Consider the following 72089-nt stretch of genomic DNA (forward strand, 5'->3'; position numbering starts at 1 on the left):
GCGGCCACGGAAGGCCTTGCACCCATTGCAGATGTAGTACTCAGACATGGCATCCCAGTGGTGGTTGACGGTATCCTTGAGGTTATTGATATTTGGATGACGGACGATGCAGGCCTTCTACTCAATATGCACCCAAAAAGGGAAAGCAAATTGGTTGGTATCTGGTGAGTAGGGGACAAAATTTTCTTTTCCTAGAAAGGCAAGTTGTCCTCCAACCACTTTTGGGCCTTTTTGGACGTGTGCAGGTGCACCATCCTGCTGGAACACCACGTTCATATCCTGGTTCATGTCAGAGATCCCCAACTGCTTTGCAATCTCCGTTGGTTTCTTGCCAGGGTGCAAATGTGTTTAGACCAAAATTTGTTGGTCACGTTCAGATGGCTTCTACCACACTTTTACCGCATTCATAAAAACTTTGATTTATTTAGCAAAAACAAAGTGTAAAGATTTTTTTGCTGCACACGTTAACTATATATTTTTTTAACATGCCCAAAAAGCTACCCAATCGCATCACTGAAAATGCTAACGTAATCATTGATAAATAACGAATCACACAAATAAATACCATGGTTCTTACTTCTCATTTAAAAGAAAAAGTGAAATTTCCCCCTTTACTTGACCCATTCTTAATTGAAATGAGAGACACCCCATGGAATGCTTTAGAATTGGTATTTCCTACAGTTTCTTTCTTTCCTTTTCAACCAGTACCTTAACTAGTGATGGTTTGAATTTGAATCCCTCTCCCTCTTCATTTCTATAAAGAAAAATAACATGTGTATTTTCAAAATGGTATTGTTAAATGAACTTAAAAGTGAGAAAATCTCATAACTGATATACCTATATTATGTACTGTAGAGTAACTACTGTAGGAGGTCGTTAAATGGGTAGAAACCCATTAAAAGGATAATAACTACTACTTTTTTATATGATCTAGAATACAACATCAAATATATTTATCATTCCAGTCTATATAATCATATATTTAAAGAGCTTTAATAGTTTTATCGATGTAGATCAGAACTACAGCCGCAGTCATCTTATCGATTACCATTTCTAATTAATAAATGGCCACCCTCAGCGGTAATGCAGCACTCAAGGCGAGGTTGCAAGGCGTTTTAGGTTTTCCAAATATACTTGGCGGACATTGAGGCCCAGGCCTTGTCCACCGCGCCTATGAGGGAGTGATTACGCAAAGTTAGGGTGCTAAACTTTACAGGCCTTGGCCTAAATATGCGACTAGATGATGTAGTACTGTGTGTTGAGGGCAGGACTCTAGTGTGCTAAAAGTCCTTAGCCAAGTAAAACATTCTTGGAGAGATTCTTGCCGAGGAAGTTTTTGACGTCTTTGGCTGTGTGCTCGGGCCCTGCCCTCCTGGAATACGACGTACCCCTCATTCGACAATTTCTGGAGCCAAGGGACTAGCTCCTTCTTCAGAATGTTGAGGTAATCGTCAGTTTTAAGGAAATCTCTGGTGAGGAACCATGTTGGTTGTATATATTTCCTGCTTGATGCGACGAGGCCTATCATCATCACGGACGCGGCATGCTTTGTGGTAATCACGTACCTAGTGGATTAACCCACGTGTACATCAGTAAATGTAATACCCGGTTATTTTACCGATTAAACACCGGGTCTACCGTGAAATCTTCTCATGTGAAAATCGTGTTCCAGAGATTTTGGGCCTCTCAAGCTTCTTGTCACGGTGTTTTTTCGACAATAGGGTCTTTCAACTCTTCTTAGGGATTTGCCGCCTATTTTTTTTTTTTTTTTCATCCGGAGAGATTCGGTCGACCTTACCACCCCAAGGTCTTCTGCAATGGATTTGATCGTGGAGTCCGGATTGGCGATTGCTCCTCCTTGTAACTCGCCGGATCCACTTTTCTTTTTTCCCACTTCCACTACGTCGGTTAAGGTCCTGGCCAGCTTCCATGCACTTTTTTTTTGTAGATGGTCTTGTCGTTACACTTGAGCTGTTCGGCAATCTCCTTGGTGGGTGGAGAAGTGTGCGTCGAGGAGAAATTGCCCAAATTGTAATAATAGGTTAACTACTAAATGATTTTGAACCTCTTTCTTTGTTTCTTTTTGGAGGAAATGTTGCAAGATACAATACAGATGCTGACGAATAAAAGAAAACCCTGTATAAGTTTGCCCATACGTTATACTTTCTCTTTCTATCCCGAAATGAGAGACAGTGACAGAGGATAGTTGAAATTCAATCCTCACAACTTTTATTTAAGAAAATAAATTTTTGTAGGTACGCGAAGTGAAGTGAAAATATATTGACTGAGGAAAAGGAGAAGGATCTCGACTTATTTGATTAATTAATTAACACTGAGAAGAGTCTAGATGGAAGGTCTCATTGTGTGTAAGAAGTTGTAAATTTGGCTCTTATTGAGTATTCCAAGGATGGAAGAGAGTGAGTTTTATCGGAGTCCATCCGTTGACTGAGGGATGAGGCCGGAGGAGATTATTTCCTTATTATTAAAAGGTTGAAAGGATAAGTATGACGTGCGGGCAGGCTTGTACAGGATACCCCAATCTAATAATGATTATACAGTTCAATCAATTCATTTACAACTTCATCCATGCATGGAGATATTATAAATCATCTTCCTTGAGGCCCTATTCTACTCCTTTTTGGCCTTATGTGGCAATTCCATGCGGAGGAGTGCGGCTATCTCAATCCTCTTCTCGTAGTATGTGCTCATGGTGGCGACTAGGACAATGTTTTTCTCAGCAATCGACTGTTAATTATATGTTCTACAACATTTTTTATAGGAATCTTGTATAAAAATCACTCTTAACCTCTCAAAATTTGTATAATAAAGATGAATAAATAATAAAAATGATCTGCCAGAAATCATTTTAAATATTATATATCTATGTATTTGAAGGGGAAATGCAATAGCTTAGGATCTGTATTGTGGTTTTAAGTATAGAAACATTGGCAATGGGCATATTTTCTCTTTATGACTTCTTGCTTTAAATATATGTATGTATTTATATATATACAAATTTATATGAATGCTGTTTCAGGTTTTTTTTTAAGTTAATAATATCTTCAGACCCACAAAGAAATGAAACAATCCTATTTAATGCCAATTCTTGTGGCTATAAAATGATATTTCATTTTTATTAGCTAATTCTATGTTTCATGAGTGATTATAGTTTTACACGCAAGCGGTCTCTTTTTAAAAGGTTTTATAGAAAGAGACGAGCAAAATCTAAATCATAAGATCCTAGTAATGTTTTAGTATACTTATCTTACTAAAATCATTGAACAACATAAATTTACTTATGTCATTAAGGTAGATGAAAATATACCTAAGAAGACTGATAGGAAAAATAAGGGTTTTGGATTAGTCTTTGAGTTTTTGTTGTGTACAGGGAGCGGGGATCAAATTTTCGCCTACTTTAAAACTTGATAACTTGAAGACGAGATTATCAAATAAAAAACCGGTTATCAAATAGGAAAGCTATTCTTGTCAGCTGACGATACGGAGTTCAGTTAGCATCATGCCGTCATCATGTGAGGAGATAAAGAGCTATAAGTGGAACGAGGGGCTTTCGAGGTCCGCTGTAGTCATGGCATTTGTTAATAATGGAGGTGAAATCTTCAATTCAACGATTGCTTCAACCTTAGGAGTGAATTTACAGACTGTTCAGTGTATCCGTAAGAAGCTAGAGGACACCTGGGATGTTGATGCTACCATAAAGAGGGCACCCAAGGAGGAGGGTGCCGACAGGAAGGTCAGGGACACCGACTTTGTCGACAAGGTGAAGAAGATGGTTGAGGATGACCCTACCAGTCCATGAGGTCCATGGCGAGGGATCTGGGCTGCCATGAGATGTGGCAACAGGACTCAGCACCCTGTCATGTTTCCAAAATCTCCATACAGTGGTTAACCGATAACTGTTATGACGTCGTAACCAAGGATTTGTGGCCTCCTAACTCTCCCGACCTTAATCCTTTGGACTATTTTGTCTGGGGAAATGTCTCTCGACATATCCCCAGACATCCCCATAGCACCAAGGCCAGCCTGATGGACTCCATCAAGGAGGTATTCGGCAACATGGACAATGAGATGGTCAGAAGAGCTTGTGGCCGGTTCAGAGGCCGTATTGAGGCCCTTATTGATGACAACGGTGATTATATCGAATGAATGGCTCCTCTATACCTATATGCTCGTCATAGTTTTGATTTTCAATAAAAAAGTTAAAAAATGTATATATTGTGTTGTTTTTTGTAGAAAAATATTTTGGCGACAATTTGATCCCCGCTTCCTGTACCTACAAGATTTCCCCATCCGAGACTCCAACAAGAGCTGGTAGTCGTAATTTTTGGTAAAAAAATTAAAGGATAATTTAATCTTGAAATTTAAATGTAGAGTATCGTTCACAAAAAACAAAAAAGATAAGATAAGAGAGATTTAGTGAATGAGTTACTTTTTCAACTCATCCAGAATAACGTCATACTCCAACAAAGCTTTTGGAATAGTATATGAGATAATTTACCAAACATTGGCCTGACTTTGAACGTGAGTAACATAATGATACATTGAGGCTCTCCAACACCTTTGGATTATGCAAGCGAAATCTTTTAAATTAAATCAACTTTGTGGAAGAGAAAGCGTTTGTAATAGATTTTCTTGGGCTTGAAAACTCCATTCACAATCTTAACCAATTGCTGGACCTCTTTATTACAAAAATGTAACCGGGGAGACTTATTAGGTTAATGAAACAGCTTCTAACTTTTTGAACAAGGAAATATGTAATATTGAATTCGTCCAATTAAAAAGCAACATCATTCTCGAATGGGATGGTTGACGTACGTCTAGTTACCCCTCCACGCCCTGCTTCCATCATACCGTTACCTATATTGTACTCATGCAACCTTTCCTCCGAAAATAATCCAAAGAAGGCCCAAAATCAGTTTTTAGTTAGGCAATTCTTAACAAATATGGAATCATTATTAAATAATTTGCAAATTGTTTACACTTTAGAAGAAACTATTCAAATTCAACCCCTCAATTTTCAGATTAGAAGAAAAAGAAACAAAAACATTGACAGCTGACAAGAAAATACCCGGTATATTTGCGTGTTACTGAAATAACGCCGTCCCATACTCTCGGCCAGTTCCATTCTGAAAAATTCATTGCTAAGCTCAGTGAGGGTTAGGTTGCGTAAGAGTTTCACCATTCGCATCCCTAGATATTATGTCGTTGCTTGAAGATATACATACACATTAGATCCGACCTCGTCACCAAATATTCCACAAAGATGTCTGGAGAAAACGAAATAAGTAATTACCTATATAAAATTTATGATTAATTTATTTATCTTTACATATTATTTTTTCAATAATTGAAAAACATTAGAAAAAACAAGTTTTTTTGAAGGGTTAAGATCAAAATAAGATTAATATTTTGAGAGGTCAAGAACATTAAAAAAATACTCTCTTTGTAAAAGAAAAACAAACTTTAAAATGGAGGATTTGACTGACTATTTTAGGCATTTATATTGTATTGCCTTAAACTTAAAGAAGTACAATATGTATTCTATTTCAAAATCAACAAAGAACACAACTTTAGGATATCACTTAAAATTGTTGTTTTTTTAAAATGTACCTATTTGGTGCTCTAAATGTATTAATCTTTTATTTGTGGTCTATTAAACACCTTCATACTTCATTGACTAATTCTACTCTATTAATTTCATTAGTAATAAACAAAATGTTAAAAATGGGTCAAAATTATGAGTTTGAAAAATCGCGAATAGAAACAGAATAAAACAATTCATAAAATTAATGTTTTTGCATCTTTGATATCCAAGGAGCTTTGGTTCGGACAGTTGACTATTCATGATAACAAGTATGTGAATAGCAATTTTAAGTTTAAAGTGTTGTGGTTGAGTCTGACACCTCTTTTAAGAAGCTTGGTTTGTACCTGTTAGATAAAAAATTCGATCTAGACCCATTTTAAATATAAATTATTTATGACGTCAGGTGTGTTTACAAATTGTTTTTTGACTACGTGAACTACTTTGTTAAGTAGACAAAAAAAAACTGTCCAGGACCGAGTTATCAGGCAATTCTACCCAACTGTGGAATAATTGTTATACATTTAATGTAGCGTAGAACTAGTTAATCTGTGCTCAACCAATTAAAATTCTTGTAATAAGGGGCCAATAAGTAGAAAATCGACAGTTGACAAAAAATATGCACAAATTGTTAATGTTTTGTATAAAGCATAGATCAAGACCAAACCTTTATAAGACAAATACTGAGAGCTACATCATTATTTAGAGTTATAATTAGGTATGGTATTACTGGGAAGGCTAAGGAGAAGGCGGAGGAAGGCTTATGGTAACACTGAATTATGACAAATATTAATATCAGCTGTCTGATATATGTTTTTTAGAGGGGTGGTGGGGAAATGAATCACTACTTCAAAGAGAATAACTTTCTACATTTAAAATATTATAGTAATATTTAAACAGACATATATTTTATGTATTATGCATTTTTAAAACAATTTACAACAAGGATAGGCGAAAATTCAGGAGAAGTTAACATCACGAGGATCAATTAAAAATGAAGAAAAAAGAAAAAAAAAAGCATACGCAAAAACTGTTTTTTATTTTCTAATTTCTAAAATAAGTGTTTTCTTTTCAAAAATCCCTTCTCTAGTTATAGTTATTAGTTATTAACTTTTAAATAATACTGTGTTTCGGTCTCAAAATCCTGAACCGTTTTGAGACCTTTATAATATCTGTAAGACCAAACAGATTGCGTACATGTTCGGGTTTTTTCAACCATAGGCAAAGTTTGAAATTTATACTACTTATCATCAGTCTTAAAGGTAGAAGGAAACCTGCCTTGCAAACTCCATCAATGTTTACTTCCGTCTGACTGGTTAGGTGAATAGATTGTTTTACGATTTACATTTCAGAGCATTATTTAAACTTTGGTTGACGAACTGAGACTGCGATCTGGGCCAACAGTAATGGAACCATAGCAGCCAAGAGGCCAGTGACCCCCCAATCTTTTTTGACTAAGTGCAATATTCATAAGATAAACTTGTACAGAATAACTTAATTTGCATTTAGCCTGAGCCGAAATAGTTATCGTTCCAAATTGTTATAAATAAATAAAAACTTGAGACCGAATAGAAACAATTCGATCTCGAGCCGAGTCTCATCCCTACTTTTCATTGGACTATTTATTTTATAAGAAAATCAATAGTCTTTTTTTTTTCAATTCTAAACCTTGAATTTTCCGCTTTTTGTAAACTTTGCAACAAAGGAATTTAATTAAGAAAAAGGTTTTTTTATTCATTTTTTAAAAAAAATCATTTACCGTCAGAATTTTTGTTAAAAGAAACAAAAACACAAACAAAACTGTCACATTTTACAATGTGGTGACATCTTTAAATGTTGAAATACCCTCACTCATATAAATATTTTATATACAACTTGAGTTTATATGTATGTATGTACGCTATAGTCGTATTGTGTCTTTGTTTTTTTGTCTACAAAAAAGTTGTGGTCATATTTTAAAAATTTGCCTTATGTAAATTAATGCCCTGTATTTAGTATATATTTTTTTCTTCTCTCAAATTGTAGTATAAGTCAGATTTAATTCTCAAATTTCACCAAGTTTTTTTTTAACATTTATCTTTCTATTTTTAACCATTAAAATATTTTCATAATATATGTATATCTATCCACCAAAAAATAAATACTCATAGCCAGATGATCCTGTCCAATATGACAAAGGAGAGACGATTAAAGCTTGAATAATCTATGATGATATTTGATAAATATGTGTGGTACGTCAATATTGAACAAGAATCACAAGAAAATTACAGTATATTTTCTTATTTCAAATATACGAGGATAGTCTGAAAAGTTTCGAATCTAACAAAGATACAAGAAACTTTTTCCAGCATAGTCTCCCTGATACTCTACACACTTCTCCAAGCAAAGCTCCCATCTCTGTCACCTGTACGTACAAATAGTACTCTGCGTTCCCACTACAGGGTGTACACGATAAATTGAAACTATCTTAAAATTCAACCTGCTTCATAAAAATGGAATTTGGTGTGTATTTGTTAATATGAAAAAGTTAGACAATATATTAAACAATAAATTCATTCAACATGTCCTCCCTCAACAGCCACCATCTTCTCCATCCTGCCCCTAAAGGATTTGCATTCCCTGATGACTTCCGCGGAATCGACAGCATTCCACTCCCTCGTAATGGAGGCCTTCAGGGCCACGATGCTCTTGTGGCTGACATTGCACACGGGTCATTTTTACTTTTATTATATACGATATCAGATTAAAATAGTTCCCCAATTATTTTGTGTTTAACATTCCCCTACCAGTAGTAATCACACGGATTGAGGTCGGGTAAGTTGGAGGGCCAGGTGTTGCGATCCCAGAAAGTGATGTCGTGAGAGTTGAAGAGATTAGTGGTCCTCAAGGCGATGTGTGCGGGCGCTGAGTCTTGTTGGAATATGAACTCCCTACCAGCATGCCGTATCCTTCATCCAGGGGATGACAAACTCCTCTATGACTTCGCAGTACCTTATCGCGTTAACCCTTTACTTAGGATTGAAGAAGAAAGGAGGCATCACCTCACCAGTGCTGCAGATGACACTCAGGGTCATCACGGAGGCCGGAAACTTTGTGGTGAAGACTCCAGGGACCTCTTCTCTCTCCTTGGCAAGCCACCTGTCATTCTGGACGTTGTAGCTTCTGTCGACTGTCAAGTTTTTATCGTCGGTGAAGAAGATGATTCTTCCTCCATGGCTCTTTATGTCATTGAGGAGACGCTTACCGTTGGTGAGCCTGGTCACCTTCATGGATGCCGTGAGGATGTGTTGTTTGGCCATTCGGTATAACCTGTAACCGATGTCCTCATTCACAGCCTTGGAGACCAGCTGCTTACTCACTCCACGGTTCTTGGCCAACCTGGACAAGGAAGTCCCCGGCGAAGCCTTGATGGACTTCCGGAGGCCTTCAAGGAAACGGGGAGTGTGGGTGCGTTCACTTTTCATGTTGTGGACCTTGCGGCAGACCTTCCCCTCAACCTCCCAGGCATTGAAGACACGGTACACCGTTGTCTTGGGGTAGTTAAGAAGCTTGTAGATAGCAGAGGGCTTGTGTCCCGCGCGAGCCAATTCGAAGATGGCGTCTCTTCTTGCTTGTTCCATGATGACTATTGTTTGTTGTAAAAACAATTGTGATGGAAGTTATATTGTATTGTTCACGCAATCTTTTATATTAGTATGATTTAACTCCGAATATCCACATTATGGATCTGAATGAAGTTTAAAGTAGTTCCAATTTATCGTGGACACCCTGTACATGATAATTGTGCACGAAGGTGATCGCCTCTTCATTTGACGAACATCTCTGCAGTCTACTATTTCGACTGTATTTTTTAGTATGCCGGTTTTTTTTGTTTTTTTTTAGAATTGGTTAACATTTCTTCCGAAAAGAAACAGAAAAAAGGTCTGAAATCATTTTGTCGTTAGCCAAATAAGTTATACATACCAACTGTCAATTATTATTTGATTAAAAGTGTTGTTATGATTAGTTATTTAATTATTTATATGAGGAAATAGCCAAAATTTCTTCATGGAAATAATAAAATGACCAATATATATACTATATAAGCAACGAGGGATCAACAAAAAATTGTATTCCTGTCCCTTTGGAAACGGAGCATAAATATATAATGACTTATTACTGTGTATATTTAAGACAAAGAACAAATTATAAAGTAGCCATGACGTATCAAGGAAGAAGAAGGAATCGACAGCTGACAACAAAATACATTGGGTATTTTGTGTTTGCGAGGTAACCCAGTGAAGAATGAATTTTATTATTCTCAGCCTTTGTTATTATTATTAAACTCTTTTCTACTACATTCAATTATATTCAAAATCTGATAGAAAATTCGTGTGTGTTCATAAAAAAACGAAGAGTATCCCTCTGGATTTGTATAATTGTGAGTACCTGTTGGACTCAGAGTAGAATTCAGGATCGACAGAGGAGTAATTCTTGCCAAGGTACTTTTTTATTACCTCCCCCCTCCTCCTCCCTTGTCACAGCTGCTTGAAGCTGATCTAATGGCACATTCTGATAGCTAGACTGCTCTCCTTCAAAACATTCTTCAAATTACCAGGGTTACCGTTTTGATTTTCGCTTTTTTTTTTTGACATGCCCACATAATTTTCATCACTATTGATTCCCAACCCTTTCCCCACTGCAGAGGCCTTTAACTATATATTTTTTGAGTATCTCGCACCATATAAAATATGTTCAACCAAATGTTTTATTTATTATTTCTGTAATTTTTGAGGAGTCCTTGACGATGGATTATATTGCACAATAGCTCTGAATAGCCCTGATTGGAAACCACTGACGTATGGGATGACCTTTTTCAAATGTGTCATACCTATTTCTTTTACAATATGAGCCCTAATGACTTTAATATTTTGACACTTTGATTGATCAATACAAGAAGAATTAAGTTGTTTGACAGAAAATGGGACTCATATTTTAATAATAATAATTGAAATGAACTTTTGTTAAAGTTAAAGTGTATGAAATAAATATATCCTTATTATTATTAAACTTACATATTTCATAATATGTAATTACAATTTCCTAATCAATTATATTGTACGTGGATAGATAGGTAGATGTGACGGAATATGTAGGGAGTTTCGTCATTTCTTCATCATTGTAATTGAATCAATTAATTTACAATGAAAGGTAAAGGAAATAAAGAAAATGGAAAGTTTTCCATTTCTTTATTCTTGATGATATCTACAACGTAAGAGATTATAAAAAAAGTAGCAAGATTTATGAGTTAAAAGAAAATGAAGAATATATTGTAGAGCGGTGCATCGTAAGAGTTCTTATTGAAACAATGTAGTAGATATTAAATGTGGATGCATAAAAATATACCAAACCATGCGCAAATCATGAAATGATCTTCCACTAAATTATCATTTGTCCTTAAATTTGACCATTAATTGTATCACGAAACCTTTCCTCCGAAAAGAAACAGAAAAAAGGTACAAAACAATTATTCTTTGCCCAATTCTTCCAATCCATGGAATTATTACGCAATAAATTTTGAGAATTATTCAAAGCTGAACCAGAGTTGCTTCAAGTTCAACCAATCAAGGATCAGAACACTGATTAGAGGAAAAGAAGACCTGACAAGAAAACACAGTGGCAATTTTTTGTCGGTAATCCTAGTCACGCCGCCCCTGACATGTATACACCTACTATGACATACTTTGCCAATCGAAAAAAAAGTTATTTGTGTTAAATATGGTACATATTGCGATGAACATATTAGGCTAACTTCAAAAAGTCTTGCTTTAAAAAAAAGAAGATATATGGCTCCCAAATAGTTCAGATCTTACATCATTGCACTTTTCAATCCATTCGAACGCGGAGTTAGCAGCCTGCAAAAAGTCTACTCACAGCTTTGTTCACCTTAAAACTCAGATCAAGAAGGCCTATAAGGACTGTATGAGTCCTGAGTACATTTAAAAAGTCTGCATGAGCTTGGAACCGTAAAATGTCAAACAGACTCAAATGTATTTTCAAAATATCAACGTGAGTATTAGTAAATGTCCTATTTTTTCATAAGTCAGAAAAGAAATAAATAATAATCCATAAATTACACCTTATTCTCCCGAATCCGATTCTAGACAATGCACCAAATTTTCCTTTTCCTGATTCTGATTAATCCTTTCTTCAATTTTGGCTATCATACAAAAATAAAAATGTATAGCTACTATTTAATAAAATATTACTAAGTAATTTTATAATAGAGTATTGAATAAAATACTATTTAGATTTTAATAATCTGTATTTTAATAATTTAATTTAATTTGTAATATGTAAGGATTTTGGGCCTTTTTTATGCTTCTTTGAGGATGAAAGGTTGCGTGATACAACCAACGTAACGTCGTGGTGAGGAAAGAATAAATTATTTTATTCTTTGATATTTTCTTTTTTGAATATCCCACCAAAGAGAAGAGGACTTTTCAATTATTCATTTATGATTTATTAATTTTTATCAATATAATAGATATGTGATTTAAGATAGAATTGTCAATTATTATCAAAGTCAGACTCGAGACTTGACTTGGAGTCCATAGTTTAATTGTAAAATATATATTTTTACATAAATGACATAGAAAAATAAGACAGAATAAACAAAATCCTTTTTGAACTCGAATAAACAAATTAGAGGGATGACAAAACTACGTATAATAAATATAATTGCCACATCGAATGAATATCTTCTATAAAGTAAAATATATTAGATAACATCATCACTCCTAATTATATCTCCAAATAATAAGCAAATACCACTTATAGCCGACAAAAACGTTTATGTGCACCAAGACATTTTCGAGCTATGATCATATGGGTCCACTTTTCACTAATTGGTTTAAAGTAAAGAACTCTAGGCAAAGAGAAGACACTCAAGGCAAGGAAGGTAGGATTGAGTAGTTCTCAATTCTGATTGGCTTAAAATTAGAAGCTGTTACAAGTTCCTCCACACAGGATCGCAGCCAGTAAAGGGGGGCGGGGAGTGAAGGAGTGAGCCCCTCCCTAGTGAAAGGAGAAGAATAATGGAGACTATATTAGGATATGTTCCTAACATAGTCAATTTTGTTTCTAGATTGAATTGTATACTTTTCCCTAACCCGCTATTTCCCTAGAGTCCTTTAATTTAAAGGACTCTAGTTCTAGCTATAATATACTATTTACTTTGTTTTTTTATTATTCAATTCTAGCTATTTCTAAGAAAAGAATAGCTATACAGATAGCTAAAACCGTAGAACTGAAGGACAGAAGTATCCATCATTAGGACCGTTGAATGGTAAAAAAGATCGGACCAATAAATAAAAAAAAAGACTGAAAGTGGGGGGAGGAAAAGACTGATTAGGCAATCAGTCCTAGGACCGATCCATCACTAGTATTCTATCTATGTATGTGGGACATATTATACTTATTTATATTAATATTTTCTCCAACGTTGCAATAACTTATAATAATAATAATCACCCAAGATATTAAAAAAGCAAACTTTTCCACAAAGTAATTTCGTTACTTTTTTTGTTAAAAATTTTTTAGAAGTAAAAAATTTAATTTATACTTTTAATTGCTTCCATAGTAAAAATATATATATAATATAAAAATAATGTTTCTCTTTTATGTCTCATCTACATAATTGCTGCAATTATAATTATGAGTTCCATATAATAATAAGAAAAAAATTATATATAAATAATTTTTATTATTTGTAATATATTTTCTGTAAGGAAAACGCACCAAAAATGAATAGAAGTTCCCCTTCTTCATTTCTTCTTTTTTGCACCAAAGTCAAATAGTTGGAATTTTTAAGGCCCATAAAACATGACCACTTTTCTTCCTAAAAATATACGCATTTAAATTTATCTATTTTAGCCCGCTAGGCTTTGTATTGCCCAGGTATGTAGGACGTAACTAATCAATCATAGGCCAAAAGGAAGGATTTTGTAAAAGGTTTTGTGATTATATTCTACCTTAAATCTTCCGTTAATGTTTGTTTTTTTCCCCCATTTTCTTCTGTTTGAATGTTTACTTTTTCTCTGTGAAATAAAAACAACAAAAGATGACAACTGGAGGAGGAAGCCGGTCCTCTGGGAGTATCAAGAGCTCCACGGAGTGGAGTCCCGAGTTGGAGATGAAGTTCTATGCTAGTCTCTGTACTCATCGTCCTAGTGGAGTTTCAAAGCATTTCATGATGGCTCTTGTATTGAATGATTTGAAAGGGAATTTAGATGGGGAGACTCTATGGAAGAAATTGGAGGATCTCTATGATTTGAGGGCTCTCGAAAAGGTTGCTGTCAAGGATGAGGATCCATTTTTTCATGCGGATGGAAAAGGTGGAGTATTTATTATCTATTAGGGTTTGCAATATATGATTATGTGAAGCTTTGGGGTATTATATTTTTTTTTTACTCTTGTCAGAGTTAAATTTGTGTTAATTCTGTATAATACTTGTCAAATAGAAGTATTTATATTTTCTATAATTCAAATGATAAAAATATTTTTGTTCTAAGCACTTGTAAGTTCAGCGAAATATTCATTTTGTATTGCTGTGCTGCTTAACTATGTACCTATTAGACATGGGCTGATAAATCGGATTGAAATCGAAAAACCGATATATTGGTCTAATTATCCAACATGTCCATCCTATTAGTATCCGATAAACTTCTTAGAAATGTCCATATTTTTTCCACTGGTTTCTATGATACAATCAGGAAAAAAGGAGCGAATGGAAAATGAATTCAATTGTTTTTCAATTTTTGTTGCCAGGGAATACTTTTTCACACTTAGAATAATGATTGAATACATTTGTTATGACTTATGTACTTCTTAATAAGTGTGCAAAACAAAGTTTGCCTCTCGGGTCATTACATTAGGCAAAAAATCAAATTTATTCATTGCCAACATTACTAAACTGACTTCTAATTGATAATTTATAGCACAAATATTTTTTATTCTAATTAATGTGTCTCTCACGGGTCAGACTTTTCAATCAAGAAAGCATTATCCAACAATTACTAAAACAAAATGAATGAGCTAAATGTCAGATTCCAGGACATAATGAAAGTCTTGTCTCTGAAAAACTCCAAATAAATATTGATTTTTTTATAAATATTGTGTACCTAGGATATGAATCTGTTAGAAAACGAAAGAAACCAAATGCTTTCAGGAATACGGGTATATCTAATCATTTGTAAAATATCCGATCGATTTTTTTTAATATATATTATTATATCGGATAAAAAAATATGTTAACATCCGCCCATGTATAGTGACCATGGGTGTTGCTGTCATTGGGTGTGGAGATGGTCCCTCTCAAATTATTTAATTTTATGAAATTATATATATTTCCAGAATACTCCTCGCTTCCACTTAAAAAAATTTGATATTTTACTACTTTGGAAACAATTACTGTTGACTTTACTAAAGTCGACTACTGTCTGAAAATTAATGGAAACCGCCTCAAATATTATTTAAAAAACTTGAAAGATCAAAACTCGAAATATTTGAGTATATATCAATGCATTACCTTGCTAAAACTAAAATATATATAGTTTATTTTATTGTCCCAAGATGATGTTTCTCCTTATTTTCTTCTAATCAGTGTTCTGTACGTTGATTGATTAATTTATCATTGTCTCTTGTTAACCTGTGAACCATTCCGAACCATTATTGTTATTAATAATTGGGGGTTTGAGCCTCTTTTTTCTGTTTCTTTTCGGAGGGAAGGTTCCGTAATACAATTAAGCTAACGACGCGAGATTAATCGAAAAGTGTCTTTTCTTCTACTGGGAAAATTATATTAAAAAGTAGAAATATAATTACTTGTGATACGGCAGAGTTGTTAATAACTATACATACCAACCTAAGGCAATTTGATTTTGTTACTTTTTTCTTAGATTATTGTGATTAGATACAACTTTTTGTGATAATTTCCTATTTTGCAAAGGATTATTTTTTATAATTGCCTATTTTGCAAATGATTACTTTTTATAATTGCCTACATTATTTGATTTATAATTGACTACCGTGTTGAGGTAGTCAAACTCACAATCTTTTGCAACTTAGATTTGATCAATTCAAGGAAAAATTATTAAATGACTACATTTATTAAATTAAAAAAACCCTCACCCCCAGTCAAAGAAATTATTTTCAGCCTCATCCATGTACCTATTTTGAAAACAATAAAAAATTATAAAATGATTTCCATTTAAAAAATTGTAAATGAATATTCATCTTATATATGTCTAAAATAACACCTTGAAAAAAATAGATGCATCTCTCCCATTTTTCCATTCCATCTCATGTCAAGGATATACAATTACGTACATTAAAGATATGTGTTTGTTTTTTCTTACAATAGTAAAGGAACTCCTCTACATAATTCGTTTTGTCCATATTTATTTCATATATGCACATTATATTTGACTTGAACTCCCACACGAGTTCCCCCGGAAATCAATAGATTTAATTGCTAGACCATGGGTGTAGAGAGATATTTATCAATGATCTTAGTTCACTCGTAGTGAAATAACCCGTTACTCTACTTAATATTTTTTTTGTTTTGTTTGTAGCATCGGAATTCTCCTTACCCAAAAGAGACTTTGGCGTAATGTTGAACGAAAAAAAGAAGGAAATGGCCATCGTTTCTACGACAAGCTCTTCCAATTCGATAACTACTATCACTGATGTCACTGAAAAAAAGACTGAGACGCCCCCCACACAGATTGTTCCTACTAACAATGAAACCCCTAAGAGCTCTTCTGGATCTTCCAAGAGACCCACTCGCTCCACTCCTTCATCTTCAAGCTCAAACAAAAGAAGAAAATAACTTATATTTATAAGTATATATTTAATATTTATGCATAGAAAAACCTTGTCTACTGTAAGCTTATTCATATACTATGTTAAAAAAGAAACCGTTATTTACTAATTCCGAATTTAATTATATTTAGATTCTCAAATTTTTTTTTTATTATTATATTGGTATATATGTCCACAGCATATGTTGACAATATCTGTCATTTGCATGTGTAGTTTGTTTGTGACTGATGAAAAGGTTCGACGTCTTTTGTTGTGCTCTGCGATTTTCTACTAAAATGCTAATTTTGAAGAATGAACAAATCATTCAAAAGTTTTTTAAAGACATTTCCCTTTCTTTCCATTTTTTCAATAGTAGAAAACACCGAAGCACACCAATGACGTCTAACCTTTTTATCGGTCAAAAAAAACTAACAATTATTTGGATATAAAGGTTTCTTTTTGATCAGACCTAGTATACATATATTATTTGAAATTACGCGAGTAATAAGCCTTGATTTTTTTATCTATCATTTTGGTCCATGATTATTATTATATTATTGATATATTAATATTTATAATGGAAATATAATAGTTAAAGGGCAGGTTAATATTTATTAATGATTTAATGCCCTCTGATTTATCAAATGAGTTGATTTTTATACACAAAAACTCAAAGGTTTTTATTGCCTTTTTTTTATAAGTTATCGTTTGGAAAATTATAATACATTTTATACTTCTTAAGATAGATTGATGTTTATCACGGAATACATTTTTAGTCAAGAGATATTTGTGTTAAGAAATTCATGACTTTAATTTGTTTGTATCTCAAATATAAGTAGTTTCTCTATTACAAATAACAAATTGTAAAACATAAATGTTTATATACTTATATGTATATAAGACTAAAGTGTTAAATCTGATCCCGTATATAATAATCAGTGTTTCTGTTCGAAGTCACTTGTAGTTCTAAAGGTTATATTTAAGTTTGTACATTCGTAAGGATTTTCGGTAAATAAATAAAAAACAAGAAATTAACATGGTAATCCTGAACATTTGAAAAAAGTTTGAGAGAAGATCAGCTCAGCACTCATGGCGTTTCATTTAAGTAGCTGCGAGGTTAGGGAAATAAACAGAAATCCTACTCTGTATATAGTTAGGGATTACTCCGTTGTAAATCCTCAATTCTACAATGATTCCAACGAGGGCTTACATTTATATAATTCCATTAAATCATCAGCGAGACTCTTCTTCATTCATAAAGAGCACACACTTGTGGTTACACTTTATACTTAGATGTTCACTTCTCCAGAATGAAACAATAATGAAGACGTCTTTACAAAATAAAAAACACTATTCAACTTGCCAACAATAACAAAACTCCGTACGTTAAAAAATGTAAAAGATTTACAATCCTACTTTGAAATTGATGCCCAAGGTTCCAAGTGTCTTTCCCTTTCTTTCTAATGGTGCTCCTGACTACTTTTTTTTTTTTTTTTTTTTTTTTGAGAAAATCTTATAAATAAAGTATTGTAACCTTGATAATGAATTTGAAAGTGTTATTTTTTAACAACCTCTGTATATTTAGGACATAATTCAAGATCCGGATTCTATTTACTAGAAAAATATGTCAGAATAAATCAATCATTTTGACGTATGGATGTCCTACATGTATTTTACGCAAAAGGCAATAGGGAATCATCTATTTCTCTTTTAATAAATGCAAGATATCTAGTCGGAGAGCCAATTTTTGTCATTTCTTTCTAACCCCCAAATATTTTCGAAAAAATAAATAAATAGCAATGAACGAAGAGTCAGTGTCTATCAATTGGTCAATGTAAGTTTCGCTAGCTACTTACTCAGACATGAAATCATTAATCTATTACAAAAATACATAGTATTTTGTAACTATTTGGGAGTTTGCATGGGTAAATGTCAATGGGTTTAACCCATGAGCCACACTTAAAAAAGAAAAATATTTGTGAAGGATAAATACTACTTGAATTCCGAAAAGAATTACTTTGCTGGCATTTGCCTCTTAAGTTTTGTAGGAATCCTTATATAGTTTTTATATCGAATACAACATTTTTGTATATTCAAATGGTATGTTAGTACCACGTAAAATAGAAGGATACTTTTATGAAAATTGGGAATAAAGTTGAAATATGAATAATAATTTATATTTATCTTCCAATTGCTGTATTATAAAAACGACTCATTCCTTGACTCAAATAAGGTAATGAGATTTTCAGAAAATTCACATGGACAAGCTATTTTAGTATGGGAGGAGGGTTATATTGATTTATAACACTAATTTGAGGGTAGTGGGCGAAAATTTGATTATATGCTCTAGTAGATGATCCCGTTGTTTCTTGGTTTCTATTTTTTTTTTTTTTTGCATCTAGAGATTGTTAAAGGGACGAGGTACTTGGATCTTATCTTTATTGTACACTTCATAATACGTTTTATTCCTCTCCATAAGAGGAATGTTTATTTGTGTCGTTAAAAAAACATCAGGCCTCTTAAGTCTCACGCAATTGACGTAAAACTCAGGCATTTCCAATTACTCTCACGCCACACATTGTATTTCTCACGTATTATTCATCAAAATAGTATCTTATTTAGAACCTCTATTTTTCATATGGAAGCAATTCTAACCCGTCATAAAGGCTTCAAAACAACCCAGAAATGCTGGTTAATGATTAATGTCAAATGAATAAATATTTATTTTTGGATATATTATCCTTCACTTATTATAACTTATTTGAAATCTTAAGAACCCGGTTGAATAGCGTCATCAATACACTAATAAGTTTACGTAGTAGTAAGATTAAAAATCTCACGCCAGACTGATTTCAAAACTAGCGAGCCCATTTACGTATAAAAGGATCCTTGAGAAAACGAAATGACATAAGAATTCATTCAAACGCAGAGGTGTTGTCGTGGGAAAAAGAATAGTTAAGTGTTTGTTATGTAAATTAAATTGCACATCACCTCCTTGTGTTTCGCACGTAGGGTTATCTGCATATTTTGCATGCTAAATGCCTAATTAACTAATAAGTAATAACTAATTGAATATCATTTTGTATGTAACTTCTTATAATCACCTCATTAGCAAGGGATAGTTTCTTGGGTGTTTTGCCTCTTTCTATTTGTGTGTAAGTGAGACGTACGCAAGTCTACGTACAGTGTACGTACGTATATTATATTGAATAGTACATACATACAAAACGAGTACTCGTGTGATTTTGATGAATCCTGAGTGTAGGGCTCTTCTACCTTTGTTATTTTTATTATTACTTTGGCTTGTAAGTGTGTCTAATAAAGTCAGAATATATATAAGTATATTATTTTCCTCAACTGCCCACATCCCAATGGATAATCTCATCTTCTTGTTCAATTATAATTTAATAGAGCATTCGATGGTAGTTTAGTGATTGATAGCAAACAAAGAGGAGGATCTACATCATCAACGAAGGAGAAGAAGGATGTCTTCCAATATCCAAAGGAATTGTAAGTTTTCCCACTGTTGTCACCATGGTGTTGCTTATCTTTTTTGTAATGTTTTGTTTTAATTATGTCTTAACCTTATTGTATACATTACAACAATACGTTTGTAATACATGTTTCCTCTGTTAACTTATCGTTGACTCTCCTTCTCTTTCTTTCTCTCCTCATTTCATTCAAAGCATTAAATAGCATGACTGAGGTAGACCTGGACTTTCTCACTGACCGTCTGGTAGATGCTCTGAACTCCGGACGTATTATCCATGATGAAGAAAGCAGCGTGTCTAATACGAGTAAGTTCTTTTTAACAAAGTACGTCTAAGGTAATCATGGATATGTTTATTTATTTGCAGAGAAATGTGATAAATGTGATAAAGGAATTGAGGAGGGGAAAATCGTGATGGACAAGGAGAAGAACTACCATTGGGATTGTTTTACATGCTATCATTGTTCCAAACCTATTGGAGGTGAAACTTACTTTGTTGGGAAGGATAAGAACTCTTGTGAGGCTCGTTATTGTAAAGAACATCGTGATGTAAGCCTTTGTTTGATGAAACACTTGTGTCTACTTCGGACATACATATGTATAAATTAGAAAATATATATTTATGTTTAGGTTCTTTTGGACACTTGTACAAAATGTGGAGACTTTATCCGTGATGACCTCATTAAACCCGGTGATAAGGGAAGCCAATATCATCCCCAATGCTTTGTTTGCTCAGATTGTGGAGAGAAGATAGCGGGGAAGTTTTTTCTTTGTAATGATGGGACTTATATGTGTGAAAAGGACTATGCAGTAAGTTTTTTTGTATACATATATTTACTTAATTTCTTACTAATCAAGCACTCACTTTTTTTGTTATACGACTAATGTAGAAATCATGTGCCTATTGTTCTGTTTGCTCAAAGCCCATTCTATATGCTCATCTTAATGCCCTAAATCGGTCCTATCATCCTGAATGTTTTGCTTGTCATTTCTGTAATAGAACTCTAGATGGTGTACAGGCCTTTTATACCGATGATCTCATTATTTGTAAGGAGGACTATGAGAAGTAAGTTGTCCTCGCTTTGAATTCCAAATCAGGATCTTTCATTCAAAAAGCATTTAAAATTAGAATGTATTTCATGATATATTACATAATGTATTTATATTTACTTTGTGCCTTGTAGGAGATATGCTCAAACATGTGAAAAGTGCGAAAAGAAAATCCTAGATGAAACAATAATCAAAACTGAAGATGATATTTATTATCATAAATTATGCTATTATGAAGATAGTTGATAAAGAAATCGCCCTCTTCATGCAAAATCCATACACCAAAGACTTTAATTACATTCGAATCCTATGTTCAAAACAAATAATGTAAAAATTAATCATCTTATTTTGATAATTATAAATAATACAATGATGCAATTACTTAAATCTATTAAGCTCTGATAGAAGAATAAACCCTGTTTTTATTAATAAATGATAATTTATTCATCAAATAAATCACAAAACCTTTCCAAATGCCTGACTCCCTTTTATGGATAATATCTCATAAAGTATTCCCTAAGATCAAATTATCATTAAATCAGAGAAAATAAGAAATCTGGTTTTGCTTATCAATACCATACGCAACCATTCAATATTTGCAATCATTAGAAAATGATGAGCCCTAGCTTGTGTAGATACCCATCAGATGACGTAATTATTTTTAAAAAAACTATAATATATATTTTAACGATATTTTTATTAGTTTTATGATAAATTCATGTAGGAAAAAATTATCTCAAGTAATAAAGTACGATATGCGAAAGGATGAATTTAAAAATATTATTGAATAAATCCATACAGAGTTAACAAGGTACTGATACCAAAAAATATAAAGCCGGTCGTAACTTGATTGCTGCTTCCAACACTTGTGTAATAATATTCTGCCGCTCTAAAGAGAAAAGTAAATCGGAATTGATTATTATATAATTATTTAACTATAGTTACTTAGATGAAAAATCAAAATTGTCCTGATGAATTTCACGATCCGTGTCTAGAGCTGATGTGAATGAACATAGTATTATGACTAAAAGTAGGGAAGAAGTTACAAGTTTTAGACTAGTCATTCTGATGTCCTTTGTCCTTAAATGAAAGGTAATATGTACATATTAAATTTGTCGTTGAAGGATAAAAGTAGAATTGTAAATCGTAAGCCTTTTACAAAAAAAACCCCGAAAATTTACACTTATACATCCCTAAAAAAATGATGAGTGTTAATCTCCGTCATTTATGAGCATACACACTCGTTCGTGGTTATATTTTCTCTTCTCATGAATTAAAGAATAATGATAATAGTTTTAGAAAAATAAAGATTGTATAGGTTGCCAACATTTACAAAACTCGCACACTAAAAAATGCCTTAGATTTACAACCCTATATAAAATTGTTAATCTTGGTGATCACCAGAAAAATGAGTATATAAATTTAATACATTATAATCGATTGATAATGAATTAGAGGATAAAGTCTTTAAGATGGTGTCATTAAAACAATATTGGCACCATTTTATTTTGAAGAATATTTATGATATTTTTTTTTACAAATGAACTAATATTAATAAAAGGAAATAAAGGACATATAACTCCAAAATCAGGTGTTCCTTATTGATAAAAATTAGAGATTTGTAATTGACAAAAAAAATGTATTTAAAAATAAATTAAAAATTGTAAAAATACAAAATGATTAAGTAACTTTATTGTTTAACTTTCTTACCGACTACACTGTTTTATGAATAATTATTAAATGAATAATAATGACAAGTTAATTTAATTTTTAAACTTGCTCTTGATTAAAAGTATGGCGGAAGTTGACCACACCAGATAATTCTTCCTTTACAGGATTCTTTGAATATCATTTCCAAAGAAAGTAGGCGTTTTTATCCGTTATTCAGATAACTTGATTAAAAAACGTTATTATTTTAAATATTATTATTATTTAGAAGCAAAATTAAAATACAGGGGGTCCATGCATAATACAGCTTCAAACCCTGCGGATTTTGCATAACGTAATATTTGCAATTATTCGGTATATTCTCCCTAATATTGCGTTTTTATATGTTATAATAATTTATTATCCAAAACTATATATTATTGACCTAAACAAGAATTTTTGTAGGGGTTGATGAGTGTGTTCATACCTCATATAATAGAAGTTTACAATTTTGCATAAGGGGGAGTGTCCTGTAAGTATTTAATTTGATACTTGGACTTAAAACGTTTAGTTATTATTTATTACACAAACTTGGAATTAAAAAGGCTACTGCATAAATATGGGTTAGGATCCGATTATTTAAATTTGGCAGTATTGAAATGATTTGATTAAAAATCAACTAAATACGAGGGTAATATTAAATTTTACAAGTATATTGCTTGGCGTACATAATTTAAAATAATTTTTGATGAATAAAATGTATTATCGTCCTATAATCATGCAAAAAAAATAATAATAAAAGTGGATTTTGAAAATTAATTTCACGTATTTTAGGAGTTTTATTACTAAAAATTCCCCCGTACAACGCTGATTTCCTATAACTTGGCTTTTTATTATTCACAAAAGCCATGATAAGCGAGTTTTATGACACAAACATCGTCGGAACTTTTTTATTCCGAAGCACAGAACCTTTTAAGTATTTTCATCTGTCAATGAGTTATATTTTTGCCATATGCAGTACACTGACAAATGATTTATCATAAATGATTAGATTTAAAAGAATAAAAAGCTATGAAAAATATTAAGTGGATATATGTAGGCGCTTTTTAACTCAAAACGGATCTTTTTCTTTTTTCAGTTGTCGATTTTCTACTTATATTGTCCCTTGCTGTCAAAATGGACATGTAGACACATTTTTCCATTCAGCCCTTCTTAACTGAAAAAACATCCGTTAAGGTTCTCATTTATTAATTAATTTATGCGTTAATTATCTTGATAAACTTTCATCCGATAAGAACCATTAAAAAGGCACCAAAATAATACTTCCCAACCATAGCATTTGTATCCAATAATTGTTGGGTATTTTTTACAACTTAAAAGATACTAATTCTAAGCCAACCAATCCACGTTAAGAAAACTGATCAGGGGGAACACTTTGTTACTTCTATTGTATATCACAATCTATTCCTTTGAAAAGAAACAGAAAAAAAACCAAAATGAGTTAGGGACTATTTGATCTATAAGAATAGCCACTACGGCTCCCTCTATCCAGTCAAAACCTGACTCAAATTTTAAATACCAAGAGAAAGTCAAATTTCTGTCGAAAAAATCAAATTACTCCGTGACATCATTTTCTTGTGAAATAAACTTTGCTTTGAGCTTAGACTTTTCACATTTCATGATATTTTCTGACAAAATTATTGTTTAAAATCGTATTGATTTTTCCGGGATCCTAGCACTGTGCATCTGCAAACAAGTCTTGCCCGACATTAACCAGTCCCTATATATTCTCCTTTCAGCTTTTTTCATTAAAGTCCATGAGTTCACTCTGTATGATTTAAAGCAGCTAACTCTTTTTATTATGAACTCAAAAAAGTAGTACATATTATTTGGATTTTTCTATCAATTTATATACACATTCGTTCAGAACTCGTATAATTTCATATACATCCATAGATTAGACCATAATCCATTCAATGACTATAAGGAATTAACATCTATTCTTGAAATAATAATTAACAGTTGGCTACAAGAAAAGTACCAAAGGCTAGCTATGTTTTTCCTTTAAATTTTTCCTTCCCCTATTCGTAGTCGAGGTTGAGAGTGGATTAAAAAAGGTAGTCGTGCAGTTTGACCCTTTTACACAACTATGGAATTATTATGCAATAATTATTAGAAATTATTCACAGGATAAAAGAATCTCATTTTAATTTAACCAATGAACCTTGAAAACACTGATTAGGAAAAAAGAAGCAAAAACATCGACAGTTGATAATAAAATTCATTGTAAACTTTTGTGTTAGTGGGGTAATGCTGGGACTTACAACTTCTTTCCAAAGTGTTGTATAAAAATAATATGACAATGATAGTCTTGGAAGACTTAAAAAATAAATAGCAGTTGGTATGTGTGACTTATTTGGCTCCCTATTTGATGATTTTGAGCCTATTTTCTGCTTCTTTTTTGAAGAAAGATTGCGTGATACAATAAAAGTAACGGCGTACTACTTTCAAAGATGAATATGAACAAGGGAACTGAATGGGGAGAGAGATATGTTTATTTCTGTATAGAATACTAGTCTGAGCTTGCCCGTTCCACGGACGCCTGGGGGATGATAATGAAAGTTTGATGTGATGTCAATAAACTAATCTACTCTTAACTTGTCTAAAGTGAAGATCGCTTAATGCAATCTCTTTTTGATGTTACTACCTGAAAAATTATTGAACAGATTGAATTCTCATAAGTGTTGATCCAAGACGAATTAACTGGCTAATGCAATCTCCCCTTCCCTCCTTATTTTTAATAGTAGACAAGAGAATAAAAACTATTGCTGGGCAGAAAAAAAAGAGGAGGAGGAAGATTCCAAGTTTATTTTTGTATATATAAGAAGACTAGTATGAGACTGTCGATTCCACGGATATATGGGGGCGCAATTAGACACAAATGCTGGTGGTCTATAGTCTATGCTTTTGTCTGTCAAATAATTTAAAAATTCAAGTTATAATATTGTTTATAACTTATGTTTGTCTAGTTAAATGGAATGTGAAAGTGCCTAACTTATTCCAGAACAATAATTAACCCCCCAAAAAAAAAAAAAAAAAAAAAAAAAACCTGTGTTTGATAAAAAAGGATAAGTTCGTCAGAGTTACTCATGAACAGGGATTGTGGATGGTGATGCTCCCACAGTTATGCATGCTTCGAAGACAACCCAACAGATAGCAAAGATACCAATTGCTAAATTTTGGTAATTTCTTTGGGTATTTGTTTTTTTTTTTGTTAATGTTTTTCTTTTTATCACAAATAAAAAGTTTATTGTATTAACCTTTGTAAATTAAACCCTATTCAATCCCATGTAAATAAACTAACCTTCTCCTAACTTGCCTTCAGTAAAGATCGCTTAATACTTGCACCAACTACATGACAACTTGAAACTTACTTTACCTCTAAATAAATTAGTAACTTGCATAATATCCAATGCTTTAATAGAATGCTTATGGGCCATAGGTACTTTGAAATATTACCAAGGCAATGTGTCAAATTAGTTATATTTTATTTTTTATTTATTTGGTTGGTTTCAACTAGTGGCTAAAAAAAAGGCGAATATGTCGACTCATGATTAAATATAATAAAACATTATGATAAAGTATAATAAAACAATATGATAAAATCTAATGAAATAATATGGTAAAAGGAAGTGATATAATGTGGTTTGGAATTAAAGTAGATGTGGAGTATTTTTTAAAAGTCTCTTAAAGCCCAAAGTGAAGACGTTCTTCTCACTTCTTCGGGGAGGCTGTTCCATATCCGTATAGTTCGATAAAAAAAAGCTATGTTGGAGGTAATTAGTATTTGCTGATGGCTGAACTAAGTAAAAATCGGAAAATAATCTAGTGGTGTACACCTTACTAGATACTTAGGGTTTGATATTACAATGGGTCAGTCCATTTTTAAATTAAAACATCATAATCCCATCCTGTAGTTTCCCCCTCTTTTCAAGCGACAACAGCCCGACTAGATGTAAACCAACCTCATAGGATATATCGCCGCATACCATCTTAATAAAGCGTTTCTGTACGTTTTCAAAAGCTCTGATTTCCTTTCTATACATTGGATTCCACAACTGAGAAGCGTAGTTTAAAATAGACGAAGCATATGCTTCATAAAACTTCTTCATCAGCTTCATATTTCTGGTTTTAAAACTCCTTTTAATAAACCCAAGCGCTCTGTTTGCTTTTCTAACTATATTGTAAATGTGAGTGCTGAATTTCATATTAGAAGATATCATCCTCCCTCCAAGATCCTTAAAGACATCCACATTCTTCATCTCTCCAAGATTAATAGCACTACCCCGAAAAATCGTAAAGAAGCTCTTCTCAAGAGTTACAGGAACTCTCCATCGGTCGCTTCACCTCAGAAATTCTCTGAAGTAATGTTTGTCCCCTCTTCTGAGTGGTAAACAAGCTTTGTGTCGTCCGCATACATATGTATATATTTTGGATTTGAAGTCACTAATACAGACAGAGAAGAGGGTAGGTCCAAGAAAACTACCCTGATACAGAGGATGGGACACCTATTGAAGCTGATCGCTTGCAGTTTATCAGAACTCGCTGTTCTCAATTACTGAGCCAAGATTAAATCCACTGCAATAGTTCACTCCCAATCCCAATGCAATATAGTTTGTGTTCGAGGCCACCATGCAGCAACTTGTCGAACGCCTAGTTGAAGTCAAAGTATAAGTATCCAGTGAGGAGTCCCTACTCCGAGCGACATCATCCCAGCATGATAACAGTTTTGAAACACAAGACGGAAACACTTCGGAATCCATGTTGTCTGGGAGATATTAAATTGTATCTGTGAAAAAAGTTTCTCACTTCAGAATTGATTAGCTTCTCCATTAGTCGAGAGATCTGGCTTGTGATAGTATATACAATGTCACTATTCGGCTTTATTGAACAGATTAAATTCTTATAAGTGTTCATTTGAATTGCAGCAATCCAATCCAAAACTGGCTAATGCAATCTCCCCCTTCATGTTACTTACTTAAAAATTATTGAACAGATTGAATTCTCATAAGTGTTCATCCAAGACAAATTAACTGGCTAATGCAATCTCCTCTTCCTATCTAATTTTTAATAGTAGAATAAAGAATAAAAACTGTTGCCAGGCAGAACAAAACGGAGGGGGGAGGTAGTAGGGAAGAGGAGGAAGATTCAAAAGTTTATTTTTGTATATATAAGATGACAATAATTAATGGATTTAGACAAGTCTACAAATCTTAATATCCTTTTATCCAACAACTATTCTCGGCTATAAATCAATAAGTATAAATTATATTCGCCAAAAGCATTTCCATTTTTTCAAAACAAATACTACGATCAAATAAAGCTTTAAACTACTAAAATATAAATAATAGTATAGTGTTTGCAAAGTACACAAGGACATGTATTAGAGTTAAGATTTGAAGAGACGTAAGAGGGAGTTAAATATATAAATATCTTTGTATTAATATTACAGCATACCGACTGATTTTGGAGTGGGCTCTTTTTTGACATCTCTAGTGATTGGTGGAAATAAAATTGTTAAAATACTTTTTTTATATATCAAGTCTAAATTAATTACTCATACCTTTGATCTTTGAGATGAAATACAGTAACTTGTATTTTGTAATATCTTCTAAACGAGAAATATATATCATTGTATTAGTATAACATTGAGTACGTTACATTTCAGACGTCAATTAAACTCCATAGAAATTTCGATAGAGTATGATTTTACTTATTTGACTATAAAAAGCAACAGTTTGAATCACTTCCGCTTCATGGGTGTACGTTCTAGATAGTTGTCCGCATGAAAATAAATGTATTCATAGTTAGGTAAATATTGACGCTGAGGAACAGTCCTTGTAAAAATGTTATTACAAATTGATCTTATAAATCGGTTCAATGTACGAATAATAGTTAATAGTATCTTCTAATTTACAAAAAAGTATATTTCTAAGGTATGTTTGCAAATTTATGGCATTTTTTGCCCCCTCCCCTTGCTAACATTTGGTACAAACTAAGCTATAAAACTAAGTAGAGAAACACGCCTGTTAGTTGTAGTAGATTATTTCAGTTTTATGCCAGTCCTTATTTATTTGGTCCAGTCGGTCTATCAGTACTTAAGGGTCGGTTCTTAAGACTGTCCGTCCTTCGGAATGCCAGTAATCGAACTGGTTAAAAACAAAAGAAATGATGTTGAGTGAAGTAAGCAATGACCGAACTTTATAAGTTTTAAGTCTGAACTGGACCGAACAAAGACTGAACTTGACGGGACCGACTACAGTCTTCATAAGGTATGGAACAACATTAGATTTCTTATCTTAGTAGTATCCTTTTCCCCACAAAAGATGTCGTTTCTTATCATACCACAGATCAGGGACGGGCAACTTCCATGATAAAGAGGTCTACATTTTTTTCAGTACTATCATTTGAGAGGCGCATTACCTTACCACGCACTTCAAATTACTGGATATGAAGGACGCTACAAATGATTCAAATGAGGATATTTTGGAAAGATTTGAAAAAAATATTTGCCGTTACAAAATATAATGTTTGTATGTCTTTCTATATATGTATAACCACGGAATACCAGGCCTACATGACATCTCACAATATTACTCTATTCACTTGATGGATGAGGCAGTGAAGTATAGGGTAGTTTACTCTGTTCTACCTGTGTAGCCCTGCAAAATCTCTTTGTCTTCCCTGCGAAATCCCTTTTTCTTCCCTGCATTCCAGGTGCACCATCCGGAACAACAGTCAAAAGGTTATCAAAGCCAATAAATTCATCCACAGCACATGTAACGGCGTTGAATATATCGCTGCCTGCATTGATTTCGTGCAAAGATGCCAATTTCAATCACTCCTCTTGCACATCAAATGCAATGTTAATCGTTATTGCAAAACCACAAGTTGGGTAACATCTATACACTTATCCAAAGCTAATCAGAAGTACTTCAAATCCTGCCTTACTTGTTTTCAGTTCTACTTCGACATGATCGAGGATGACAAAAATCCTCCGTCTTGCTGTGTGTCTGGACAAAGACACAGCTTCAAAATTTTTACCCATGCTGTTGTCAGCAAATGCTTTCGTCATTTTCACTTCTCCATCCAGTGGATTATTTGCCTTAGCAATTTCCAGTGCCCCATCATAAGACGCTGTGATGCCTGACTCTTAACAGGTCGTGGCTTTTGTGGAAAAGTCCTGTTGTTGACATACTTTGGATTTGAGGTCTGCTACTGCAGCGGCTCTGGTAACTCGAGTTTACTTCGCATTGAACCTTACGCAAGGTGTTATAATTGGGACTTAAGTTGTAATCTTTTAAGGCTGATAATATCACCAAGCAAACTAGACGCATTGGTTCCCCTTTGAAATTAGTAAAGAGGTACTATTCTTCCCATTTTGGCTGAAAAGTGCGATTTTCTCGGTCAAGTTTTCTCTTTTTGCCACTGTTAGTGGTCACAGCTTTTGACTTTTTTCTTCTCTAATGCAAAAAGTAGCCCGAGCCCCGCTATTGTTTGCGTATGGTGACTCAATCGGTCAACAGTAAAATCAAAAGCTTTTTTTTTAAATAAATAATAAATCTATTTGTGAGGTGCATAAAGTGAGGCCAAGGGCCAAGTTCGATCACGTGGCCGCCAATTGCTCATCCCTGATACCGATGATCGTCTCTGTGATTGTTCATCGTTACAAATGCAATTATTTCTTCTTTTTGCAGAATGCACCTTGTCAATTCAGTTAAAAGTGTGAATTTATGGAGGTTGCATTGTTCACTATATGGAGTAATATACGAGAATAATCCACTTCCCTAGAGAACAATATAATTGTTCAGTAGCCAACTATATTTCGAGAAATATTGATCACGTGGTTTTCAGTTCGCCACTTGGTTTATACCCTTGGATATACATAATGTACATGTTGTATTATTGCTTTTGTCTGCAATTTCAAAAACTATCCGCCCTTTTACACACGTGCCTACTTTGTTAAGGGTCCCTAATCACATATAATGTATGTAATCACGGAACATTTCCTTTAATTTAATTTATCTAAACTTTTAAAAAGTGATTCGGCCTTGATTTAGAGTAAAACCATAGAGAAAGAAATAGACAACTAGCACGTTGTAGATGGTAAAAGTGGTAATTCTCGAAATATGGAATTTTTCCGAAAAAAAAAAATCAAAAATCCACACCTGTTCAAAAAAAAAATATTTTTTTGGAAAAAAATTTCAAAAAGCTGACATTAACCATCTATTTAATATTATGTCCCGAAAAATCATATTATATAATGAAATCAGCTGATTAACATCACTACTCATAACACTGATTTGTAGGAAAGAAGTAGAAAAATCAAAACTGTATATTTTGGTGTTAGCAAAGTAACGCAGTGATACTTTTAATAGAGTTAATAGTAGAACTATTATTATCTAATTATCATATATATTATTTATTTGATAAATATTGAAACAATATAACAAAATAGGTAATGATTCGGAATAAATATTAATTTTCCTCACGAAGAACTTTCTGCAATGTGAACCTCATCCATCGTCAACTTTTTGCCTCTTAAAAAATCGTAGTGAACTTTCTCTACAAAAGTAACTTGCAAGATTGTCACGGTTCAGGTCCAGCGATTCCATTGATCCCGGTTCAGCGGGTCTATCGGTCTCTGTTCTTTCATTTCAATAGTTTTGGTCTCGGTTCAGCTTTATCGGTATCGGTTCCGATCTTCAGTATCGATTCTTTTTTATGCATGATTAGTTTGGTAACAGGCACTTAAAACAAGGGGCCTCGCTAGAAAATTCGGATCCAGGAAAGGATATTTGATACAAACATGGATGCAGCTACCTTATACGCAGAGTCTGTAGTACCCCAAGTTCCAGCTGGGGCCCCAAAAACTCGTATAAAGGGGTCTCAGTTTGAAATGTATTAGTTTAGGAGGGAGCATGCCATAGTAAATTTTGGGAAACTCTCGCTAACGAAACATTATAGGGGGTCGACCAGCTCATTAGCGGACCTGAATCCATAATCTACCCCACCCCTTTGCTCTTTTATTTGCACTGTATGTTGCCTTAAGCCCCCTTTTCAGATCCATAAGAAGCCCTTAGCTATTTGGAACATAGATACAGCTGTATCCCCCTGCCAACGTAAATAAATCATTGGAAAACGCTGTCATTTTACAAAAAAAAAATTACCTTATTGATTAAAGTTAATTTATTTTTTATAATTATGATTTTATTTCCTTTATATACGAAAAAAAGCACAAGAACCGAGACCGATAAGTAATATATTGCGGTCTCGATTCCAGTTTGACTTTGTCGGATCCGGTTTAAGCGTCTCAATAACTGCAACCGCTTGAACCGCTAAAACCGACAGATCGCAAAGGGCACAACCTTAGTAATTTTGCATTCGGAAACAAGAGTGGGGTTGGAAATAAACATTAGGACGAAACGATGCCGTTCATATGAACGTGGTTGTGGTAAGGACCTGACCTTAGTTGGAAAAACTAGTATAAAGTATTTTACGTTAATACTATCCATTGTGCACATAAGCATAGGAGACGGCAGAGGGAGATAAAAGTTTTGGAAAAAATATTGGAAAGTAATTACTAACATACTTTCTATTATTATGAATCAACTAAATTGGCCAAAACAAAATTAAATCCTATCTGGCTATGGTGTATAACATATGTATAAATTTAACAAATGGGAGTTAATCTTAAAAGTCATATAATTTAATGGCTTTATGTAAAAAACTAGAAATGAATTTTCAGAGTTACCATGTTGATTTTAAGTTTCTTTTTTTTAATGGCTGATTTTCATCACTTTGTTTTAGTATACATTAGTGATTAAAATTACTTTTTGCATAATTACAAAATCCATAGCTATTCACAAAAGATAAGATTTTTTGGAAAAAAAAATCTTCAAATCATAATTTTTTTTTTAAATATACCGATATTTAAAAAAAAACATTATATTTTTTGGGAAAAAATTCCACAGCTGTTAACAAATAACTTTAAAAATCCACAAATGTTAACAAAAAATTATATAGATCTACAGCCGTTTACAAAAAAATTGAATTTTTCCAAAAACAAATCAAAAATCCACAGTTATTCACAAAAATTTAATATTTGAATTTTTTTTTCAAAAATCCTTTATTTGATGGGGAGCTACCCCCCGCATACTCCGTGCGGACGCCCCTGCCTCGTCACAGCATTATTCCACATACATAATAGTATTTTACGTATTTGTTGTCAACTGTCGATGTTTTTACTTATTTTTCATTTATCATTGTTCTAGAGGCTGATTGGTTGAATTCGAAAAAGTTCATGTTAAACAGTGAATAATTATATGAATAATTTCTCAACAGAAAGATACAAGGTTGAGAGATACAATAAAGATAAAGAAGTCATATATTTTTTCTCGTAATGTATAACAAAATGTATTTAGTTTCATGTAATTCGTTTAAGTTCTAAAAAAGCCTTTTATACGATCATCTTTTTTATTCCAATTACCTATAAACTTGACCAAAAGTAGATTAATATAAATTGTTAACTCTCAAATTCCAACCAAGACTATAATCCTTATGGCTTTAAATGGATATTGGACAAAGTATATATATTTATATATATATACAATGAGTTCAAAAAGGCCTACATTAGGCCACGGATTATAAATTTATTGTAGAAAAATATGGACACATGAGATAAAAAATCCTTTAAATCCTTTCTCCATCAAATGTACTTAACATAATTTATCTATATATCAGATTAAATTCCTTCAAATGTTATAACTCCAACAGTTTGCAGGCTTTTAATATTATTTACAAGAAATGTGCTTCTTAATCAAGATATTGCATGTTTATTTTCAAGTAATAGGTATGTTAAACGATTACATTTACAATCAGATTTAAAGGTGATAGTGTTATTTGATAGTGCCCTCTCTGTTGGTCTCAGTAATGCCAATGTTTTCTATAAAAATTCGACAACCACATCAATTTTTAGACAGAAACTATGACTTATTTTTCTGTGGTTCTTTTATTATATAGTATAATTTTTCGAGATACAATATGGCATAGATGGTTAATGGCAGCTTCATGAAATTTTGCCTGATGATAGTTGAAACATTTGTATATGTGGGCATTTGACTAAAAACAAAATACTTTAAAAAATGATAGAAATATAAGCCGAATATTATTTAAATTTTAAAATTTATAGGAAAAATTTCCTCTCCTTCAATATGGCTAAAATATTTGAAGTGTCCTCTATTCTGTTTGTATACCTAAGCATATCAATACCAGGAGCAGTCCAGTAATTGGTTCTGTGAATGTAACGAGCAGTTCTAGTCTTTTGCAGTGTTCAAAACTATAGAAATAGAAATTGAGGATATTTTTTTTTAAAGCCTAATAGACATACCTTTATTGATAATTACGACAAACAAAAACAAACCAACATTCTAACTGAATATAACACAGTCATTACACATATCTGATATGGGTTAAAGAAAAAACAAAACAAAGAAAAACGACAATAAAAATCACAGCTAAAAATCCGAATTAACGACATTTGTCGGGAAAATTAACTAAAACGTCGAGTTCTATCTCGATAACCCCTTCCAAATTTGTTGGTTTGTGTTTCTCTTTTCATCTACAAGAATATATTATGACCTGGGCTTTAACAATGATGGCCTCCGCCTTAAAAGCCCTGGGAAGATCCGGATCGGTGACCACTACCCAATCAGTTTCTGACGTTGAGACTTGTAGTTTTTCTTTTAATTTTACTTCACACACTCTTACCAAAGGAATCACCCTATTACACTCGTTAAAAGTATGTACTGACGTTTCTTTTCTCTTGCTACAGAATGTACAGTTCATACTATCATCCTCGTTAATGGATTTTATTAAAGAAGGGGGCCCAAATCACAAAAAATAACTGTAAATGTAATCACCACTCAAAACCAACAAAAGAATAAGGAAATGTTAAAATGGCGGTGATTTATGTTAGAAAGGGGGTCAAGGGAGCCAGAACCACCATAAAAGTGGGAGAGAAAGGGCAATTTCATAAATAATTGAACATTGAATAATTTATAAACATGTAAATAAAATTTTAATCCTTTATTTGCTTCCTTATTGATCCGGATGCATTTATAGGTCGACTGGATTTACTTGAACGACCTTATTATATAAATTTAAACTCAGCCTTTTCATAAGATGTTGTTTTTGATGCAGGGACGTTGCTAGCTTTCATCATTCTGGGAGGCTTAGCTCCAAAAATTATCAACACTGGTATTTACAGTATGTCGAAAAATTGATGGGGTTTTTCTCAATTTTTTGAAATAACCTTTGGCAAAAAACTTTATTTACTTCCCAATATGATAACCTTTAAGTTTAATACATTTTTATGCGTTTTGGCATCTTTTCATACAGATTATTCAAAGTATCTAGAGAAATTTTTTCCCAAGCTTTTGTCAGTTTTTTTTGTTTTTTTTATTCATCCTCTGAAGTTGCTGGCGCATTTTCATTGAGGTCCCTCTGGACCAAGGCTCACAAATTTTCAATAGGAGACAAATCAGGACTGTTGGCTGCCACATGCCTTTTCCCCAGAAAGAATCAAAGTTGTCTCAACACCACTTTTGCGTCTTTTTGGAGTGGTGAGCAGGGGCACCATCCTGCAGGAAAATGGCTCTTGATGTGTCAGACAACATTTTCCTCTTCAAAGGAGGTCCAGTTTATTCATTATGAGACAAAACTGACATCAGAGACTTGCTGAGGATCTCCATTACGTAGTACTCGTCCGTCACAGTTTGATTTCGTGAAATCAGGTGAAGATTTGACACTGCCTAGTGGCTGATAATGGCCCAAACCTGAATTTTCTAGGGAAATTTCACAGTTAGATGGGGTTCCATATTTCCCTTTTTCTCTTGCCCAAACCGGATCTGTTTGGGGATTTGGGGCATGAAATTGCTCAGATGGACTTTCATGACTGAAGAGGATACATTTCCAGTCATCTGCGGACCATTGTTTCGGCTCACAAAAGAATTGAAGCCGGGCCTTCCTTTGGTTGTCTGAAAGTTTAGGGTGCAGACGAGGTTTGTATGGCAAAGCATTTAAAGGGTGTCTCAGGTAGTTGTGGACATATGTCTTGGATATTGGATAGCCCTTTGAAGTCAATCTTGCTGCAAGTTTCCTTGTGGATTGCCTCTTTTTGGTCAAATATTTTGAAACCACCAGTTTGGTAACTTTGTAATTTTTTTCCTTCCTTCTTCGACCCTTCTGATTTGCAAGGGTTTCTCCATCCTTCCTTTTCTTGCACCAATTCTCAATTGTCCTTAAAGAAATCTGTAATCTTTGAGCAACGTCTCTCTAGCTTGATCTACCCTCTATCATGCCTACATCCTTGGCCCTGGTCTCCAAAGAGTGCTCTCTCACCATTTCGGATATTGAATTTCAACTAACATCCTGTGGTGCTTTCTGAGCCCTTTTATACTGATGTATGATGTAATCATCGAAAATTATTGCATCAGAAAAATTCAACATTGCCTAATGATTGTATCAGCCAAATTTCATTTTATTCCGACCAAAAATATATTTATTTTTTTAACTATGAAACGGATATTTTTAATATCACCATCAATTTTTGGACAAACTGTGATTACTTATATAAATAAGGTTATTTTACGTAAGCATATACTAAGAGAGGGTGGCCGCGTTAAAACCTGAATAGAGGGGAATAGAAACAAAGAATGAAGGTAGAAGAAAAGAGACAGAGAGAGGGATGTAGAAAGATACCAAGAGAGAGAAGAGGACAAGAGGGAAGAGACGGAGAGAAATAGAAAGAGTGAAGGAAGGAGGTAAAATTTCAGTCAAAAACAGGCTCTTAATGACTTGGCAGGATAAAAAAATATATATAAAAGGAACATGCTTTGTTATTTTATATGTCTACTTGCTAAATTTCGGATGGATCTATTAGTCAATTTTGGATGGCCATATGTGATAATAGCCAAGATTAATAGAAATACAAAGTTATACCATAATGCTTTTCCGACTGATGTTTGACTTCCACCAAGCTTTTTAATAGTGGTAGAAGATAGAAAATAAATATTAATAAGATTAGCCATATATCGCCCTTATTGAATGTTACTGTTCGAATACCCCTTTTATTCTCTATGACGTCAAAACCTGTGCGTCTTGCCTAATAGTTGGTACGATACATCAAATTGAAAATTCTAGCAAACCCGATTACATGATGGTCTAACCTTGCATTTCTATTAACCTTGATAATACCTAAATCAGATTTATAAATATATATAAGCCATGATTTAAGAAAAAATAGGCGTGTGGCTTGAGAAACTTTTAGGGGGGTTCAAGCCCTCAAAAAGAGGCTGGAGACACCACTTATTTGTGGCTTTCTTCACAGATGCCTTCTTTGTGGAGCTTTTTGCGGCTGACTTCTAGGGGGTCTTCAAGTTTAACGTTATTTTCTCGAGAGCCTTTTCCATTAGAGTTTTAGACATGGTTGATTTTTTTTTCTTTTCAGCAGACCTCTTAAAAAATTGGGGATTTTTTGACAGCTTTGATCACCTTAATCTTGCTTGTTATAGAAAACTTTAATGTTAATGAGGCACCCTTGTTCATGGCTTGCAATTCGCCAAGTTTCAAATAATAGTTTTTTTAGAGGAGATGTAAATTGTATTTCTTAAACGGCATTTTTTAAATGACTTATGGGTACATTTTATAAGTATGACCGCACGTCAATTTTCTCTTTCTATCTCAAAATTGGAGATAGTGACAGCAGATATTTGAAATTATATGTTCGCAACCTTTCAATAGTAAGTAAATAACTTTGCTGGATTAGAATAGTAGCACATTGGAGGATTATGAAAGTAAATGGAAAGTTTCATCATGTGTAGGACGTTGGGAGTTTGTGTTTTAAGAAGTGTTTTTTTTTTTGGGGGGAATTGGAGTCAATCTCTCGACTAAGCGATGAGGCCAGAGGAGATCACATCTCCTTATGTAAAGTACTACGACTTTTTCTAGTATCTACCATGAACCATTACAGTGTAATTACATGATGAACGTCATTTGAATGATGGAGAGGAACTTGTATGTCAACAAATTCATTAACTCCTGAAACAGAAAATGACTTTAAACATACATAGATATAAATATACAGTACAAACTCCGATAATTGTCTAATCCTACGTGGAAACTTATTCGAGCTTATTATGATCCATTGAGTCGATATCCCTTTCCACCTTCTCCAATAATACATATATAATTATTATATTTGAATCTAGTCAGCACGTGTACTAGAGTCAAGAGTAGGGCTTTGGGCCCTCCTATACCTCTTTTAAATCGACTCTCTGGGAATATCATTATCGTTAATGAATACAATAAATAAAATGTTTATTTACCACAATTTGTATCAATGTGGAGATGCATATGAATCCAAAATAGACTTTTCTTTTGATTTAACTAGGACAATGTTCGAGTTGGAGAAATAGTCGCGACAGTTGATTGCAAAAACAAAATTTAAAGTTCTACGACCTCTTCTTATAGATAATATACATATTATGCATGTAGTTATTTAAAACGAAGGTAAAATAATAATATTGTATTTTTTTTAAGCCACAATTACAACAATCTTTTACATATTTATGTATTTATTTATATACTTTAAATTCCTTTGATAAAAATTATAACGGTAACTTGGAAATAAAGCGGCGTACAGATGTATCTATTAGTGTTGGGTTTCGGTCTGATAATTATAGACCGGTCTGAAACTCAAAGGAATTTTAGTGGAGGAATGTAATTCAGTTCAGTATGGAAGTGAACCGGCATCAAAGAAAAATTCAGTCTACACTTATTTTATATAGAGTGTGGATCCAAAACTTGTTATAGCATGACAAAGTGAGGAAAAACGCAAAGACGTCTCAAAACATTTTTATGATATCTTTAAATACTACAAGGAGTGGTGATCAAATTGTCGGCAAAATATTTTTCTACAAAAAACAACACAAAATATACATTTTTTAACTTTTTATTGAAAATTAAAACTATGACGAGCATATAGGTATAGAGTAGCCATTCATTTGATATAATCACCGTTGTCATCAATAACAGCCACAACACGTCCTCTGAACCGGGCGCAGGCTCTTCTGACAATCTAATTGTCCATGTTGCCGAATACCTCCTTGATGGAGTCCATCTGGCTGGCCTTGGTGCTATGGGGATGTCTGTTGGTATGTCTCTCGACATAGCCCAGACAAAATAGTCCAAAGGATTAAGGTCGGGAGAGTTAGGAGGCCACAAATCCTTGGTTACGACGTCAAAACAGTTCTCGGTTAACCACTGCATGAAGATTTTGGACACATGGCAGGGTGATGAGTCCTGTTGCCACACCCAGGGCCTGTCTCCGGCCACGCCATGGCTTTCATGGACCTAGTAGGGTCATCCTCAACCATCTTCTTCACTTCTTCACGACAAAGTCGGTGTCCCTGACCTTCCTGTCGGCGCCTCCTCCTTGGGTGCCCTCTTTATTGTGGCATCAACATCCCAGGTGTCCTCTAGCTTCTTACGGATACGCTGAACAGTCCGTAAATTCATTCCTAAGGTTAAAGCAATCTTGGAATTGTAGATTTCACCTCCATTATGAACCAATGCCATGACTACGGCGTACCTCGAAAGCTCCTCGTTCCACTTATAGCTCTTTATCTTCTCATATGATGACGGCATGATGCTAACTGAACTACGTATCGTCAGCTGACGAGAATAACTTTCCTGTTTGGTAACCGATTTTTTATTGGATAATGTCGTCTTCAAGTTATCAAGGTTTAAAGTAGGCGACAATCTAATCCCCGTGCCCTGTATATTTTTTATCCAATATGTTCTCCTTTATAACCAATAACTACCTTTAACCGCCCGCAACAGATTGGCAGCTCTTGAAGACTGTGTAGATGGCGTTATACTCTGTCATCATAGCAGCTCGGAGCAAATCCAAATTTGGTTGAGAGGTGCAGAAGACAAAGTTTACGCTGTTAAGGTCAGGGCTGCAGAATGGTTAAATTGTGGCAGGCCACAAGTCAGTCATATTGTTGAAGTTTTTATTCTTGGTGGGTTGTATGGGACTGTGATGGACTGCTTGATGTTTGTAGGGAGTCCAGAGGTAGATGCTAACGATATTTGTAGTCTTTTATGACTGACTTGCACTGGTGCAAGGAAGATCGCACAAACGTTGCCTATATTACTGTTGCTCCGATATTTTCACACATAGATAAAAGGGATAGACACGCAACTTGCTAATGACGTCATGGTTGTTGCAAAATTGTGAACATCAACCTACAATAATGTCATATGAAGTTAAATCTATTGCATAGAACATATTTGTACAATTCCTTCATTGTTGTCAATGAGGAAAAATCGGTCCGTAGAGTGAGACTGGATAAAATTGATCTATATATTCTGACCGTTAAAATCGTGGGTATCCTGTATATTGGTCTGCACGTGATACTTTCTCTTTTTCTATCTCAAAATTGAAGACTGCAACAGAGGATAGTTGAAATTTAATTGTCGCAACCTTTCAATAATGAAGAAATAACTTCGGTACGTCAAGCGTAGGGATCTCCTCCAGCCTCAAAACCTCAGTCAACGAATGGACTCCGAGAGAACTCATCCCCTTCCCTCTACCGAATACTACATAAGAGCCAAATTCACAATGAGACCTTCCATCTACTTTTGGTGACCCTTCGAAGTGCTAATTATCCGAATAACTCGATAAAAAAGTCGAGATCTTCCCCTCAGTCATTATATTATTCGTTTCGCTTCACGTCCCTACCCTTGACGTACAAAAGTATCTCTGTCTTCTGTCGCAGTCTCCAATTTCGAGATAGAAAGATAAAGAATGACGAACAGACAAACTGATAGAGGATACCCAAAAATGTTCCACCCTTTCAAAACGATTAAACTTCCTTCCAAAGTCTGAAATTGGATTCGGAACGGAAATATCGGTCTAAAAAATCACCTAAGACCGAACCCGAAAAAAAAAGAATTAACACTAATATATTCGTACCAATACCTACATAATATGTACATATTTTATTTTATATAAGTATTTCGTTTCTAACTTTTCTATCATTGTTGAGCTCTACTCATAAATAAATAAATATTAATATCAATTATTTGTATTAATATTTTTATATTATGAAGAGAAAAAAAATTATATTTTTCCCCCTTCTTTTTTAAACGATCAAGAATAAAAAGGCAAGCAAGTAAGCAAATGCATAGTCCATACTTTGAATTCCATTATAATAACAATTTGATGTATAAATATCTATTGCAAATAAATATGTAGGGAAGACCGTGAAAGTTTAAACCCTTTTTTACTAGAGGTGTTTCAATTTGTGTTGAGTCAATCCTTATTTATGACTGAAGACTACACTTTCGCCAAGTTTAATCTCGGCCCGGTCCAGTACACTCCTGCATATGATTCCTGAAATTAATAAAGTTCGGTTCTTGATGGTGTGACTGAACTTTATTTCTTTTTTTTTTAATCAGTTCTGCTACTGACAGTCCGAAGGATCGACAGTCTTTAAGTACCGGTCCTAAGACTGAACTGGAACAAATAAATAAGGCCGTACACAACACTAAGTACGAGTAAGTTAGTAAATAAAGATGTATCACTGATCGGTGTTATGCGTCAGATAAATTCACTCGCAAAACACTATTTAGAACCCTTCTCCACCTTAAAACTATTTTTAATGACAAGTGTAAGTATATAAAATAATAAAAAAATGCAGAGATGTTTGTAGCAGTATCTAAAATTTCTCCGTAATAATTGAGTTTTGAGTTTCGAAAAAATTATATTAGCTGATAGCTAAGGGATCAATAATTCAAAGGATGTCAGTTACAGAAAAAACAAAACTAGAAGGGGCGCTCTAGTGCACAAACCTCCGCCTATAGCCATGTTTATGAATTAATTTGTTATTACATGAAGCATCTTTATTGAACCTATATAACGATACAAATTTGAGCTCTGCACCTCAATATGTTCCAAAGTTACGGTCAATTATGTATTTGTAACGTTTGTGCTACCTTGACCTTTGATCTTGACCTCTCACAATTTAATGGCCTCTTACTGTGATCATATATAATCTTCGTACCAAGTTCGATCAAAATTTATCCCTAACTTTTACTGTAATCCTGGTGAGGCAAAAACATTACCTCTGTTTAACTTCGTTCGCGGAGGTAATATAAAAAAAATAATGACCTCAAAAAATATCTTATCTAATATTGGGCCAACTGTTATTATTTACTTATCTCTATTATGCAAATTTTGAGATAGTAAGAGTCTTTTTTTTAAATCTTCCAATAAGGAATGTTGTTGAACACATAATTACCTGTCGATTGCTAAGAAAAACATTGTCTTAGTTGGCACTATGAGTACACAATACCAGAAGAGGATTGAGATCACAACGCTCTTCTGTGCGAGATTGTCCGAGAAGGCTACCTGGAGCAGGCTGGTGCCTCGAAGAAGATGATTTAGAATGTTTCCATCCAGTTGATGGCCAGGGAGAACGTCAGACAATCTTCAGGAGCAGGCAGGAAGTTCTCCGTGTCCGTCAACTGCATGAATTTGGCCTTCAAGAAAAAGGCAAATTCCTCAATTGCTGAGATAGGTAGGAAGATGAACAAGTACCCATCAGCCACGGAGATCCGTTTAGAGGTTACAAAGAAGGTCCTGAACAACCTCAAGGGAACCTGTGGACTCATTGCGATCTTTTCTGATTAGAAGACTTTTACTGCTGATCCTGTCTTCAACAGGCAGGATGATCGAGTAGTTACATTTGGTGATGAGCAGAGGAGCAACAATATGTCTCCACTGCCAAAACCCCTGCTTGAGTGATGATGTTAGGCCTGTTGCATCCAATAGGAAAGCCAAAAAGCCCCCTGTAGTTCCTTTAAGACTACAGGCTAATGAGTACGTCGAAATTATGGAAACTAAAGTTCTCCCATGAATCAAATCCATCGTTGGCAATTTTTCCAGGGTGTTCCAACAAGATATAGTACCTGTCCACAGTACAAAAACCCCAAAGAGTGGCTCCAGACCAACATACACTTCTGAGCAAATAACTTCTGGCTGCCGCAGAGCCTAGACATCAACTCCCTAAACTATTCCATTTAGGTGCATGTGGAGTTCAAGGTTTGCAGGAGACGACATAATAGCACCCGCACCCTGATGACCTCCATCAACAAGACTTGGTCAACATGAGCGACGAGTACATCAAGTGGGTCTTTAACAGCTTCCACCACCGCCTCGAGCTGACCATCAAAGGATACATTGACTGAAACATGCTCTTTGAGTTTCAGTTAAATAGTTAATAAACTTATTTCCACGGATTAGTGTGTTAAAATGGGTAGATAAGAACGGTTGTCCCTTTATATCAAAGAATAGTTGACAAAAATGATTGATATTTTTTTCCCATTATTCTTTTGTAAATTAAATTTTGTGGCTATAACTTTTTGTTGTTCGAATAGAGCAGGGATTGACAGCCTATGGCACGCGCTAATTAGAACATATTGCTGTAGTTTCTTTTACCATTATTGTGGATAGTGGCACACTCATTGATTATAAATGTTGAAATTGGCACTCCATATCTCAAAGGTTGCCTACCCCTGGATTAGAGGGACAGTCTCCAACTTTCCCTATTGTAATCTTACCCGGTCTCCCCTATGTTTCTTGTCAATTCTATGGATGAAAAGGTTTAAGAAAAATTTGCCCTACTTTGAGTTGTTTTAACATCATGCAAATAATATGATTTTTTTTTTACTCAATCAAATCATTCCATGTATGTTGACGATACGCATATAATGAGTTAAATATGAATGGAATTTAAGGTCTTTTTGTTTCTTGTTATTGATATTCTTGAAATAATTTATCTTCAGGAAAAAGAAGTTTAAAAATATTCATTTTGCATTTCATCTTAGTAGGGGGGAAATATTTTGAACATCCTACATTGAAATTAAGTTCGAATCATCTATATCATCTGATAAATAGACAACAGCTAGGTTTTATATTTTTTTCTTTCTTTCTTTTTTTTTTTTGGGGGGAGGGGAGTGCCTCAAACAAACTAAAATTTTTAGGAAAAACATTTGAAAATTAAATTTTTTTTTGAAAAAAATTTCAAAAATTAAATTTTTTCGGAAGAAAAATTCAAAATTCACATTATTAACAAAAAAAGTCCTTTTTTTCCAAAAGAAAATTTGAAAACTCAGAGTTATAGACAAAAAAGAAAAAAATTTCGTCAAAAAATTCAAAAATCCACATCTATTTAAAAAAAAAATTCCAAAAAATTTCAAATATTACATCTTTGGAAAAAAAAATTAAATATTCATGTAAACAATTTTAAATTTAAAAAAAAAAAAAAAATTCAAATATTAAATTTTCTAGTAAAAAATTAAAAGTTCATTAATTTTGAGGAGGGGCTGCAGCCCCTCCAGCCCACCCCATGCAGACGCCCACGAACAATTAGTCCAAATTTTGCTATTTAATGACTAGAAAAAGGATTTTTGAAGAGAGAACACTTTGTTAATAAATTATAAATAGGAAAACGGTTGTTGTGGTTGCTGTTTTTTGTTAATTATTTTATAGATCATCGAAGTGTTTACATGAAAGAAGGATTATCGCCTATCTTTAGAATAAATTGTTTTTAAAATTCGTAATAAAATATTTATAGAATTATTTAAATATGATTAAACTATTTTCAAATTGTACTAAAGTTATTTTAAATAATATTTGATATGATTTTTTTGAAGATGTTGACTCTGTTTATAGGTGCGTAGAAGCAGCCTAAAAAGATCTTGGAAACACTTTTAATAAGAAACTATTCCCTTAGCTTAACTTTTTTTTATAAGATCCTGATATTTTTCGAATAATTAATTAGAAAATTACTTGTTTAAAGGGAGTGACCGAATTCCATTTTTTGCCAATAAGTTAAGGTGATGATGACTTAAACATCAAATTGTGCGGCTTTATATTAATAAAATTTATAGAAAAGATACTTTATCCATAACTTTACTCTTTCTACAATATTATTATTTTACCAGAATAAAAATACATTTGAGGCTTAAGTTTAATTTTTAATCCATGAAAATTATCATAGTAATTTCCTATAAGTAAAAATAGCTAGAAAAGAAAAAAGGAAATTTCCTCGTTTTTTCCATTTAAAATTCCAAGATCTTTTTATGATTTACACAGGTTTAAGCTATCTTTCGAATAATAAAATAATAATACCCACAAAATTTTATTGATTATCTACAAAATGTATTTTTAATTTTCAAATATGTACTGATATTTTATATGCAATCATCCAATCCTGAGAAAATTCAATTTAAAGGTATAAAAAAATCACAATATTTGAAAGTTTTTCTTTGAAAAGGAATAACCCCTTCATTTTTTCATTGTGTCATGCCAAAAAACTTACTTGAAGCGTAAATCATATGAGGTTAAATAGGTTTGATTGGCTATCAGTGTTGATGGTAATAACTCGTCCCCAACTATGGAATAGTTATTCAATAATTATTGAGAACTGTTCACAACTTAACAAGAGCTGTTTTGTATCATCAATGTACTGGCTGGTCCATTGAAATCTGAACACTTATTAATTCAATAATTATTGAGGGATGAGTTTTGAATTTAATTCATATTCCGGCATATCAAAGCATAAACAATTAGTTACAAACGAATGGAAACCTGAGCCCTCTAGCTGACGTACAATTTGAGAAAATGTTACTTTAACGTGATCGACAAAGTTCCATTCGCGCACACCAGGCAGTTGTACGTCTCCAGGACCATCGTCTACGCTGTCAGAAAGTTAGAAACGTTGGAGAGCAAGACAAGCTCTATTAAAAAGTCCAAATTGGACCAGCAAGAATAAAAGGAAACAGCCCAGGCCAATCCTCTCATGTACATGAAGGCCCATGAAAGATATCTCAAAGTTTCACACCAGACCTTTCACTGCCACCTAGAAGCCATCATTGCAGCTAAGGGTAGCTACATTCATGATAAACAGAGCTCAGAGATACATCTATTTATCGTATTAATATTTTTGAAATTATATCTTGCTGAAGTTTAAAATTCAAAGTGTTCGGATTTTAATGAACCACACGGTAATCAACATTCAGAGCCTTCATAAGAGGTGGGAAAAAAAGCAAAAAATCCTTAGATGACAACATAATAAAGTGTAAATGTTTAATTACCAATATATATGATAATTAATTTACCATTTCCTTCGTCAAAAAGGAGCAATTTGGTGTTTAATGCCTCCTCCATAGAATGTCTAACAAGAGGTATTTCAAATTCCGCTCATCAACGTTTAGAACACTGTTATGGATCAGACGATTAGAAAAATTGAAAGTTCACAAAAAAATATATAACATATATTTCATTTAAGTGGGATATCATCGGTGATGAATAAAATATGCCCTATACCTTAAGGGAAAATAAAAGAAAGCACAAATGAACGTATTACTCCTTATAATTTTAAGAATGTTTTGCTTAGCTCTCATGAGGCTTATATGAGATCAGCTGCAAGCAACGTGAGATGAAGAAAACTTTTAGCGACGTAGCTCATTCAACAACGCGCTCGGGTTCATACACGGTCGCTCTTAGGAAAGTCCATATACATTATGTGTATGGACTTCTAAGACAATTCCTATGACAGATAGAGTAATTGTAATACTATAATATTTACTTATACTTAATCAGTGCAACTCCATCTGAACAAAGGGAACATTAATTAAAAATATGGAAATAAACATAAGCCCCTATTCCATATAAGGTAAAGTGGTAATGGCTGGAAATACTCAAATGTTGATCCTCAATTCCACTACGAGTCTAACAAAGACTTACCCTTATAACTCCCGAGCAGTAAATCCTCAGCGTTATTCTCCATTATTAATCAGAACACGCTCTAGGGATTACTGGATAATTAAATAATAATTATTGCAGTTCCCATCTTTCTGGCCATGTCGGCAATGGACCTGTTGGGAGTCCTCTTGAACACTGCCTTTACTTGCCTTGTTGAGACAGTGGGCTTCCAGCCAGTCCCAGGGGAATGCTTGAGATCACCCCCAGACTCCAAGAGCTTGGAAACGTTGTAAATTGTAAAGACCCCAACCTGTTCCTTAATATTGTTAGGAGGCACTCCCGCTCGGAAGAGGGCTGCAATTTCGATCCTCTTTGTTTCCTGATTGGACATGGTCTCACGTGTGGAAGTTGTTACGCTCTCACAGGAAGGATTTTTGTTTATTTTAACAGTAAAAATACGAAACAATCAGATTGGTTGCCGCAAAACCTCTTAAAAAGTATATTTACATAATTATTTTATAAATAATTTTGCACGGCCCGGTATATGTTGTCCAATTAATCTATTGCCCCATAAACTGTTTAGATCAATTTGCAAAAATAGAGGCTTTATTCAAATCTCATGTAAATCAATTTTTAAAAAATGAAAAAAATTGTAAACTCAATAACTGAAATAACGGTTCCATTAATTAAGTCGTCTATAAATGTTGCCAAATGTCATAAAATTTTATTTTTTACTATGTCTAAGTATATTAGTAAAAGAATGAACATACATTTACGAATCCAAACTACGATTATCAAAGAAAATAGAGTAGCGTCTTCTACTTTCGGAAGACAAGGATGTGTATGCGAAATTAAGTAAGTTAAAGAAACTATTATTTAAGTAATTATTCCATTTTTCATAATAATTAAGTTCAATACAATTATTTTTTTGGTATTCATTTATTGTATTAGGTTCTTTTTTATTTCTGTCACAAGGGGGCGCTGAAATCTCGTGACGTAACTTTTTTTATAGGGCTTTGCCACTAACAGACTAAAATTGCCCTATTATTTTTCAACAAATTTTAAAATGAATTACATACATGGTATATATTTCGTAATATTAAAATCCTACATAGTATTCTATTCGATACTGTATTATAATATTGCGTAGTAACATTTTATTAAAAGCGTAGCTTTAAATTTGTATTTCTGTATGATAGCCAAAATTTATTCACATAAATAATTAAATGGCCAATATATAAACTTAAATACGACGAGGGATCAACAAAAAATTGTATTCCTGATCTTTTGGAAACGGAGCATAAATATATAATAACTTATTGCTTTGTGTATTTATGAAATAGCCATGACGTATCAAGGGTAGAAAAGGAAATCGACAGCTGACAACAAAATAGATAGATTATTTTTGTGTTGGCGAAGTAACGCCGTGCGTGATGAGTGTTTTTACATCCTTTTTTTTTCTTTAGCAGACTTTGAATCTCACCGCCATCTTGCAGCTAGAGAATGAATGTTGTTCATCCATGCCCATTTTGAAAATAATGACTCAATATACAACTATTTAAATGTTTCTTCATCATTATCATCGTCGACTTAGATACTGTATGAAAATGATATTTAATATAAAGAATAGGTAAATAAACATTATACGTAATGATGCAATGCATTTTGATGAGAGTTCAAAGCCCACGTTCAAATGGGTAATTATGGTACTATATATGAATATTATTTATTTATGTACATAATATTAAGTACATATTTATATCCAAGCATGTCCATGGCATTGCATGTACTCTAGGCACAAGATTGTTCACAAGACGTGGGGGGGAGAGAGAAATAGTTTTGTAAAATATTTAGATTCTTAGTAAATCGTTATGATGATTCGCAAAAAAAATATGTATGAACCTATATAGGTTCATATAAAAAAATGCAATGGAGGTATAGGGTTGAAAGATTTGGACAAAGCGTTGGAAGAAAAAAAAAATCATGTCCGTGTCAAATTGCGATTCATTTCACTACAAGGTTAGAGTGAGTCTGATGTGCAATTGAGGGTTTGCTATTTATTAAAGTTGACCAAATTCAAAATTATCATGGATAACTTGTTGGCAATGATCTCCTAATTATTTTTTTTTTTTTTTTTCTGGGCCATCAAAAACCGTTACCCTCCATCTGGTCAAAGTTCTAGCGTTCCGGAAGTACTTCAAAATGAGGTCAAATTATAAAAAGGAAAAAATCTTATTTCAATTTTCAGGCATAAGAAAAGAGAAACGGATTTTATATTTTCTTTGCATTTGTAAGTAATTTTTTTGACTTTATTATGTAGTTTATAGAAAATAATAAATGTAAAGTAAATAATTATGAATTTTCTATTTATTCAGTTTTTATTCCATTTTGATCTTGAGGGATTTGTAACAATTAAATGTTTATATCTTTTCTCTAGATGATATGTTTGAAAAAATTACTCTAGATTCACCAAAATCAGTATTTCCATACGGTCAATTATATATGGCATTTTCAAGCCTGTCAAAAGGGGGTGAAGGTTTGATTATATTTCCATCAAGTGGACAGAAAATAACAAAAAATGTTGTGTACAAGGAGGTTTTACGATAGACACTTACCTATTATTTATTTATAGTTAATAGTAGATTCTTTATAGTTTAGAATTTTAACGTAAACAAACTCAATATAAATAAAATATTTTTAAATTTTCACTGGCTATCTTTAAGATAGCGAGTTTGCGATAGTATCAATTAATAATTTTCATCACAAAAGACATATAATTATACTTTAACATGCATTGGATTTTCTATCGTTCCATTATCTTTATTAGAAGTTATTATCTTCGTGGGTCAGTCCTTAGTCAAAAAAGAGACAAATTCCGGGGACTAAACTTATTTGACATTAACATTTAAATTTAAGAACTGTTTCCAAAGAAACATGAAGATTTAAGCAATGGGATTAATAAATGAATTCCTCTTGACAAATGAACGTTTGAATACATGAAATAGATTCCCATATAAAATTTTTAAGATAAACAAGAGCTGTGATTTTTTTATATCTAATAATAATGTTGAAATAATAAGATGCAATAGCATTTTGTTTCCACCGACCTTCTGGAGACTTCCTCAGAAACAATATTCTCAAAATCAACCTAAAGCAAATACTTTAAGTACACAAATTTAGAATAAAAATCCCAGTGATATTTCTTTTTGAACAGCACATTAATTTAATTTTTACACTCCTTACATTTAAAAATAATTGTTGATTATATCACTTGACATATATCTTGAGCCTTTGGTTGGATTCCAATAAGCACTTTTGATGACATCAATCTACAACTTTATTTTATTTATATCGTTTGAAAAGATAAACATTTCCGTGGACGAGACCCTTGGATACATTTTATCTGTGGCCGTTCTATTTTTGTAACACACTGTACTACACATTTGACATTAACTATTATAAATAATATACTCCAATATTTGGCTAATTATAACAAATAATTAAATTAACCCAACAAAATAGTAAATAAAACCCTGTAAATAACTCTTGTGGCAGCTGACACTTTTAAACCAATCAACAATGGCTAGGAAAACAACATGCTCTTTTTTATCTGAGTGTCCATCTTTCCCTTGAGTACTTTACTTTATTGCAATTACTCTACCACCACGAATAAATAGGTGGCACTTAAAAGGTGAATTTGACAGAAATGAGTGCGTCACGAGGAATAATGATTAAATGACGTTGTCATTTAAAGGTAAAAGTATGTGCAGATCCAAGCCTAGTGAATCCCTAAGGATGTAGGTCAAAAAGAAACTCCGAATTGGATCAATAGCTTTCTACAATGTCTCTATTGGAAGTACGTTATTTACTGTTGTACCGGTCCCTATTTAAGATTAAAAACTGCAGTTCCGTCTCAGTTCGGTCCAGTTCAGTCCTAAATACTAATAAAGCTCGCCCTTGATGACGTTCCTCAACTTTATTTATTTCTTTTAATAAGTTTTACCTAGTACAGACAATCCTAGGGACCGACAGACACTAACGGCATTAGAGTTGTATGAGGAATAAAATAGTTATATGAAGGTATTGCTTCTAATTCACTCTGTTCCTACAATAAGATACTCGTACGTACATATTTCTCCTATTTTGCGTGTTGTTAAAAATAGACCTACCTAGCTACTATGCATTGATGAATCAATGGAAAATGAATTTTGAATCTAGACCCTGCTATTTCCGTAATACTATACAGCATAACATATGTACATCCCCTCCTTAACAACAAAGTATACATAAATAACAAGTAATAACCCAAATTTAATTACTTTCTAGCCAAACATTGTTTTGTACCCTTCACACGCAACCTATCTTTTTTATATACGAGTACATTTGTACAGTACGGTGTTACCAAAATACTCAACGTATTTTGTTGTCGATTCCCTCTTCTCTTCTTTTCATAAAGTATTCTTTTTCATAAATACACAAAGTAATAAGTTATATATATTGGCAATTTTATTATTTCTAGGACACAATTACTAATGTATAATAAAATATTACTAAGAAATATTATTATACAGTATTGAATCAAATACTTTGTATGTAGGTTTTAATAATATGTAATTCCTCTTAAAAATGATGAAGAAATAATATGACAATTATAGTCGGGGAGTACTTTAGAGATAAATAGCAGTTGGTGTGATTGACGTATTTGGCTAATTACTAAATGATTTGGAGCCTTATGTTTGTTTCTTTTTAAATGAAAGGTTACATGATACAATAAAGGTAACGAGGACGTGACAGGGCATGGGATACACCAACAAGGGATGGAACTGCCAAAATAAACAAATACATTAGTCGTCATAACAAACCTAGCTGCGCGCATTTAATAAGTTATAGAAACTTTTTTTATAAATTTCTATATTTTGAACACTTTCTGGTAAGTGATCTCAATAATAAGGTTGACTATTATTTGTAAGAAATAATATTAGAATTATTTTCAATAAATTAAAAAAATATTTATAATGTACCATTCAATTTTGATATCTTTCTTTGACTTGTAGTGCAATATTTCTTATTTCTTAGATTATTAACTTTGCCGAACATGATCCCTATTTTCTGTAACAATATTTCTCTTGAATACAGAGAGTATTTTTCCAATAATGATCATTAATAATCAGATAAAGATTGATTGGTCTCTGAATGTATAATTAATTTTCGAAGGATATAGTTGGTTTTTTTTTGTATCTTGATAGAAGTATGTATATTCTTTCGGGTTATCTTTTCTTAGATATACCATATAAAAAATTATTCCAACAATACATTATTAATCATAAATCAAACAAAATAATTATTCATTTAATTTAACTCTGTACCTCTCATACATCATTTAGGACACTCGACACCTTATCCATTCAGTTCCGGGTTATCTTTTTCAATTTGATGGACAAAAAATTGTCTCTCCCCCAGAGTTTTAAGTCCAGTCTTTTACCATTTATAGTATGCAATAATGTTTTAACTTCTGTCTTTTTGCCTATAAGTTCCCGTTGGTTGTTTATTTATCTTATATATTGAGTTTTGGTAGTTTTTTCGAAGGTTTTGATAGCGGTGGGTGACGTCTCTCCAATATGAGAAATTTCATTTATAATAGTTATATTTGTAAGCAATTTCTATTAAATACTTTAAGGAATTCAGCAATCCAGGTTTCTAGATATTTGAAGGATAACTCTAATTGGTACTAATTTTTTTAATTACCTTTATTCATTTAACTCTCCTTGAGATTCGATGAGAACTTATGTATATTCATTGTTTTTCCATAGTCTGGATGAACTGTTCTATATCCCGGTTTAATCATATTTAAGAGGGAATTTTTTTATTTATTAATAATATATTCACATTATCGTTAATTGTACATTCAATTCAAGTAGATATCTATATATTAAATGCGAATGTTTGTTTGTGTGTCCGGGAATCACAGCCAAATCAATGAATTGATTTTACTGAAAGTTTTCAAGTAGGTTCTTAAGGCTACAAAGAGGGTTCTGGCAATCACTTTTTTGGCCTTTGAGGTCATGGCCTCCTTAAAAAAGTATTTTCCTAAAATACAAAAAAAAATTACTAAAAAACGACTATTTCAAAAAATAAAGATAGTAAAATTTTAAGAAATATTCTCACTGCGTGTGAGTATATATCTTTGCACACTTTCTTATAAAGGAGAGTATATGGTTTAGAGAAGAAGAAGAAAAAAATGAGAGAAATAAGACAAATGATTTTTGACCATAATATGAAAGTTGACCGAAGGAAAGTTCAATTTCAATATTTTTTCTTCTTTAAAAAAAGGTGTGAAAATACCTAACATGCAGCAGAATAATTCTATTCTTTTCCTCCTATACCCATGAAGCAGAAGAGTTCAAAGTTAACTTTAATTTCTGGGACAGTGCTGGACAAATCAACTCTAGTATTAAGTTATATAAAAGAAGAAGCGAATGTATTGACAAGGGATATAAATCCAGTGAGTTTTTTTAGCCAGGATGTTTTTATTTTTAGAATTGGTAGTCTCAAGAATGAATTTTCTTTTCCTTAGCAGTTGTCATTATTTGTCCATTGCAGAGTAGTGAACATTCTTTCCTAAATGGGTTCAGTTATATTCAAAACCTGATTCAATTTTTGCATGTGCTCATAAAAGACGGAGCATAACCCTGAGAATTTGTTACAGAGTTATAATTGTAAGTCCTTTTTGGACAGAGAGTAGAATTGTGGATCGACAACGGAGAAATTCTAGCAAATGTCCTTGCCTATATCATTTTTACGTCCTCCCTTGTCGCAGATGATTGTAGCTGATCTAATAAAACGTCATGAGCATTATTCTGTCTAACTTTCAAAATATTCATCAAATTGTCAGGGTTACCATGTTGATTTTCGGTTTTTTTTAACATGCCTATTCTACACTTGATTTTCATCATTAGTCATATTCATTATTTCTTAATACGACGCACTGAGCTTTAACTGGACAAACTCCATATTAAAAATGAGTCCTCCTCAGACACAAAATAAATAACCTATAGACAGACAAAATTTGCTTTATTAGTATAGATTTAAAACTAATCTGACAAAGTGCATTTGAACTTTTCAAAGTGCCAATGGATATTACTAATTAGAAATTAAACTCATCAAAAAAGTCAAAATTACACTTTTAATATTAAAATGAAAATAAATAATTGTTAAAATTATGTAAAATGTAGATCTTTCATTTAAATTTTTTAAATGCTTCATCCTTTTTTTGATTGGGGGAGGGGGTTGTAATTTATATCTGCGGAGACAATTCACCAAAAGTATGATACAAACAACTAAAAATAAATAATTTAGAATAGTAATGGTAACGATAATGCAATAATTGAACCTTCTATCGATTTATTAATTAAATAATTTTTGACATCTTTAATATAAATTTATAATTGATGAGTCAAATTCTGTGGCAAATTATACAGTTCAAATACCCACAATTATCTGACTGCATACTAAATATGTGACTTTCGTAGATCAAAATGAAAGGATAGCATCAAGGTAAAGTTGTTAATTTATAGTTGTGACAGATGTTCATCATTAAATACGCCGTTATCAGACATGGAAACTGTAACCTGTAAAATCTGATTATACGAGTTGCAACTTGTACACAATATTTATCTATGTAATCGTTGTTTTTGTAACAGTGGTTTATCAGGGACGCGTTCGCAGTATTATAGTTTGGGGGTGACTTATTTTATGGATTTTTGAAAAAAATCCAAAAATGAAATTTTTTTTTGAATGAAATTTGAAAAATTAATTTTTTTGGAAGAAAAATTCGAAAATCCTAGCTTTTCACTAATAATTAAATTATTTGGAAAAAAAATTCAAATAACAACTTGGGTTGAAAAAAATTTAAAAATCGACAGGTGTTATACAAAAAATTACAAAAACTAATTTACAAATATATAGGGTTTTTTTTTAATTTCGAAAATTTAAAATTTTTCCCCATAAATTCAATTATTAATTTTTTTGGAAAAGAAAGTTTAAAAATCCAAAGTTATTCAGAAAAAATTGAATTTTTTTGAAAATATTTCGAAAATCCAAAGCTTTTCTCCAAAAATTAAATTTTCTGGAAAAAAATTTCAAAAATCCACAACTGCTCACAAAAAAAAAAAGTTTAAAAATTCACAGCGATTCACAAAAGAATTAAATTTTTTGGGAAACAAAAATTTGGAAAATTAAATTTGTTGTAAAGAAATTTCGAAAATCCAAATATAACATTTTCTACTAAGAAGTAAAAATTCCTTAATTTGGGAGGCCATTCTTGTACATCAAGCAGTCCCAATACATGAAGACATCAGTTGTGTTTTTAAATTGTAAACATGGATCCATAATAACGTCCTATGAAGTTAAATTTGTTACAAAAATCCTATTTGTACCACTCCTAAATTAGGAATGAGGAGAGTATTTCTACGGTCTGAGAATACGGTTTGGACCGAAATATCGGTCCTATGAATAATTCACTTAATACCGAACAGGAAATAAATCGGTCTTGAACCGAGTCTCAACACTAATATAATATGTACATTAGCAATTAGGTATATTTATAGCAAAAAAGAAGTGTCTTTATGCGTAAAATATGGAACGTTATCATTATACTATGTATTTGCTTCATGCAAGTCTTATAAAAAAAATATTATTTGCTTGCCTGCTTCTTTTTGACTATTATGAATAAAAGCATAGTAGATCAATCTACTACTAGTACAGCTATGCAGTACCTATGTAATAACTACTAGGTTGTAAGTTGGACGACTCCTGTTTCAAACGCAAATCCCTGTGGTATATAAAATACTTACAAGTCGTGGATGTGGTAATGTAAATCTGATAATAATAGTTTTGTGAAGGCGAGCACACAATAACAATATCCCAAGTATATGATGAAGAAGCTGGGACGCCGAGTTGACTAACGTAGCTAGAACACAAATATTATATGTATGTATGTATGTATGTACATTCTGTATACGAAATCAGTTTCTTGTAAAAAAAAATATATATATTAATAAGAAGTATAAAGTCATGATAAGACGTCGAGGAAAGAAGGAGTACCTTTAACCGTTCCACCTTTTTCTTACTCTTCTTCTTCTTCTTCTTAATTCACCAAGAATTAAGCAACAAGATTTTTTATCCAAAGTATTAGTAGTTCTGTGTCTTCGAACAATGTATGTACCGTCTCTCTCACCCTTCATCATTCAGTATTGAAGCCATAATACAAGTGTATTAATAGTAGAGCTGTACAGAATACATGGATTGAGGTAAGAATTCATTATTTTCTATGTACAATATATTTATAATCTTTGGAAATGAATCCATTTGTTAGTATTTTGTGCCATTAGTTCTTAGTTATAAATACCTTAGAGATGACATTTCATTTTTATTAGAGACATTATATAATATTAAAGGACGTAATCAGTTATTTATTGGCCTATTAATGGTGGTGAGTTATCATCCATAGTCACTCTAATCAGCCCCCCAATTACAAATTATAATTACAGCACTAAAATATATAGACAGTAATATAAAATAATTTCCCCATGGAAATGAAAACCTCCTGTAATTTTCCAAAGATCCATCATTTTTTGTGTGGGTATATTTTATAATATCATGAGTCCTACAAATTAGATACCCATGTTATTTCTTCCTGGCTATGGGTATATTTATCATATTGTTGCTTTTTGGGGTTTGATTATTATTAATATTTCTACTCTAGGGGTTTTTTATTTTCTCTAAATTACTGGCTTTGCTTCGTTGTTTTTTTTCTCTTCCACAAGAATGTTTTATAAATATAATCTACAAAAAATTGGAGTGAGTATAATGTAGGTCATTTTGTAGTTGGGCGCGGTGGGCCGGATTAGAGGTAGCTCCTGCTTTTACATGGAATCATAAACATCTCTTTTTCGAAGCATGGATATTTATGTAGTAGTAACCTATATTTATTATTTAAAAGAAATAATCAATTCATGTTATGAATGACTCGACTTGGCAAAGGTTTTAAAACACTGAGTAAAAATAACAAGTCAAATATATATATTTTATCCTAGTTTTGTATATAATATTCAAAGAAAGATGTCTGTATATTTAGTAATCATACTTTCAAGCGTGAATTGAAGGATTTCTTACTCTGTCTACATACGATAATAAGTATATTCAAGTTGGAAATAGAATTGGGAGTATTTCTTCTCCATCTTCTGACATTTAAGAAGAAGATATTTCTTCTACACCAAATGTTAATAAACATCTTGGGAAAATATCAAAACAATAAAATATATTGTACTACGAAACGAGCACTATGTTTTAAGGAACTCTCATAGTCGTATTATAATTTATATATAAATTCCACGAATTACCCATGGTTTTGTCTATATAAAAAAATCATTTGGCACCACCTGTTACACTTAGTTAAATATTAATACAACATGTACTAATACTCACTGCCATGTCAGGTGGGCGTTCATACATTATATAAAAGCTAGTAGGGTAGAACTATGTAGCTTTTTTAGTAGCTTTTCAACATGATAATATAGACATGAAAAGGAAGGGAAATGAGGAAAGATAATGATAATTTCTTTTGATATTTTTCCGCTTTAAAAGTTTATAAATATAAAAGTGCCTTAATGATCAAAATTAAGAAAATTAATGTGAGAGGTTGAGTGATTCAACGGAACATTCCCCCTCCTATCCTTTTTAAAAAGGGGTATTATGTAATTATACTATTAATAATAGATGTCCCATTCGTACTCTCTATTCATAAAAGTAACCATGTATCTAAGAGTACAGGTTTAACTTCCTTCGAGGATGAGTAGAATATTTTGTAATTGTTACTTTGGATTGTCGAAAGGAAATGGTTCTGTGTATATAGTATGACTCTTGTGGAAGTTTGTATTGTATTTTATTACAACTGCTAATCATATTATATGTAGCAATATTTCTTATTTTTTTCTACGTAAAAGACATAGTACTATTCTTTTGTTTTCACAAAAATATGAGTTAATAAAATGGCAGACTGCAATGATAATCCAGGTAAAAACATTGACGAAAAAAATTCGTCTCAGAAAATGAACCATCGTCATCATCTTTCTTGATTGAAACGCCTGAGGTGGAGTTTTTTTGTTTGTTTTTTCAATAATTATAATGCAGAGGATTGCTATGATTTATATTATTGTTGACAGTGCTCCAAAAAAATAAAGACAACATACGGTATGACTAGTAAATGACTCCTAATCGATCTAATTTCATCATATACATTCTATGTATCAAGCAAGTAACATTTTTATAAATAAAATCTCCATTTTCCGGCCGTAATCTTCATCTATCTGACAACCTTGAATAGCTAGAGGGGAGAAAAAATAAAATAAAAAGTAATAAATAGGGGTGATATTTAATTGTTATTCCCATTATGAGTCAAAAATAAAATAACAAACCAATTATATTTGATTATTTAATACGTTAGAAAAAATATGAAGTCATTTCCCCATTTCCTTTATTTATTTTTTCATTAACATAAGTATATTTATTTATAGAGTGTATTGTTAAATTGTACAAACAGCAAGTTATTTGTTCATTTATATAATTTGCTCCAACAGCTCTTGCGTAATATACATAAGATATGAGCGGTCAACTCACTCAAATAATAACTACAAGCTGTGTCTTTATTATATGTTCTGCAATTTCTTGTTTTTTCACGTTCTCTCTCTAGCTTTTCAAACATGCATTATATGATAAAACAAATCGAATATCTGTTAATCAAGCAAATAATAATTGATCTATTGAGAGTTATTATTATTTAATAATCTGTATCAAGGAAAAAAATACTGGTTTGATCTAGAATCTGTAATTTACAACAATCATATGTAGTTTGATGATGTAAAAGGAAAGACGCTTTTGATGAAAACCCCTTTAGTTGATAATATTAGCACAAAAAAATATGTATACAATTTCAATAGAAGGTTGAGTGAGGGCTAAAGAATGTACATTAACAAAGAATTAATTTATTTAATGGTTATTAATAATATCTAATTTATTGTGCATTGAAGCGGAGTTGATCTTAGATGATGGTTTATTTCTTATTTTAATCTGAAAGGGTTAAAGTAATCTATCAATGGATGGACAAAAGGAATGCTTCAATAAATAATTCCATTCTTATATTCTCTCAAATATTTTTATAATAGAATATTAATTTTGTATATTTATTTATATTGTTTGACCGATGATGGCGAACGTTTCCCATCAAAAAGTGGTCTATTTTTGAGAGGTGGAAAATGGATATCAGCTAACTATTATTTGGTTACCTATAATAATATTATAATATGCATTAATTTTTGATTGGTAGTAACATGATTATGTAATCATTATTTACTTTTTCTTTTTAGGTAAGAAGAAACTATTTAATGTTATATATCTAATGGTCCACGCTGTTTGCAATAAGTGGGAAATAATGGACGTTTCATCCTACTCAATCATGGGTCATAAATTTATATGTAGTTCAGGAGTGCATTGTAGTTGCATTGTATATTTTATCCTACCTCTTGTGGTATATTTAGAAAAACCATAGTCTTATGTGCAATGCTTCCGCACTGCAAGTCCTTGGCTCCATAAACTGCATCACTACCTTCGATTTCTGTCCGGACAGAACATACTTTTTTATATTATGAATACTAGATTGCGAGTTTTGTTGAGATGAATGGCCAAATGGCCGCAATTTCGATCTGTTTCATACCTTTAGATCGAGTTGATTCATAGTCTACGTGAATATTTTTTCCCAACGCAAGATGTCGCTTTTTATAATACCATGATTCATGAATGATTAAAAAGTAACCTTTTCCCCCTTTCCAAAATTCACCTAGATAATTAAAAAGGGGGATCCCTGGAGATTACATAGTTAGTTATAAGTAAAGGACTCTAGGCAAAGAGTAGACTCTCAAGGCAGGGAAGGTAGGATTTAGAAGTTCTCAATTCTGATTGAGTTATAATTAGAAACTGCTACATGTTCCTCCAGCTAGGCACACAGGCGAGGGGGGTGAGTGAAGGAGTGAGCCCTCCCCCTGAAAAGAGAAGAATTAGGGCCAATTACGTTAGGAACATAGTGTTCCTTGTCCTTCGATTGAATTGCTCATTTTTCCCTTGAGCGCTCATTCCCTCGAGTCCTTTAATTATAAGTTAATATTCAAATATACTCAACGCTCCGTAGTGGACAAATTAGTAATTGGGTAAACAAGTATATTTGGATAAATATTGATGACGTTGTCCTCGTTTTGCCATTTGCTTTATTTTTTCTGTTTGATGTACACAACTGACCACTCGGATGCATTCTATCCAATTAATTTGCAAAAGCTTGCAGGATCTCAAATTATTCAGTCACTGTTGAATAAGTATAAGAATTATCGGTACTACTGAAATGAGGGGAAACAACTTCTTCAAATAAGTTAATTCCCCATTTTTTTAGGACTTTTTTTTAACATACCTAGTAGAACTTTGATACTTTGCATTAATCGTTAAATTTTTATTGAAACACTAGTGTCGCACATCAGCTGACAAGACGTTCACGGACGTTAACAGTTCTTATTTCATTGGTTATTGAGAACAAGTTATAAAAAAAAGCCCCACCAAACTGTAAAAATGTCATAACATTTATAGTTACGAGTGTTTTGTCAATGATGATAACTACTATCAAGATGTGCACATTTTTCCCAATTTGGTGTTGCTTTCATTTGTAACGTGAGTGAAAACACTCTTATTGATATATCACATCATTACCTGCTTTATTGTATTTATCAACTTTTCTTCGAGAAAGAAATAGAAAAAAGGCCCAAAATCAATTCTTAACATCTAGTCACTATCAAAGTTAATAGAAATAGAAGGATATACCATTACGCGTTTACGACTGATGTTTGACTTCCGCCACGCTTTTAATATTGACGTCATGATAAATGAGTGGTTGTGTGTTTTGTCAAAATCTGCCTGTCTTGCCCAGCAGTCGATGCAATACATCAGATTGAAAATTCTAACAAGGACGATTACATGATGGTCTAACCTTGTATTTCTATTAACCTTGAGTATTATGAAGTTATTATTCAATAACTTTTTGAAATGTTTCACAGCCTGACACTACTGATAAGGGGGAAGGAAGCAGACCATTGACAGCTGACAATAAAATACATTGTATATTTGTTTATTAGTGAGGTAGTACTTTGATACAGAACCATAGAGAAAGATAGAAAGACTAGGTGAGATAAAGGGATCAGTAAAACGTTTTTCACAGTCATTTGTCAACATATATATTCTATCAGCTCCTATTTATATAACGCATCAAAGTACTAAGTACCAACTGTTCTTTTTTCGTTATTATCTTAAGGCAACTCAACTATGTAGTTCTCAACATTCTCGCAACCCTAATATTATATCTTATTCCTTTATATATTACATACTTTGTTTATTTGAAATACATGAATTTGAAGTCATTTTGAAAAAATAGTTTTCTTTTCATTCCTTTCCCAACTCAAAATGGAGAATGACATCACTTTTTGTTTTGTTTCTTTGTTCTACTAATATTTATTGTCCATTTTCTAAGACTTCTATGGAAATTGCACATTTGTATTTCCTTTCTAAACGTCTATATTAAAATATGAAAAAGTTTTTTATGTGTCTGTATTGTGTAGTTATGACTTATAAAAAGATACAAAGAAGGAGGGAGGGAAGGTAATACGAGCCTTGGAAGTAAACTACTAAAGCACTTTTTGTATGAATTGTGTAAAATGAGTACATACTATTGTGCTATATCAGTGTCTATTAATATTATAATACATTCGTATACACAATTTTTACAATTTGACCCATTTTTCATATGTGCACCGTCAACATAAAAAAATCTTGTAAAAATAGATAAAATCTTACTTTTTCTAGCAAGGGAGAAAAAGTAATTTTGAATTTCCCGCCCTAAGTACATCGTGGTCATTATTGCTCACATTGAATCATACGATAAGGCGATGCAAAGGTGTGACTGTATACGGGCCCGATACTCTTTTTGGTTCGTGTTGTACAGCAGTAGTTCGAACGATTTTTCCAACTGCTCAATTTTTCGCTCTGCTATTGGCAATCCAACCATTTGAAGGTGGTGAATGAAAAGAAGTTGCCGGGATTGCTGAATAGGAGACAATAGGTCATTAACAAGACAACGCCAGTGGCCACGCATCTTTGATGACGCGCCAGAAGTTCTGAGAGCTCAGACGGGAAGTTCTTAAGCATCCACTCTACAGTTCGGACCGGGTGTCAAGTGATTACCACTTGTCTATAGCCAATGCGCTTGTGGTTACAAATTTAGCCTCAATAAAGGCCTGTGATAATTGGTTGACCAAGTATTTTGTCAATAGGGCAAGGGATTCTTCAACTCTATAAGCCTTTTTTAAAAAATATCGTCTTATGTCAAGGATGTCCAACCTTTTAATATAATGGGGCGCATTGCCACTTCAAATATTTTAATGTGCCGCAGAAACTATTAAATTAAATTTCATGAGAAATAACTAGATAAAAAAAACTATACATTACAAATTTATTTAAACATTTTGCCAAATATAAAATCAGTCAAAATCTAATTTTTCAATCCCAAACGTCTTTAAAAAAGGCCCATCTGTCAAACGTGTTGGAGTATCGTAAAATACGAGATGACGTCAAATATTTTACAATATTTGTTCGCATTAGGCGTTTTCTACACGTTTTGATTATATTGAGACAATTTTGCTAAGAAATACTATTTTAAGTGAGAATGAGTAGTGGGCCGCACCAAAACATTAGGCAGGCTGCAATGCCGCCACGGTTAGGATATTCCTGTCATGGTTGAAATGGAAGGACAGCTCTGTGTGGATGCAAGTCCAACAGTGATTAACGTTTCCCTCGGGGACAGGGCCTCAGAGTTAAATCGAGGAATTACTCTTTTTTTTTTTTGTTCATTCCTTTTTTTGACCAACAAAGGGTTTTTTTCTATTATTAAAATAGTTATGAAATTAAAAAAGAGAGTCAATTTTGTAATTAATTTGTCTTACGGAATTAAAATAACTTTTTTTACTAATTATTATTCTGATAAAATAAAATAAATAGATTAACCAAAAAAATACTTTAATTCCTTAATAATAATATATTCATTAGCTGATTGTTTTAATTCAATTCCCTCCTTCGATTCATATCTTATGAAATCTAAAAAATTACCCTTAATTTGACCAACTAAGGGTGAAAAGAGGAAGAGAAAAAACAGAGTGCCATGTTCCATGTATAAGGAAGTATTATTTGCCTAAATATATCTACTAATAAAGAGATATATATTTAGATATGAGAGATTAAGGTTTTATAACCTTGTGTTTCTCAAGTATATTATAACATCAGAATAAAAAACCAATATTCCCAACTTTCTTAAAATAAGTGAGAAACAACAGCTGTACTGTTATAAAAACCAATAAAATAGTAAATATAATATTTAGATTCAAACTGGTGTAAAAATAGTTTTGTGATGAAAATGTCAGGATATGATAATCAAACCTTAATCATTCAATTTTTAGGGATTTTAACTACGTTTTCTCTCCGTTATTTGCTGTTTTGCCACCTTATTCCTCCCCATAAATCTCAGAGCAAACTCAATATATGGGTTAATGACTAAGTTAGGCACTTGTTCTACTCTATTTGTTGTTATTTTGGGAGAGTCTCGCGTATTCATTACTTTTATCTCGGTACACAGCATAATATATCATCACTAAGGTGACCCAACGTTCTCTTTGTACATCCTTTCTGAGACATCCGGAGATTTCTATTGATTTAAATGTACTTTTAGTAGAAATAAGTGCATTACAGAAAGTGGGATCTTTTTTCATCCCTTGTTGTTGGTCCTCGAATTTAAAACTGACTCACCTACAATTAAATTCAGCAGTATCAATTGTTATAGCTTAATTTTTAATTAACAGAATATTTCCATAGTAAAGAACCGCAATTTACGGTTTTGACAGAGGGTTAATTGAAATAAATCTTGAATATAAATTTTAAAAAAATAAGTAAAGAACTATCAATAGAAGCTATTTTGATTTTAGAGAAATGAAAATCGTACTTTTTTTTCCTTCAATGTTCCTTTAATTGGTCAGATGTAAACGAATCTAGGCAACGAGTGGACACTCAAGGCAAGGAAAGTAGGATTTAGCAGTTCTCCATTCTGATTGGCTTAAAATTAGAAGCTGCTACATGTTCCTCCAGACACGCAGCTATTTTGAACAGGCCGTCTCCCCCCCTAGTGAAAAGAGAAGAATAAGGGCGACTACGTCACAAAAATGACACAATATTATTGGTCGGTGTTAGGAACATAGTCTTCCTTGTCTTTTGATCGAATTGTTCCTTTTTCCCTTATCTGCTCATTCCCTAGCGTCCATTAGTCAGATAGAGTAGCACTGATTAAGAAAATAATACATTATAGTATTACATTTACTCCATCGGACCTAGAAATGGTCTTTGAAGTCTGTATACAATTAGTATTTACCTTCTCTAGAAACGACGGAGACGTCTACCCAGGCACATTAAGTTTAGAAAAATAATTTCTCCTCGGGCCGTTGTCCATTGAGCTACGTCCTCCAAGGCTTAATATTGTATTACATATGTCAAAAATGAAAATGTATAAATACTTCATACAAATGTATTAACTTCAAAATATTACCAACGCTGAAATGACACCCTGTTTTTTTATTTTTTTTTAAATCAAAATATGGTCTGCCTAATGTATATACATTCTACAAAAAACAGTTGAGGCTCTAACATACCTTCATACATGTTGAACATGTTTCCTTGAACCAATATTTAAATAATATCATTTCGCCATAAATGGGCGTATATGTTATAAATATACGTATATAATACGGACACACGTTAAATGTTTTTGCAGGTGCTGAAGAATTTGCATTTACGAATACATATTATTGGGGGAGGGGGAGGACTACTACTACGAAGTATGAACATTCATTAGTGGAGATTTTTATTATCCGTAATTACAGAAAACGTGCAGCAAAAGTAACGACAACATGTAAGAACAGATGAGACTCTTTCTAAAAGTAAGTTACTCATTTTTAAACTATACCTACGATAGGTACACTGTTACCAGCTAGTAGAAGAAGTTAACAATATAATAATAATAATACTATAATTGCTCAGGTAAGTCTTTCTCTCTCGTGCGTGAGTCTATGTACAAGTTACAACCATCATAGGTAAATTTCACATCAAGAGTTCATGAGAAACCTCCACAAATGGACTCTTATATTGAGTTGTTGTTGAAGGGTAAGCTCCAGGCTCTAGCTAGAGCAATATATAGAGAGAGGCTCAATCTTGATCTAAATATCAGCTGTTAACAAACATGGATGTAGTAGAAAAATTACAAACAAAAGGGAACAGTAGGAAAAAACACATGGGCTACTCACGCATCCTATAAAAGGAGGGATTGGTTGCTTATTCCATAAATTTTAGACTCATGGAATAATCCGTGAACGGTCACTTCATTCCTAGTAATTTCATTCGCAAGAAATTCATTCCCTGTAAAATTCATCCCCAGATATTTCATTACCACTTTAATATTTAGTGACGGCATATGGTCAAAATTAGTTAGTTGTTTTTATATACATATGTAGGGAGGTCTGGGCAGTCGGTACTGGACATGACTTAGGATGAACGGGACATGGATATGAAGGATTAGAAAAGACGTCATCGTAAGTCTTTATTAGTGAATAGGAATGGAATCCCAATCCGTGGATATTGTTCAGACGACCTAGGGAAGTAGAAGTAAATGACGTCATTACTCTGCCCTGCAATCGTCTATCATTAATACTACACTCTCTTATCAATTTCATCAGCCCTATTTCTCTTCTTACAGTTCAAATCCACGTAAATGATAAGCAAATATGCTTCTGCCCCTCACACCTTTCTCCAGGATCATGTAAACTCACCTAATTTAAGTTTATCTCCAGAGACAAACCATATGGAGTCACTAAATATCCATTAATTCCGATTAATTTTAAAGGGAATAAAAAAACGGGGAATGAAATAACCAAGGATGAATTTTAAAGGGAATAAAATTACTAGGAATGAAATGACCTAACACCGGAATAATCAATTTAATTAACTCAAATTATGTCAAATAACCATTGGTTGGCCTAACGTTGAATGGATTGTTTTTATTAACACTAACAATTGCATCAAAATTGAAGGAGATGCCATCTTAAGGTCTCAATGTTGATATTTCTACTACATAAAATAATTAAACTCATCAAATGGCTTTAAGAATCTTAATATTAGGGGGAGAGGGGTGTTAAAATCAAATACAATTTTAGCCCAACTTTTTGAATGCAAAATTAGACGCCCTAATTTTCACGCTAAAATAAAAGTTTCGAAAAAGTTGACCTTTTTGTGACCTTTGACCTTTTATGACCTTAAAACTATTTTTTATACCCTTAAAATGTTATATAACGATTGCTTAGGTATTAAAAGGCTTTACTGATCCCGAAATTTGTGAGTTTCTTCTTATTAGTTTGAAAAAATAATAAAAAATACGGATTCATGGGTGAAAAGTGGTTTGCATCCGATAAGTTGGACTAAAATTGAATTTGCTCATTTTCATGAATTAACGGAGGGATAAATTTTGATAGAGGATAAGATTTAACTACTTTAATATATAGTTCCTATTTTGACATACAATTGTTCATTTTTTTTTCTAAATATTAATGAAAAAAAGGTTTCATTGTTATAAAATTTGATTGTTAAGGCCCCCAACATGGACGACATCAACCATGCTGACGTCACATACAAACACTCAATAGTTCAAACTTGTTCTTTGAACCAAGGGCATCCCTAGCCAATCCATTTTTATATATAGTAACTGAATTATTCTTTCCGAGCCGCATGTTCAAAAATACGTATGCCTCACAGTGCCACCTTCATAAAAATAGCTTGTTGCCACTATATATTTCTTCCTCTATGCTCCAGGTAGATCCGATGAGATAGGTTTTAGTGCTGTGACTCGTTCGGAGCCAGCACTTTCTTTCAATTGGATGTTAGATAATTTTTTCTAGACAGTTGACCGAAATTCAAATCGTAGAAATAACGACTAGGGATTGGATCAAGACAGAAATAGTTAAAATTATAACTGTCTCAGGCCGGTCTAGGATATTCAAACCAAAACCCAACACTAGTGGATATACTCCATATATAGTCAATATTATTAAAAAAAACTCACAAAAAGCCCCTTCATCCTTTTTCTGGAAAAAAATAGAAAATTTATAAATGATTACGTAATCTCTCCCAACTGTTTTATATAATATATTTATAAATACAAAATTCTAAGTAGAAAAAAAAAAAGAAGCCTTGCATATTATTGTTGCGAGTAATACTTGGATTAAAATCCTGAGTCATTCATTCGTCATGAGGCTTGTTATTAGGAGGAGAAAACAAAAGAAGCTGAGACGTTACTTTCTACTTCTTTAATAATAATAATAATATACTCGTAACTCCATTCATGATTGGGTTTAAAATTTCTCAGAGTTCACGACTTCCTTCATTATTTATGTATATATGTATAATGATTATACATATGTATATACATAACGTAATTACAAGAGTCTAGAGTGGGATAATTGGGTCTGAATGGAGGATGAATGTTTGAGGGTAATGTATCTCAAAATAAAGAAAAACTATAATTACAGATGGGACGGGCCGTGGTTCGGAATCCAAAGTAATCAAGAACGATATAAGTAAATTTGTACTATCCGAAAAGATCCAAAATCCAAGTTGACTTCTCGTAATCAAACTTTTACAGATCTTAAAATAGATCCAAGGGATTTTTCCGTTCTGAAAAAGTTTATTGTATTGCTTAATCCAAGTCTAAAAAATACATAATATATATATTAAACGTAGTATCTCTATTTATTTTCATCTGCGATTTAAGCGACATCTAAATAAACAATATCATCTTTATGATACCACGCAACCTTTTCCCCTAAAAGAACCCAAAAAAAGGCCGAAGATCAGTTGGTAGTCAGCCAATTTTTCCCTACTATGGAACTATTATTGAACCGTGATTGGTAATTGTGTACAGCTTCAAAGGAGGTCATTCTAATTTAACCAATAAACGATCAGAACATTGATTAGGAGAAAAGAAGCATAAATATCAGCAGCTGACAACCATATACATTTACAATGTATATGGTTGTCGATGTTTATTCTTCTTTTCCTCTAATGAGTGTTCTTAATATTGATTCGAATTAGTTCTTACTAAACTGTGAACAATAATTGTCAATTATTTTGTGCCTTTATTCCCTTTCTTTTTGGAGGAGAGATTGCGAGATACTGAACAGGCAACGACGTAGCCAATATTATTATAACTAATAATTCTGTTCTAATAGTAATAATATTATAATCCTATTTTGTTAAGTTTTAAACTTTATGTAGAATGCTCATAAAATTTGAGACAAGTATCTGTCTAATTTTGGTTCTGGATCCGAAAATTTGGGTATCCAAAATGGACTCGAATATTAACGTATAAAGATCCGAGAAAATGTAGAACCATTTTGTATTTACCTGTGATTGGCTGAAAGAGTAATCATCCATTTTGAAATTAGCACGTCGTTATCTTTTTTATATATCGCAACCTCCCTCCAAAAAGAAACGGGGGAAATGGAGAATTGCTCAATAATTCGTTGGGAATTCTTCAGAGCTAAACGTAAGCTAATTTGAATTCAACAAATCAACTATAAGAATATTTATATATATTATTGTAATGGTGATCCTTATCAAACAATATTTGTGAAAAAATTATGTTCCCCTTATCTCAAATATGTACTAACAAAATTCGTAATAAGATGAGCCATATGGACACTCAAATAGACGCCTGTCCAATGCATTGATTTAATTGATAAAACCATCTGTTGCAAAATATGCTTCTACTCGCAAAAATATGCTCAATATATATTGTATAATAGATCCTTTTCCATAAAACGTGAATCTTTCCGGAATATTTAAAAAGAATCCAAAATCTGTCTATTATGAAAACTAAATGCAGTATTCATAATAATTAAAAAATAAGATAATTAAAACTTGATAGTCCGGGGATGGACTCGAATTAATTAATGCTCATAAATGTTGGCATTTTGAGAAGCATACTACGATGTTTCCGTCCTAATAAACATACAATATATTTTTTTGAGTTTTTACTCTCATTTTTCAACATAGTCTCCCTGTATTTGGCGTTTTTCTCTGCAAAATAATTGTTCACGATACACTTTTTTTTTTTTTTTTTTTTTTTTTTTTTTTGTTGGGCCAATTACTCCGATTTGGATTGACTTAGACGCGTTAAATTTTAAGACAACAAGCATTTATGAGTCTGTATAAACAAGGCCAGAGACCGAAGTCCTGAACCGAAACTGATAAAGCTGAATCGAGAACGAAACTGCTAAAATGAAAAACCGAGACTGGAACCGTATTGAATTGCTGAACCAGAACCGGGCACAACATTGGTTCTAGGAAAAATTAAGGAATTAAATAATATCTTCTTTCCCCTCAGATATTTTAGAGTGGGAGGCGTGCTTCATAAATCATCCCCCTTTCTACGTCAGTAAGAAAAATAATAGAGTGATTTCGTATGAAAAGTGACATCATGAAAAAAAAAAAAATGTTAAAACACTGTTCCATTCTATCTCCTCATTTTCATGTAGAGGTCGGAAACTTTTCAGACCACCCTCATAATCCTATAAAATACCCCAGATTTGTCTGAATGTTAATAAACTATCATTACAAATGATTGAGAGAAAATAATCGTTTCACGAAGCTGAAATGATCAGTTATAAGGGCATTCACTTGAGTATCATAATTAGTATTAGTATTTTATGATATATTTATGTAGGTATACATACAAAAGGTTCATCTGCAACCTTTCAATGATACAGTATAATTAATAATATACCTAAGAGGTAACTATGTACTTTCAAAGTGGAAATACAGAAAGTGAAGTTTTGATTATATTAACTATTAAAATATAATTATTATGAGTGTCAAATAAAGGGGTAGAAAAATTATTCATCATTTACCTTATAAATGTCAAAAAATTGTACATTATAACTAGAGATAGACGAAGCATTGGAATAGCCGAAGGAAAATGAGGTTATTCGGAATCCGATGTTTTTTTCAGCGTCTCCTCTGGTCCATTATAAAATACGTACATGGGAAGCTCCCCGATGCTGTAAGGATTTGTAGCCCCTTTTCCTACTAGCAGGAAAATTGCAAAGTTTACCCTGAAGTTTTTGAAGTTGCTAAAATAGTATATGATTGTCCCTCTGAGTCAGTTGACTCTGAGATATTATTTTCCACTACGGAACTCGTAATAAATGTTAAGTCCACTTGTCTTGGCCAGAAAATGCGGAAGACCAAATTTTTCTTTCTAAGAATCTCCCATTCTTCAACTACGACTATTAAGGACTATTGATATGTAACTTTTTATTATGTTTTTTGACTTTACTAAAAAAAATTGTTAATCCAAAAAAAAAAAAAAATAGAATCCTGCGGATGCGCCTGTCACTTAAGCTAAAAATGCTTCTAAGGAGCTACTTGGGTTGAATAAATATTGGTACATCACTAAAAAAAAAAGTATGATAATCTCTGTATTATGTAATCTACCAGGTCACGTCATTATCTTTCTTTGGTAGGAAAGGTTTTTATTAATTAATAGTATTGCCATAGTTGGGAAGAGTTATTGGCTAAATAACAACTGATTTTGGGCCTTTTTATGGGTCTTTTTGCAAGAAAGGTTGTGAAATACAATAAATACCCGTAAAAAGGCCCCCAAACAACGACCACGTCATCCTTTTTAACCCCAAATTTAGTTGGTTAAGAAAAAAAATTAGCCGGACAAAGAAATAAACGACCAAATGAATGCTGTTCAGCTATTTTTTCATATTGGCAAGCAGGGGTTTAAACATTCATGGGAAGAATAGACTATTACTAAGGGATTTTGGGCCTTCTCTCTGTTTGTTTTCGAAGACAAGGTTGGGAGATAAAATACAGGTAACACGGTTTCAAAATTCTTTCTTTTCTGCATTTATTCCCAATATACATATATGTATTTAATTGCCAATTTGAATTTATAGGAACTATAAAGATGTCGGCATTTTCTCTATTTCAAATGTCAATCCCCAATAATTTTGTCAAAGTGTTTATTACAGAGGCAGTGCAAACCGAATTTATTAGTTATAAAAATGTAATCTAATATTTACAATAAGATTTCAATGCCTCTCTACTCCCCATGATTAATCATTTCTTTTAAAATGCTGACTAATTCAACTCTTCTTCCACTATTTTTTGTATATTTTCTTGATGATTGTGTACTGATTCCACATATTTTTTTATTTTAATGAAGTCGATGTTTCAGTTGCTTCTGCAGAATTATATATATATACATTTTTTTTTGGGTGGGGTGGGTTGAGGCTTGGTTTTTGGAATTTAAAAAAAAATCCAAAAATTGGTAAAATTAAATTTCAAATTCTAATTTCTTTTTTTAAGAATATCCAATAATAATTTTTTTTTGAAAAAATCTCAAAAATCTGATTACAAAATAATTAATTTAAAAAAAAAAAATTTCAAAACATTAACGTTCATTTGTTACTTTTTTTTAAATTTCAAAATTCCACAACTATTCACCAAAAATTAATTTTTTTAGAAAAAAATTTCAATAGTTTCAAGTTATTCTCAGAAAATTTATTATTTTTGAAAAAAAATTCAAAAATCCAAGGTTGTTCACAAAAAAATTTCAAAACATTAACTTTCATATATTATATATTTTTTTAAATTTCAAAACTCCACAACTATTCACCAATAATTAAATTTTTTAGAAAGAAATTCATTAGTTTCAAGCTATTCTCAAAAAAATTATTCTTTTGAAAAAAAATTCAAAAATCCAAGGTTGTTCACAAAAAAATTTCAAATACTTATAGCTTTTTACTTAAAATTTAATTTTTTGGAGAAAAAAATTTTTAAAAATATTAAACTTTGTGAAAAAAAAATTCAATATTAATTTTTTTGAATAAAAAAATTCAAATAATACCTTTACTAGTAAAAAGCCAAAATTCATTAATTTGGGGGAGGGAGGCTCCATCCCCTCCAGCCCAGCCCTGCGGACGCCCCTGAAGTAAATTTACCAAAACAATGTAAGGTATAGCTATTTCTACATCAATCACTTCTTCAATGCCATGCAGAAATTTATAAACAAATATATATTTAATATATGATCATGCAATTCGATACAAAACCAAGCAATACCGTGATAACAACTATGATAACAAAATTACTTAGGGGCAGTGCCATAAAACTCAAAACATTGGTTGAGGTTTAGTGATGTAAATCAGGCTAATTCAATAATAATATGAAGTCGACTCGGATTATCTTTAATTTGACAATTGATCCATTTTTTCAGTCGATTTAAATAAATCATCGACTCAAATGGAATATACCAGATTAGA

General features: G+C 32.5%; 2 protein-coding genes and 2 long non-coding RNA genes across 7 annotated transcripts; 3 read left to right on the top strand and 1 right to left on the bottom strand.

Moving 5' to 3' along the window:
• Nucleotides 1-13664: 13664 nt before the first annotated feature.
• On the top strand, nt 13665-17086 carry MrgBP (MRG/MORF4L binding protein). Of its 3 annotated transcripts, none has more exons than XR_011779289.1 (3): nt 13665-13974; nt 16213-16523; nt 16893-17086. XR_011779289.1 is itself a non-coding variant. In XM_040708683.2 (2 exons), exons 1-2 carry the CDS (start codon nt 13701-13703, stop codon nt 16467-16469), a joined length of 531 nt encoding a protein of 176 aa, XP_040564617.1. In that variant the 5' UTR covers nt 13665-13700; the 3' UTR covers nt 16470-17086. The 3 variants fall into 3 exon arrangements, 1 of the variants encoding a protein (XP_040564617.1); XR_011779290.1 differs by having other exon boundaries at nt 16909-17086; XM_040708683.2 differs by having other exon boundaries at nt 16213-17086.
• Nucleotides 17087-19596: 2510 nt separating this feature from the next.
• Nucleotides 19597-21414, top strand: LOC121114645 (paxillin homolog 1). Of its 2 annotated transcripts, XM_040708682.2 has the most exons (7): nt 19597-19746; nt 19853-19951; nt 20128-20238; nt 20299-20480; nt 20562-20741; nt 20822-20997; nt 21116-21414. In XM_040708682.2, exons 2-7 carry the CDS (start codon nt 19927-19929, stop codon nt 21225-21227), a joined length of 786 nt encoding a protein of 261 aa, XP_040564616.1. In that variant the 5' UTR covers nt 19597-19746; nt 19853-19926; the 3' UTR covers nt 21228-21414. The 2 variants fall into 2 exon arrangements, with proteins under 2 accessions (XP_040564616.1, XP_071743271.1); XM_071887170.1 differs by having other exon boundaries at nt 19636-19951.
• A 247-nt stretch (nt 21415-21661) lies between these two features.
• On the bottom strand, nt 21662-22831 carry LOC121114647 (uncharacterized). Its single transcript, XR_005863308.2, has 3 exons — nt 22692-22831; nt 21927-22061; nt 21662-21870 (listed from the first exon to the last, which is right to left on the bottom strand). It is a non-coding gene; the product is annotated as an uncharacterized lncRNA (long non-coding RNA).
• Nucleotides 22832-55193: 32362 nt separating this feature from the next.
• On the top strand, nt 55194-61034 carry LOC121114648 (uncharacterized). Its single transcript, XR_005863309.2, has 2 exons — nt 55194-55832; nt 58947-61034. It is a non-coding gene; the product is annotated as an uncharacterized lncRNA (long non-coding RNA).
• The last annotated feature ends 11055 nt before the right edge of the window (nt 61035-72089 follow it).

The sequence above is a fragment of the Lepeophtheirus salmonis genome, chromosome 3, assembly GCF_016086655.4.
Source record: "Lepeophtheirus salmonis chromosome 3, UVic_Lsal_1.4, whole genome shotgun sequence".
NCBI lineage: Eukaryota > Metazoa > Arthropoda > Copepoda > Siphonostomatoida > Caligidae > Lepeophtheirus > Lepeophtheirus salmonis.

Coding starts and splice junctions, on each gene's coding strand:
- LOC121114645 (XM_040708682.2), top strand. CDS start 19,927: ATGTCTTCCAATATCCAAAGGAATT. Junction 19,952..20,127: donor TTCCAATATCCAAAGGAATT/GTAAGTTTTCCC, acceptor TTTCATTCAAAG/CATTAAATAGCATGACTGAG. Junction 20,998..21,115: donor TGTAAGGAGGACTATGAGAA/GTAAGTTGTCCT, acceptor TGTGCCTTGTAG/GAGATATGCTCAAACATGTG.
- MrgBP (XM_040708683.2), top strand. CDS start 13,701: ATGACAACTGGAGGAGGAAGCCGGTCCTCTGGGAGTATCAAGAGCTCC. Junction 13,975..16,212: donor TTTTCATGCGGATGGAAAAG/GTGGAGTATTTA, acceptor TTTTGTTTGTAG/CATCGGAATTCTCCTTACCC.